Here is a 69,876-nt window from a genome sequence, read left to right as displayed (position 1 = left end):
TAATTCAGCTCTTGCAGGGTCAGTGTGGGGAGTACACCCCATCACACACCCAAATTAGCTAGGCAGAAAGAGAAGAGCATGCCTGGCATACATGAGTGACCATGTGCAACATTGTCCACAACTATAAATATCTCTTGTGATGGTGTTCAGCCTACATCCCTGCATGAGGGCCAGATTCAGGTACCCTTACTCACACAGAGTAGCAGCTTACTCCACAAGTAGCTCATCATGGATGTCAAAGGGCCTACGTATGGAGAAAGGTGCTACTCAATATGAGTAAAGGCACCAAAATCTGGCCCTGAATTTGTTGCACTTCAAGATTTCACTTCCTCTACACTTAATGTGTCAGTACATAGGAGCGTGGCTTGAGAGCTCTGGTGAGCCAGCTCAGCTCTGATCAGCCTGGGATTAGTTATGTGTGGATACAGTTGGATCATCTCAGTGTCAGTCGGTCCCATGGGACCAGCCATTACTAAGCAAATCCTCTAGAGTACTCTGCAGTAATTTCCCCAAATATTCCAGCGCAGCAACTGTAAGCTGTGGTGCACTGGACCACTCCTGTGCAATTGGGCAGTGCATTTCCTATGGGCTATTTTGCTGACAAGGGTCATTTTGAGTTAGGCTGTTGTGCCAGGTGGTTGGATTTAGCTGCTATTCCAAATCAGGGTCCGTTCTGAAGGCTACATCTGCAACAAGTCTAAGGAGAAGAACAAGATTAGTTCAAAGGGCTGTGTCTGGGCGGCAGTGGAAAAAATTGTCACTGACCAGATTAATAGATGGGGTTTGGGTTGGCATCTAAAGTTACAGAGGAATCCTGCCATTTAGATCTGTGTAGCTGTTAAATCAGCAATTGCCTCCTTACCTGTTGCTGTAACTTTGTTCTGATCTGTTTTCTGTCTCATCCAGCTCTTGCAGGAGAATCTATACAGAGGGACAAGAACATCAACCTACCAAGTTGGTAAGGCAGATCCTAGTATGTCCTGTTACTGTCCCAACTTAAATTCTGTCCTAGGAAAGTGTGTCACATGTAGACCTGGGCAAATAATGTAATCAATGTTTTGCAGATACTCATTCAAACTTTTAAATTATTTTGCTTCAGATAGGTGAAGCAATGGAATGGGTTACATAAGAAGGTGGTGGAACCTCTATCCTTAGAGGTTTTTAAGGCCCAGCTTGAGATTGACAAAGCCCTGGCTGGGATGATTTAGTGGGGTTGGCCCTGCTTTGAGCAGGGGGTTGGACTAGATGACCTCCTGAGATCTCTTCCAACCCTAATCTTCTATGATTCTATGTTCATGTCCCTTTAGCATTTGCTTTCTGCAGATATTCCAGGGATCAAGTTTACTACCAGGAATCTTTGATTAAAGATTGACTTTTAGCAAATGTTGCAGAATATTCACAGAAAGCACATTTTGAATGAGCGCTCCCAGACTTGCACCATCCACCCACCAGGATACACAACGCTGGATCCTTGGCAACACAGAACGTGATCACCAAACCATGGCGATGCGTAGGACAGCTCTCCAGTCACTAGGAAGTGTGCCAGATGTCTGTGCTTGTAAACAAACCATGTCCCAGGGCTCTGAACCCAGCAGCCCACAGGACCTCACATCATGTCAGAGATGCTGGAGCATTCAACAGGGAACATTTCCCCATAACTTTACTGAATTGCATCAGAGCACCCGGCTCATTTCCAGCAAGAGAAATTGCAGAATGGAGAAGCCTAGATTCACACAGGAAATAATTTGGTTACTTAGATTCTGTGGGAACAGTAAGTGTAAAAGAGAACAGCAAGCCACAACACGATGGATGTGTGGAGGCTACTGCTTCACACATGTTGGGCGTGTAAGTGGTTTCATGCTATCAGCTGCCAGTAACTCACAGCTATAGCCCCCACTGTGGCTTATTGCTATTACAAGCCCACTGGGCTCACAGAATGTACCTTTCTATTGTAAGAAGCATGTACTAGGGACTAAACACCTTAGGCTCAATGCTCCATTCACCCCAATGTAAATTCTGGGTGACTCTATTAAGGTCAATGGGCAAGAGTCTCCCCAACAGTATGGTATCTTTGTACTCCTCCGTCAGAGCAAAGCTGCCCCAAAGTCAGCTGATCTCACTGTTGGAAGGTCATCCCAGCACAGGGGAATTGTTAGGTGATGTCAAGCTTATATTGAAGTGTTCTTATATAGTGGCCCTGTAACAGCTCTCACCTCGGGTCTGGTTGGGGAGCATGGCCTAGTAGTCATGACTGCAACCCCTGACTACCAAGGGGACTGTGGGGAGGGGAGCCCAGGCCTGCCCACTCCACTGGGCTCGAACGCAGGGCCCAGGTTACCAGTAGTCTAGCAACCAAAAATTAAGGCTGTCCCCGAGCATCTTCCCCTCCTGGGGTCAGTTTAGTTCCAGGCTTTCCCCTGGTGCAGCAATCCAAACCAAAATAAGTAAGGGAGGTTACTAATGTCCAAGATCCACAGAATACTTCCCTCTCGGGTTGTCTCTGGGGTGGGTCCTCCCTTCCCTCAGGAAGGGCCCCTCTGGGCAGCTATTCCAGAGCCTTTGGGCTTTGCTCTACTGGAGCTGTGAGCTGCAGGTCTGCTTACCTCCAACTCTGCCACCCAAATAAACTAATTCGCTGTCTTTTAATTCCCCCAGAAGAAGGAGCATTTGCTATGGGTGTGGTGGGGCGGGGCTGGCTGAGCCCAAAATAATCCCTTAACTCCCTGTTGTCCAATGTGGGGGCTTTTACACCCCATCACAGGCTCCTATATCAGTTTCCCCCCATCTCATTGGCATTTTTATCCACCTATGAATCACAATGGACTGGACTGTCCAAATCTTCCTGCGGAGTTTGCCTGAACAATACAGCAACTGTGCACACAACTTAGGTACGTGCATGAGTAACAGTTGGACGTGTTGTGTAAGCAAGTGTAGTATGGAAAGCACAATTTAAGTGCAAAATTGTGCCTGCCTTTTCAGGTGTGCGCCTGGAGGATTTCACCATCAATCAGACCCACAGGGGGAAGGGATTTAGGGGTTCTTTCAGGATGGTGAGATGCTAGGGCTGCCCTGCTGAGAATTGCTACATGGCTGTATCTTCAGTCAGAAGGCCCATCCACCCATAATGTGGCAATGCGAGGGGATGGATAGAAATACCTGAGTCCTAGGGGCAGATCCGTATTTATTTAAGCTAGGTGTGTAAGAACCTATGCACATGCCCTGCGCTGCGAATCAACCCCTTGTGACCCAGGACCAGCTGCCCCCCAAACAAGCGTCTTTATTACACTATGATACGAGGAAATTCCTTGCCTTTAAAATCTCTTGCAACTTTTAACTGCCCTCATCAGGTGGATGGGTCCCATGAGGAGTCACTCTTCTCCAGCCGAGCATCCCTCCCGGCATCAGCACTTATAGTCTGAGTAAGGTGGGCTCTGTAGTGCATCTATCTCGTTGTACTGAACTAAGCTCATCTTTGTCTCAGGCAGTTGGGAACAATGCAGCAGATGGCAGCCCGGAGTATATGGATCTAGATCCTCCTGCAGTCACTGACCAAACCCACATGCTTTCTAATTCCGTGAACCCTGGCAGCCGCTACAAGGAAATTCAGCCCCACCGTTCGGTAAGAAGAAAATGCAACAGCTGGAGTGAAGAGCTCAGGGCTGCAGCTAATTTAATATCACCCACTCAGGGCTGGAGGAGTCCAACACTTAATGAGGGTATAGATGGAGGTTTCCTCCTGGTGGAACACTCCATTGCAGTGGGGGATTGGATCGCCTTTAACCCTGCAGTGAATACTTTGCAAAGCACTTGGACTGGTTCTTTGGATGTTAATACGCAGCCCTGGGAGGTCTCTCTCATGCTGCGGATGCCCCACGTTCAGTGCTCCCCGCACTCACCCCTCACGCTGTAGACTCAGGCAATACGATCCTCACCTGGATGTCATCTCTGAATTGTGTCCTGATTTTCTGAAGACGGCCCCATTTTTCAACAGTCTGCCCCAGAAACATGTAGCCCTCCAAAAGGTGCACATAAGCTTTACGCCCCTCAGCTGCCCTCAGGCCTCCTGCCTAGCAAGGGGAGCTGCTGCAGACTCTGGGAAGCCACTCTCCTCAGCCCCAGGAGAGCAGGGACAGCAGAGCTGCTAGGCAGAGGCACCGGCTTGGCACCACCACTGCCCTGTCCCTGTAGGCAGCGCCCCCAGGCTGTAGGAGCAGGGCCTGCCCAGCAGCAGCACTGGGGCCAGGCCAATGGTGCACCAGCCCAGGAGGTGGTACATTTGTACACATGCTTCCAGGCTGGCGGATGGATGGGTCCATACAGGTTCTCAGACAGAGCCCTTCACCGCAGGATCCGAGGGTCCCATTCAAGTACAGATTGATAAATGAAAGGGCTGATTCTATCCGCCCACCCCCTTCACTCCCTTTGAGTAGCACCTCACTCAGTGCATAGTCCCACTGAAATCAATCGGAGTCGCAAGGTACTATCTAGCATGGGTGTGGGTAGCAGACTCTAGCCCTAACTACATCCTGCCAAGCGAGAGACTCTGGCTGCTGACCATGGTACCGAGAGGACGGCCCCCTGCCTCTAGGAACGGAGAAACACGCTCTACAAATGAACGCACACACACCTGAATATTCCAATCTCCCAGCGCTCTTAGGAGACAAGATGCAAAACACCCAGTCCAGAAGAAACCCCGGCTACAGAGCCTGTGTTTTAAATCCCATGTTCTCTCCATGTTAGCTACTCCCTCTGAGCTCACAGACAGCGGCAGACCACCCCCAGACAGTAGGGCCTCAGGAGAGCTGAGAGATCTGATGCTCCAAGCCTCTTCTAGCACTGGGGAGCTTCTGGAGGATCTTCAAGGCTTTCACACATTCTCTAAAACCAGAGAGAAAACAGAACGGTGAGAGATTGGGATGGAAAGGAGGGGGGCTGGGGAGAATTTCCCCTCCTTGATTAGCCCTCTATCCACACTGCGGAGATGTGCACCCTGCCTTTGGAGGCCACTCTTTTCATGTCCTTCATGTGTTCCCTGAAGCAACATGCACTTCTTCTGGGCTGGCATATGCCTTTCCCATTTCTTACCTAGCTCAATCCAGCTGAGTTTATTCACATCAATCCTGGTGCTTCATAGACCTGCCTAGCCACCCCAAAACAGGCAGAGGTGACCTGGAGAAGCGTCGCTGCAGAACTCCAGCAAATCAACTCCTGAGGCACCTCACCCCACAAAATCTCAACCCACTTTGGTCATTACCTCTGTTCCCTCAATCTGCACTGTACCTGGCTAGAGCCCCATCTGTCTGTTCCTTGAGCATCAGGGTTTTCAGCACATGATTGTTGTTCATTCCCAGGGTGCAAAACGCTCTAATGACCTGCAGTGAGAAGTGACACACACAGAGGTGAGGCCTTTGCTCCTGGACACCAAGAACCACACACATCGCTGGAGAACATCACTAACCTGTATGCGAACGGCCGGACTGCTGTCCACCTCCAGCATTTCCAGCAGGGTAAAGAACACATGCTTATTGCGAAGACCAAGGACCCCCTAGTGAAAAGAGACGTGGAAGCAGAGCATCACGGAGCATTTTGAAAGACCAAAATCCAGAGCGGTTTGATAAAGAATCTAACAACATGATGAGGTTTCCAAAGCTGATTAGGCTCCACACTGTGCTTATAACTGGCACAAGTCTATAGTGCTCAGTAAAATTACACCAGGGCTATTTTAATGAGTGACTGTACTGCTGGTGTGAGGCGTGAGATGGCCAGCTCTGGAGACCAAAGTCTTCTGTTTGTTCCCAAGACAGCTACAGCAAGGGCTGCATCCGTGCAAGATCCCCAACATTGCTCCACCAGTGCACCTCAGTCCTGACCAGGGCCCACCTCCAGGGCTGAGGGGGTCAGCCCGTCTCCACAGCCAGGCAATATCTGGACTCTGCCAATGTAGGGGACAGTTCTGGAGGCAGTCTGAGATGTGGACAGTGTCCAGAAGAAAATGAACAGCCAGCCAACCGGCCATTGGATGGTAACAGCTTTCACTAGCCAGTCGCTTAGGCTGTATTTTGTACCCTCAGGAGGCTCCACAACACAACTGGCCATTTCCGGAGCCATTCAGCCCCGCTGTGGTCTGGCCGAGCTGCTCTGAAAGCAGACAGGCTGCAGGCCAAGAGAAGGAGGCAGTGATGTACCAAGAGATTAAAACATGGTTCCCAAGTTAAAGGAAGTCACGTAGGGAGGGTGGAGCCCTAGTATGAGGAACCTAAGAGAAAGGAAGAGAGAGAACAGACTGGACAGCAAGTAGAGAAGGGATTGGAGCTGGAAACACAGGGAAGTGATGGCCAAATGAAAAGGCAGGTGGGGATCCAGCTCAGAGAGAGATTGCACAGCCCACTCATCACCCACACGCTGTGTCTAGGGTAATGTATGTCAGACATGTCTAGTGGTTCAGGACAGAACATGACTTACCAAGGAAACCACAGCCTGTCTTCGGCTCACCTCGCTCTTCTCCTTCAACTGCCTGCCACGATGCACACGGCATTACTGGAGAGAAATGAGGCTATTTTGCCCCTCCCGCAGGGTTTAAAGGAAGGCACTCCCACTATGCTTTTGTCTTCTGCCTCCACTGTGAGGGGATGCAGTTCCCATCCTCTACATAAGGGGTCACTGTGGGCCTTTAAAACCCTGGTTTTCCAGCCTATGCTGGCTACCCTTTAGATTATACGGGAGAGTTAAAAGCCTGAGAAAGTCTGATCCTTTCCCCAGCCTTGTGTGTGGAGGGGAAGAAATCCGCTTAGCGGTCTCCAGCAATCTCAGCCCACTTTCTGTGGGGTTCCTGGATCTGGGCCTTAGATGGCTCCTTACTTTGGGGTAGCCCCCAGCCTCTCTGACAGCCACCCCCCTTCTGCCTGAGCTGCAGCCTTTCCTCCTGCTGTTGTTAGCCAGGTCAGTAGGAGCAGGTGAGGAGGTAGCTGCTCTGTACATTAAGCCCTCTGGGAGGAGATGCTTGGAAGGGGCATGTCTTTAATGTGGTCTCAGATCATCCAAAGTGAAATTTCCCCGTTTGGTGACGTCCACCAACGTGATAATCAGGGATTTCTCCAGCCCCAACCCTGAAGGCTTGTGCTGTAACTCTGGGTGTGGCTAAATTTCACCACACATCCCCTGGGGAAAGAGGAAGAACCTGGCTGGAGGGCCAAGGCTGTCCCACCCGGGCCACCCTGTCTGTGCCTTCCTTGGGCTTCTGCCTTGAAGTCCAGTCACCACTAGCCGCCGTCTGGCCTGGAGGAAAGGCTAAGCCTTGGAACCGTGGGAACCAGGAGAGAAGTGAATGAGCCAGTGAAAATTAGCCCACCAGGCAGGTTCCTAAAGATGTGGGCTCAGGGAAAATATCCTGGAATCAAACCCAGACCACGCCAGCGGCCTTTGGGCTTTGTTCAGCGCACGTGGTTGGACGGAAGCAGGAGAGGACTGGATCTCTGGCTCTTCTGCCAGCCACTTACTTCTCCACAATATCCCAGATTCGCCCCTTCATCTGCAGAGCTGCCGCAGTCATTGCCACAGTCTGTCTCACTACCTGTGAGCGGGAGAGAGATGTGGGTCAGGGAGAGAGATGCAGCGCAGGGCAAGGTGAGAACATTTCAGAGCAGGCGGCATGGTGAGGAAGGGGCTGTGTGTGCATGGCGGGGTCTTTATTGGTCAGCCTCAGCCCCAACATCTTTTCAGTGTTTTGTCAACCCCACATGAATCCAGAGTAAAGAACAATAAGATCAAGACTAAGATTAGCCTGAATCAAAACCTGGCTCTGGGTTCTGGTGATCTGGATCCAAACCCCTTGGCTGGTCTCTGACTAAACCCCAGATTCAAACACTGCTGGATTTTGGATCCTGACTGTGTCTTGGGCCCGTGTTTAAATGGAAGTGAATTCACTAGCACATCCTCCATACTGATGGCCCATTGGAGAGGAAGGTAGTTGGGGTGAAAGCTCCATTAATATCCCTTCTTTGGAGCAGAGAAAGCCAGGGGGTGGGTTCCTGGCCCTGACACGCTCTCTTGGAAAGAGACTCTGCTATTTAATTTCATTGTGATTAAATCCTCCATGCCCTGAGCCTCACCAGAAATGGCTCCTGGTGCAGCTTTTCCACCAGCAGCTGGAACACCTCCTCTTCCAAGCCTTCCTGTTGGATCGACTCCAGCCCGATGGTGCTCAGCAAATTGGCGGCATCAGCGCGATGCTGTGGGGAAGCAGCATGAAGAGAGCGTGCTGGGTCAGCCACTCACAGACCCTTGGTGGCACGCAAGCAGGAAGTGTTTGTGTGCGCTTGTTGGGGAGGAGCGGGAAGGGTCTGTGTTACAAGTCTCTCCAGGCTGCAGGAAGCAAGTGCCCAGGCTAGGAATCCTTGCTGGCAGTGCCACCAGTCAGAGAGGGCATTGCTGGGCCTTTCGCCCAGAAGGAGAGGCTGAGGTGGTGCCATCCTAGGAAGAATGGAGGCCCACTCTGGGTGTCCCACTAAGCAGGAATCCAAGAGTCTCTCTGATTACAAAAGACTAGGAGATGTGGATGCCCCACTGGGCAATTAGGCACCAGGACAACAGCAACCAGATGTTTAGGCATGACTCTTAGGGGACCCTTAGGCATGGGGACAGCCAAAGCAATACCTGCTGGCCACTGGACACATAGCCAGAGTAACCAGGCTCCTACATATGGACACCTGGAGGCTGGCAGTGGGGCTCCTGAATATAGGACCCTGGAAATGGGTGGATTGGGAGGGAAAGAAACACTGGCAGTGGGTTAGAGTTCGTGCCCCGACTCCCAGAGAATAAGAATGGTGGTAGCTTTGCCTCCTTACCTTGTACACTGGAGAATGGCGAAGCTGATCTATAACGGCCTGGATGATATCGGTGCTGACCACCATCACGTGCTTCACCAGCATGAGCAAAGCCTGCAGGGGATCAGGAGAGAAGGATCATAGACTCCGAGGAAGAATTTGGGCCTCACGTCTAAACCCGTGTATCAAGAACACCCCTCCAGTTTTGTACTTTGCGCTGTAACAGACTCTCCCATCCAAAGCCAAGGCAACCATTGGTAAAGGGAGACCCTTTGGGAGGGGAGTGGCTACACGTCTGCAGAGAATGCAGAGAGGGGCGCAGCTGAGCAGATGTGCCTGTCGAGACAGACTGAGAGACTCCGAGGCAGTGGTGTCTCTGGATCCCCATCCTGAACCAGGTCATGGGTGAGGGAACAGTCTGGGACAACCCCGCCTCTGTTTTCATCTTCCCCAGGTAATGGAAGCCAATGGGCAAAGCATCTGGGAAAGGTTCATGGGTGGTCCTGGAGTGGACTGAGGAGAGGATGGAGGACAGAGACACAAATTCTCCTTATGTGATCAGTCAGGATCCGCACCTGCATTTTCTTCTTCATGTTCTCCTGGGTCAGGCACCTCAGCAGCGCCTCCAGGGCAGCGGGATTGGATGCATCCAGATACACCAAGCAGGTGGCTGCAGACAGAACCGAGTCATCTGTGTGGTCCTGTGAGGCTGCCAGCTGCTCTAGGGTCCCGATCAGCCTGGACTGGGCACCCACCACACTCCCTTGGGACAGAAAGGAAGAGCAGTGGTGTTGATTGTGTTTCATTTCATACTGGGGCTGGCGGGCCTGGCTCTTGGAAAAGGCAGAGCATGAGCCCCTTGGTCCAGTTTCAGCAGGAGCCGTGACCTCGGATTCGGGCACTGCAGCCCACGCGTGCAAAGCCACCGCCAGAGCAGTGAGGAGATCCTTTCTCTGAGTCGGGCTTCCCTTCTTCAGGTGTCTGATCAGTTCCTTCACCATAGCGGCATCCAGGCAACCTGTCCCAAGCACAGCACAAAACCAGAAGGCAATGACCAACTCTGAACACCAGAGCCCAGACAGTTGGCAGCTCGCTGGGAATTGGGTGCCAGGGGCAAACTCAGCAGAACAGCAGGATGGCACACCACTGATTGCTGCCCATGAGCCATCTGACACAGTAGGCTCTGGACGGCTCCTTGTGCAGGAATATTAAAAGGACTCAGGAGCAGGAAAAAGACAAGGGCCTCTCCAGCATGGGCTGGGGGGTACTGTCTGTGGAGAGGGGCTTAGGCGTGAAGGCTAGAGGCAGACCAGGGAACCTGCCAGATTTTGGTGGATGCAGGCCTCTCTCATCCTCAGTCCAAGCCTGCCTGGCAGCATGGACCCCATTCCCTTATATGACTTTTCTACAGAGATGGGCCCAACGGCAGAGTGCATCGGGACCTGATCCGAACGTGGTGGCTCTGGCCTTTCTCTGTAATTAAACAGCAGCCACCAGACAGAGGGAACAGGCCTTCCTCAAGGCTGGCCCCTTTCACAATTCCCTCCTATCATGGGCCCAGTCTGCATAAGGGAGAACCCTAGTCAGATGAGTCCCCTGCATGACCCCCTCGGGGATCCCCTCAAGGAGAAAAGCCATCATCCTGCACATTTCTTCCACACATACAGACTCCCCCCGCCCCTTCTGTGTTCTCCCTGCATTCCTCCTTCCTTTCCCCTGCTCCATTCTATCCTTCCCTGTGTCCCTCCACCCATCTCCCATGCCCCATCACCAGCTGGCCAGTTTCTACACACACGTATTCCCCTCTGTGCTGCTGGCAAGCAAGGAGTGAAAAGCAGCACGTCTTGTCCTGGCTCTCTAAGGGCAGGAAGGGAGCAGCCCTGCTTCGAGCCCCGCACTGGCTCCCAGGTTATAGTCTCCCAGCCAGATCTGATCCCACACAGCCATCCTGTGGTAAGGATGCATCAGCTCACTTCCCAGACCCTGCTCTGATGTGCATCTCTGCAGGCAGGACAGCCTCTCTCCCTGTAACACAGTAATGGAGAAATCCTCCCGTTCAGTTCCACAGAGCTACAAATGCTCCAGCCATAGGAGGGTGTGAGGGCAGGGACCCTGCCTGTGCAACAGCACCAGGGGCTGTAACACAGGCAGACAGGACTCACATTCCAGAGCGAATAAGAGCATCTGCAGCCTCCCTTCCCAACCTCCTACAGAAGTTTTCCTAACCCACTCCAGGGGCTTTTCTCTCACCCGCTGACATCCTGCTCTCCGGCTTTCCCCGGTTACTCTGCTACGGATCCTGCCCCACGACCCTTTGTATCGCAGACCTCCTAAATCCTAGTCCACAGCTCTCCTCACTCTCTAACAGGTACCACAACATTCACACACCCCATCCTTAGACCTGCCTCTTCATGTCTCCTGGAACAGACCTCTGGGAGCCACAGACTGATACAATATCAAGGATTCTACATGCATATAATGTAATTTAGTTAGCCCAAGAAACGTTCCTGAAGTACCAAAACCTCTCTTCCCTGGTCTTAGAGAGAAGGGCTGACTGGATGGAGAATATGTAGAGAGAAAGTGTAAGACATGTCATGTTCTTTGGGGGTGGCTAGTCACAACCAGCTTCTCTTTGCCTCTTGAGAATTTTGTGGCAGATCCCTGATCAAAGACAAAACACATGCCATTGTTCCAAATTCACCTATATATACCCCTATGCTTAATAAATACCACTTAATACTTACATAGTTGTTGTCATCTTCAAAACACTGTATGGACAATAACTAGTTAACAGGCACAACACCTCTGGGAGGGAAATGTTATCCCCATTTTACAGATTGGAAAAATGAGTCCAGGAATGATTTGCACAAAATCATACAAGGAGTTGATGATGGAATTTAAAAGGGTTCCTGGCTCTTGCCCTTGTGTTTAGGCAACGGCACCATTCTGCCCCACGTATTACAAAGAGACTCGTCTCTCCAGAGTGAAGGGTGAAATCAGAGTTCACTTATAAGCCCAATGGTTACCCCCCACTTCTCTAAACTCGGGGAGGGAAAGCACTGTTGGCTGAAAAATGTGGATGATCGGAGATAGGGTGGAGTAAAACTTTGTCCATGAATGCCAAGTAATTTAATGAGATGATAGTCAAGTTACAACTAGATGAAATTTAGCCTCTGCACAATTGCACGAGTATCTCATGGTTCTTCAGCCCTTTAACTTCCTAACAGCAACGTTTACACACAGCAGTTGTAGATCTCATTTCAATAACAGTTCAGACTCGTTTTCCCTAGTGAAAAAGGCTGTTCAGAAATCTTGTCTAAACCAGTGGTATGACACAGGAAAGGCTGGGTAAGAAGGATCAATAATACAAGTGGTTTATGTTGTTCTATGGATACAGGGATGGAGCCGCAGTTGGTGTGAATCAGCTCCACTGGAGAGAGGCCGATTTCCTGTATTCTCAATGCAGTAACAGGAAGATATTACTTACACAACAGTATTAGGTACCAGACTGTTCTTTATGTGAGGTCTACTTAATCTGATAATTCAAATGTTACCATTCTGCGGTTAGAAGAGGTGTGTGTGCAACAGACCTTGAAGGGTATTGTTCTGGAGCTTGGTGCCAGGCAGCTGTAGTTGCTATAGAGATATTAGTGCCGTGTGTATGGAAACAAGCCTTTGTTAAAAAGTTTCTCCCTGGAACTCAGAGGCTGGAGTGCTGTACTGTGTTTTTAGTGGCTGTGTAGAATTAGAATGTTCACATGTCTAGATGTGTGTTGGCGCGTGTATGAACTATGTGGGCTTTAGGGACCATAATAACACTAACGTGTCTTTATAATAAAACATATGGTTATAGTATGGCATCACTCCAGGGCAGAGTTAAGGTTGGGTGCCTTAACTGTGCATGTCTTTTACGTGTAACCATGACTCTGAATTTCCTGCGTTTGTAAAGCTTGGTTGCACAATAAGTACCAGTAACATTCCTATAATATTTCGTATCTTTAATTTACTGACACATACTCTCAGCCTTAACTCCATCTTAACGTAGTTTGTTTTTACCTTGGAATTGCCGTAAGTTTTCATTTCCAGACCTTTGCACTAGGTAAGTGTTGCTGATTGGATTTAAGCAAACATTTCTTGGTGTTCATGATTTCTGACATGTATATTACTTACTGTAACAACCTTAATTTTAAGTTACCTACGTTTTTTGGCTGGGCGCATTGGCCCTGTACTGTCTAATGACGTTGCTGTGCTCTGCAAGACACTTCACCGACATCACGCACGCAGCTTCATTAGCATGCACAGCAAGTTAAGAGGGCTGCATTCCTTTGCATAGTTACATGTATGGATTACAGCCATTGAGTATTACACTGGACAGCCTGAGACTGTGAAGACTGATGCTGTCAGAAGGAATGAAAGAGCAGGCAGATCTTCCTCTCGCTGTAGAAGGATTTATGCCCAGTAGGTGCCAACAGGCCAATACCCCAGCATCTAATCACCTTCCCTGATCCCTGGGTCAAAGAGCTTGGAGCTGCTGCATTGACAAGAAAAGTGACTTGAAGAATCACTCACCAAATAAAACCAGGGTCCTAGTCACTTCATATCGCACAGGCTGACTCCTGCATACCTGGAGCTAGAAAAAACAGATCCCTTTAGCAGACCGGACAAAAGCCACTTAGCACCGCACTTCCTACCCCTGCAATTCTAACCTTTTACACAAGTTTTCAATATTAATTTGGGCATCAATATCCCAACGACTGAATCTCTCCCCACCCTAATAAACCTAGTCTGCGTGCCCTAGGGTCTGCTGTCTCCCTTTCCCTGATAAATCACTCTCCCATTTCCTGAACTCTGGACTAATCTAGTCACGAGAGTGCAGCCCAGGCACCAGCCTGGGGGATCCAGTGCCAGCTCAGGGATGCTGTGTAATAAGCGATGCTGGCTGAGCCATCTTCCTCCCCTCGGCCCTGAGTTTCAGATCATCTCCTGCGCAGCGCGCCTCCCCTTCCCACACCAGCTGTGTCAATCCCGTGACTTTGCAGTGCCACGAGTCTGTTCCTCTGACCGAGACCCACATTATGAACTGGGCAGCAGAGTGCAGGTGAATGGCACTTTAGCCATGAGTCGGCTCTCAGGAGGAGATAAAGGTCAGGCCCACTTCTTGGTAATGCAGCGACAGCGTGAGGCACTAAAGCTGAAGTCATTAGTAAGAACACATTATAAAGAGAATGAACGTCCCTATGGGTTATACCTACAGCGTTGTGAAGTGCAGACAGCACAAACTCATCAGTGATCCTAAGGCAGCCCAGGGCCTAAAGAGACAAATGGCAGAGAAATAAATCTTCAGGTCGGAGCAATCATTAGAGACGTCTGACCCAACTCCCAGTGACACTCAGCCCAGCCCAGTGTAAAATCAGAGACGACAGACAGTACGACAGCGGCCTTGAGTTGAGCACACAGCAGACTGCAGTGCAGGTCTCTCACGAGGCCCAGGGGATGGGAAGTCAAGGGTCTCCTGGCAGTCATCGTGGCCTAGAAAGAAGCCTTGGGAGTGGGGTAACATTCATCAGTTACCAGGACCTTGGAGAATGCTTCCAGGGGTACGTCTGCATGGCAATAAAAGACCCACAACATGGCTGCGGCTGGCCCAGGTCGGCTGACTGCGGCTCACGGGGCCCAGGTTGCGGGGCTAAAAATAGCAGTGTAGACATTTGGGCTCAGGCTGGATCCAGGGCTCTGAGACCTCACAAGGTTGGAGGGGGGGGGAAGTGTCTCAGAGCCTAGTCTCCAGCCGAGCCTGAACATCTACACCGCAATTTTTAGCCCCGCAGCCTGAGCCCTGCGAGCCCCAGACGATTGACCTGGGCTCTGAGACTCGGGCGGCGGGTGTTTTATTGCAGTGTAGACGCTCCCCAGGTAACTGCTGTGAGTTACTGCAGCTAAGCCACAATAAGAGGAGTGTAGGAGGGATTCTGAGCATGTCAATAATATTGTTAGTGGGGATAACGATACTTCCCAGCCTCGTGTGGGGTAAGAGAAGTTATTTAATGATTATGAAGGGCTGCCTTCTATGAATTAACGATTGACACATTGTTCAGTTTGAGTCCTCCAGCCTGTCTTTGTGCCTGGGATTTCTCCTGCTAGCTGGGGGAATTGCGGGGAACCTAGCAATTGCCAGCTCCTGCTGGGTGAATGATCTTACATGCTACTTGTAGGGCCATCAGAGGGATTCTCCCTGTCTCAGTACCACCTGTGCTGATTAACTTCATTACAATGCAACGTGATCTATATTAATGGCACAAAGAAAGACCCCTGGGAATTCCAGGGCTCTACTCCGCGCTGATAAGGCTGCAGCTGGAGTATTGCATCCAGCTCTGGGCACCACATTTCAGGAAAGACGTGGCCAAATCGGAGAAAGTCCAGAGAACAGCAACAACAATGATTAAAGGTCTAGAAAACATGACCTCGGATTGAAAAAATTGGTTTAGTCTGGAGAAGAGATGACTGAGCGGGGGGCCATGAAAACAGTTTTCAAGTACATAAAAGGTTGTTACAAGGAGGAAGGAGGTAAATTGTTCTCGTTAGCCTCTGAGGATAGGACAAGAAGCAATGGGCTTAAATTGCAGCAAGGGAGGTTTAGGTTGCACATTAGGAAATCTTCCTGTCAGGGTAGTTAAGCCCTGGAATAAATTGCCTAGGGAGGTTGTGGAATCTCCATCACTGGAGATTTTTAAGAGCAAGTCAGACAAACACCTGTCAGGGATGGTCTAGAGATAATACTTAGTCCTGCCATGAGTGCAGGGGACTGGCCTAGAAGAACTCTTCAGATATCTTCCAGTCCTACACTTCTCTGATTCCCCCTCCCCCTCTCACTGCCTGGAGGCTTGTGATTTGCTCCAACCATAGCTTCTATAGGACTCAGCTGGAGTGGTTTATGAAACACGACTGAGGTTAGTTACACCCTAGACAGTGAGGAACGAAGTCCCGTACGTCACCTGAGCAGCGTAGATTTGCTCTTGTTCCACAGAAGAAGCCAAGCTCTCTGTGAGCTCCTGTGGGCACACAAAGGCAAGAGAGCTCTGATGTGTTAATGGATTCACAGCCCTCCTGCGAATGTTAGCTACATACTGCAAAACCTCTCATCCCTTCTTTGTGGAGTATCTGTACCCCGGATGGAACATGGTCATTCGCACCGCCAAGTACTAGTGGTGACTGATAAGGAGAGGAAGGAAGGTCTAGTGGCTAAGCCACAGGACTGGGATAGGGAGACCTGGCTGGCACCCCTTTTGTAAGCCATGATTTTTAGCTCCTGACCTTTATCCTTTCCAACTGCAGCATCTTGATCCTAGGATCTGTGTCCTTCTGTTTAATCTTCGCTGGGTATAAACTGTGGATGGACTTTAGCAACTTTGGGAAGACAAAGTCAGACCTGGCCACAGAGAAGAGGAGAAATCACAGGTTATTTCTCTGCTGAATTTCAAGCATATGTAACACCTGTTGTGTTTCATACCTGGCTTATGGAGTCATGGTATCTGGAGGATCCATGCAGCAGAAATCCATACCTGTCCTGGGTGCAGAGCTCCTAATTACATCCCACATCCGTGATCTTGGGGTGGGATTAATTAATTGTATTAGAGCAGTGACTGGAGGCTAAGATCAAGCCTCCACTGTGCTAGGTGCTGTACATTCACATCATGATGAAAGAATCCCTGCCCAAAGGTAAATAACTGAGACAGAAAAATGAAGTCTTATTCCCCCCTCCTTTCTGTAGAATGGGAGAGCATCTCCCGCTGACATAGCTACTGTTGCTTGTTGAGGGTGGTACAATTATGTTGATGGGAGAGCTCTCTCCTGTCGGCATAGAGCGGCTACACAAGAGATCTTACAGAGGCACAGCTGCATCGGTACAGCTGTGCCCCTGTAAGTGCTCTAGTGTAGATATGGCCTAAAATAGGGGGCACATTTGACCGGATCAGTGTCCCGTTAACATCTGTTCCATTGCCAGAAGAGCCTTGGGATCTTTAACCCCCACAGAGATGTTGGCTTCACATCAGATCCAGCAGCCATAGCACTCTGAATCCCCTTAACGCCAGGCTGGAGCAGGGGTTGAGTACTGACTCCGAAGAAAGAATGCTACCCACCAAGTTCTCCCACAGCACACCACACACCAGTGCCCAGGACGGCTCCAGCTGACGAGGCACAAAGAACCCTGGGATACGTCCCCAGGAATGCTAGTGGCAAACTTGTGTGAGGCATGGGCATATGGGGTTTGGAGGGTGTGTGGCTCAGTCAGCAACGTGGATTTTGGAAGGCAGGCTTGGCTAACACACCCCTGCCAAGCAGGATGTAGGCACACACTGCAGTGTAGATACACCTTAAGTCACTAACATCATATCCTGTGGTTCACAGCAGTTCCCTAGAGCACTGGTTCTCAACCTTTTTGATACTAGGGGCAGGCTTGCTGCCTTCCTAAGCTGGGTGAGGGAGAGCTCAGGGACTGGCGCCCGGACATTGAGAGACCCTGCCCTAGAGGTCTCCTCTCTAAGTACAGCCCCAGCCTAACTCTTCTCAACTTGCGAGACCACATGGTAGTGAGCGAAGAACACTGGAACCACAAGCGGAAGTTAGACAGGCAGAATGTAACTGCTCAGGCTGGAATGGGTCCAGAGCACAGGTCAGATAAACTGAGCTCTGCTGGAAAGTTAAAACCTGCCATTGTGTCTCTTACTTTTTCTTCTCCATCATTGACTTCTTCCTTTGGGCCATAATCTGGTATGCAGATCGCTGCCTCAGGCTAGCCAACCCAGGCTGCTCCACTATGGAAGGCTGATTAAAGCCACGCTGGAGGGGACTTTTCCTCCACATGGATGGGGGAAGTGGGAGAATTTCACAAGGAGTCTGAGGAAGGAGAGAATGTTGTTTAATAAACCCCAATCGATTTCATCACCAGGATGACGAGTTACATGAAACTGCCCAGTTGAGCCATAGGAACAAAGCAAACAGCCCCAGTTGTCTGAAACGTATTTCACAGGCTGGTGCAACATTTCTGCATCTGTGACTGTGGACTGGGGCTTCTAATACTAAGCGCTTTTATAAACTCCTTCCGCCTGAGGCTCTAAGAGCAATTTACAGACAATAACTAACTCTAATTCTCCCAATACCCTCAGGAGGGAAAATATTGTGTTCATTTTCATGGTGCCCTCTGCCCGGAATGCCATCTGGGATCCTCTGGGCCTCTCAGCTTCATTCTCCTCCTTTAAATCCCTCATCAGGACTCGCTTTTTGAGTCAGCTTTTCCACACTGATCTCAAACGTGGTGTCGTGCACGCCTGCCTGCTGGCCAGAGTTTGCTCCCTTAAAATTATAAGTTTACATAGATATGCAGAGGGCTGAGTTCCATTGACTTCCAGTGGGACGACACCTCTTCGCACCCGCTGAGGATTTGCCTTACCATACCTACAAATCCTATACACCAACCACAGATATATATTTTAAAAGACATTACTAGGATGTAAATGTAACAGGTGCTCCATTCCCATGATGAAGAGCTGAATGTAAATCACTACACAGATACCAAATCCTGCCTCATGATCTTTTACCATCATAGTCTTTGTCCTTCTCACCCGCCTCGCCCCGCACACCCCTTCTGTTTGTCCTCCCTTGCTGTGTTAAGTCTACCCAGATTGTAAGATTCTCAGGGTAAAAATATCTCTTTTCTCCATCTGTGAAGCACTGGACACTTGTGATGCTTTAGAAATAATACCAGGTTTTAGGTACAGGTAAACTGAGGCACAGAGCGGCTAAATAACGTGTTCACAGGCACTCAGCAAGTCAATGGCAAGGGCAGGAATGGAACTCAGGAGTCCGGTCAGTCCCTCTGATCGAACAAGTATGCGCATGCCCATGGTGTTATCACTGCATGGGTGAAAACAAGACTCACTGGTACACTATTCTTTTCTCCGGTATTTTGCTCCAGCCCCCACCAGGAGGGAAGCCAGAGAACTCTTCCTGTGGGTAGGGAAGGAACTTTAGGAAGAGACCCATGACTGAGGCCAATTCTCTTCTCTGCAACCATGAGATCTGAGCAGGCATCAAGAGCAGCAACAAGGACCATACCTGGTGGCAGGAGGGCTTTAATACCCTGAACTCCAGCTCCTTCTTGCCAGCTGAGAAAAGGAAAAATATTAAATTACGAGGATAGCGGCTGGATGTTGGGCTCCAGTCAAGACCCAACCCCTCCGTCAAGACTTATCACATGACTTCCTGGTCCTCAAGTCCTCACCTGCTCCAGTCTAATGCAGCTAATCCCCATAGTAAGCGACAAAAGTATACATTACATGAAGTAGCAAATACACTTGTGCTAAGACCACACTGGTTCTCCCCATCCCTGGCAGAGCCCAGCCCTGAGAATTTACTCCTTATCTTTGTTTAGTATCTATACAGAGGAAATCCAGCACCACATCACAGAACAACCCTGGGTCTCATCCATGCTCTTTTCCCAACAATGTAATTCACCTGTTGTCTCTTCTCGCTCAGTCATGGGGCTGCAGGACACCATTCCTAAGCTACTGCGCCTTGAAGCCTCTTTAAGGGCATCTTTATACCCCCCATTTCTGATCCTCCCTGGGAGCCTCAAAGCAGCTCTAGAGAAGTCCCTGCCATTGATCTAGTGAGCCATAGGCTTATGCTGTGGGAGAGGCAACTGATGGACAGAAATGCAGTGACGGGACCCCATAACGCTGCTGGGGATTCACTTCTGGGCAAGATTCCCTGGAGATGGCTTTAGGATGATGTCATAAGAAGTGGTTACGATGACATCATCACATTCCTCCACCTCTTTAGTCTCATCCAGCAGGGTCTCTTCCAGGCACCATGCAGGCAAAAGATATTGGCAAGTAATAGCAGATATGAGAGAGAGAGAGAGAGAGAGCGCAAATCCTAAGTAACTAGGGGTCAAGGAGCAGTCAAAGCAAGAGGAGGGAGGCATGGTAGCCACCAGGATTTCGATACTCATTATATGGAATGTGTTCTCACAGCTCCCATTGTCATTTGCCAATATGGGGGTGGAGAGGGGGGTACAATGGTATCTGTAGAAATATAGACTATAGAATATAGAAATGTAGAGGCATCACTGTCTAGGAATGACACATGGGACCGTAAACGCCTGAATTCTAACCTCTTGGGCAAGACGCTGCACCTCTCTGCAACTCAGTTGCTCTGTGTGTAAAAGGGGAATAATGGGCCATGAAAAGCGAGTTCTCACACAGCTGGACAGCATTTCTCTGTTTGTAGTGCAACAACTTTGAAATACTGAATCTGATCGATTCCAAAATGTCAGGGAATGTGGTAGGCATCAGTGGGGACAAGCCTATTGATCTGAGTGCAAATCAGAGTCCTTGAAAAGCCTGATTCACAGGCAAATCAGGGCCCCCAGACAGCTTGGTTCTGCAGGCAGAGGAATCTCTATTGCCCCCTGCTGCTGCCTATATATTCAGAGGCAGCAGTTTAACTTGTGGCATGGGGAGATTATCTGTTGCCTGAACTCTGTAACAGAAATAAGGGAGCCTTACAAGGAGGATTTGTAGACTTTTTAGACCCATTTTGCACTTGCTTTGCACTAGTGCAAATTACTGCATAAGGAGCAGGGCTGCAGAGGATCAGCCTCCCTGTCTGTAACAAAGCCAGCTTCTCATGCATGCTTTCACCAGCCCCTTCACTGCACTCTCTCAAAATAGGAGACAGCAGCCTCCCTTGCTCTAATCAGAATACTCTTTGGCCCTCTCCTGACTTGGCTTCCCCCCAAGGTCAGAGCCCAGTGTGTGTCCTCCAAGGGGCTAATTGAGGGTGATGAGTTCCCAGCCCACAGCTCCGGCTCTGAAGAAAAGCAGGGTACGGACACAGTACAGAGGAAAAGACACGGTGAAGTTGGATAAACAAGAACAGACCTAACATGGGCTCCGATCCAGTTCCCACTGAAGTCAGGGGTGGGGGAAGCTACAAGTGACTTCAATAGGCCCAGGCATGGGCTGTAGAAACACCCTTAAGACTGCCCCCAACCTGTGTCACGGAATATTGCTTAAGAAACCTGAACACCTTAGATAAGAGCGACTCCTCTTTGGGGCTCCCAGCTGCAAGCTTTTGTATGGGGTCGTGAGCCTCACGTCCCAGGCTGCGTTGCAAACCCCCTGGACGGCTCTCTGCATTCATCCAAGCTCTCTCCCAGTCCCAAGGAAGAGAGTTCTTTGCCCAGCAACCCAGCTGGGCTCCTGAGGTACTGGTTACATGTTACATCACCTCTCCCAGAGCTGCTCACTCTGACCTGTGCTTTACCATCTTCTACCTCCCCTGGAAATAGCTCCTTCTAAAGGGGTTCTCTTAACTGCACTCTTCCTCCCACCAGGGGTGGGCAGTTTCCCTTTCTCCCCCTCCCTGCCTGGCTTCTAGGGTCTTAACAGCCCTACCATAACATCTTTGAGACTGGCTTTTGTTTGACATAATTATTCTCAAACCAAGCTTGTCTGGGCTTGTCTCCATACATTACCCTTGGAGACAGCCTGCTGCTGCAGGATACCAGAGAAGCATAACCATAAATCAGCAAGTATTTGTAAGCAGGAGGACAGGTCTGTCAGCATAATGAAAGCAGTACCCTAGAGCAATGATCCACCCCAGTAATTCTCACAGGGAAAAGAGCCCCACCAGCTGATGGTGGAAAGATATGGGGGTTAAATCTAAGCTGTCCATGTGCACCTGAATAAATCAGCTGCAGCCGAGCCTGCTTAGAATCAAATCCTTTAAGGCGCTGGGGGCTCCCGTCAGAAACAAAGCAACAGGTGTCTGCTAATCAGAGTGGAGGTGAGGGCGTGCTGGGAACATGAGCCGTGCACTGGTGCAGAATATCCTTGTTTGCTGTTTATAGACTGTTAAATTGTATGAAGGGCTTGCAATGAGAGATTTTGCTGCTTTATGTAACACTGGGTATAATAGAAAAGGAAAATCTGGTAAGTAAACCTGAAACCCCAGGGAGGGTTTGGTTCTTGTTTAACATGGGCCAGACTTGTCAGCACTCAGCTCCCGCAACTGGGACTAGCTTTGCAACAGCTCTTGGCTTCTGGTGGTGGGCCTCATCCCTTCTGAGTGCACCCTGCCAGGTCTTGGGCCCTGAGTTTTCACTTTTCTGGGGTAGAATCTTGTGATTCTCACTCTCCAACTGGGCCCAGCCCCCTGTGTAACAACCGTGACTGCTCAGCAGGTCCGAATGGGTTTGGCTACCTGTAGTTCTTCCCTTTGGGAGCTGTGACCCAAAACAGCCTTCTTAACACAACATAGGGTTTACTCTTAACAGTGGCAGCACAGCATAACATGAGAAAGGGGCTTTTTAAAACAATAGACGTCTGTATGCATCTCTTACCTAAAGGTTTAGGTAGGTTTATTTTACCCCTGGCCTTTAAAGGCTTGGGGGCAGACTGCTCCCCAATGGTCTGACTCAGTTTCCCCATTAATTGCCTGACCTCCTCAAGAGAGTGTCTGTATCTTTAAACCCTTGAGAGGTTTTTCATCCTCTTTCCCCTGCCTCACAGGGGTTGAACTCTCCTGGGCAAAGTTTGTCTGGCAGGCCCTGCAAGGGACCAAGCTATGGTACCAGCATGAATCTCTTCATTGATTGCCAAGAGCTGTGAATATCAGGCACCATCCCATCTCCTGGGAAACCTGACAGGGAATTAATACAATGCATACAGTAAACAACAAGCACCCAGATCAGATGCAGGATTCATCCCATATCACCTGCTCCAAATCTATCACTTTCTCAATAGCCAGTAAAAAGGGGTACTTGTGCCACTAAGTACTCCTTTTCTGTTTACGGATACAGACTAACATGGCTGCTACTTTGAAACCCGTCAATAGCCAGTGTGCATGTATATTTTTCCCCAGTGATCTTGTACCTGCCTAGTAAGTAGTTTATGGGCCAAGTGCTCTTGTATTTTGAGCAGACAGCAGAGGAAAGTGAATGCCAATGTCCAAAACCATGGTGGAAATGCTTGAATGTCTTGCTATCTTAAGTATTTCTAATATGCTTATCATCATAGCATCTAGGCTGCAATGTGCAAATAAGGCCAGACCAAGCAAAACTAAATATGCAGCAAGCAGAGGGTGCTGGTATGCAAAGGGGATTGTTGCAAAAATCCAGTCGCAAGTCGATGGTCCATTCACTTCTGATCCCTATGCTATGTGCTTCTCTGATCCCGTTTGCACTGTGCATTAACGGCTGCAGGAGGGCTGTTACACAAGTTAACAAGTGATGTGCTGGGTTCCTTAGAGACATAAAGACTGCATTATTTTACGCTCTGGGCTTCTTCTGTTGAGGGTGTAGTGCTCTGCCTCTTCCCTGACATCATGTCTGCCCCTTTAGCCTTGAAGCCATCCTGCTGTGGACTCGGACACTGTGAGCCAAATCCTGCTTGCGTCGACATCAACGTAAACTGGGAGTTAATGCCACTGGAGTAACGCTGGTGTAAAGGTGATGGAACTGAGAGGAGAATCCAGCCCAGGGGATCTAAACTCTGATTTGTTCTATGTTGTACAAGCTGCTTCTCAGGAATACTTCTGGGGGGTTTTAGCCAATTGCGCATTTTTCTGCAAAAGGTTATGTTAGGGCTTCGTGACTTTTCAAAATTAATTGCCACTCGTTCAGCACGATGCCCAGCTAAAGTTCAGTAGGTTCATTAGCGAGTTTCCCTAAAGGGCTTGGTATGCTTCCGAGACAGATGTGCTGATGGGTAGATAGTCAATTTTCCCAATTATTCCCTTACCTGCTGTTCATCAACACCTCCTCTGACACCGTCTTCATTACTCCTGTGCTTTATTTTTTCTTGTTCAGGAACAACTTTGTCAAAGCCTCTTGCAGCATTTGGCCTCAGAATGGCGGAGGACCAATCCATGCCCTGCTAAGTAAAAGAGCACGGGAGATTGACTGTGAAGCAGAAATGTCTGGAAATGTTCACTTCAGGAGTCCCTGACGGATTGCTCCAGCAAGGAGCAGAATCCCGCCTGGAAGCAGGGATGATCCCAGACCCATGATCTAACCTGCAGTCAACACTGTTGCTCATGGGTCATTATTACTTTGGAGGGACAGAGTGGCCCTCCAACCCCACAAGTATCCCAAGATCTGCAGGAAAATCCCATTGCTCTCGGGCAACAAGTGTGGGGCTGGAGAGGGTGACCGGACAGCAAGTGTGAAAAATCGGGACGGGGGGGGTAATAGGAGCCTATATAAGAAAAAGACCCCAAAATCGGGACTGTCCCTATAAAATCGGGACATCTGGTCACCCTAGGGTTGGATAATCTATGCAGAGGACCCATCCCTCTGTGTTGCTGCTTATCTGCCTCCTCCCTGAGGAGCTACACGGCGTCCTTTTCTCCCACCCCCCCGGCAGAGCCTGATCCCGGGCACGACTCGCCAGCCCCTTTAAGGCCTTGGGTGGAGGGGGGAGGAATCTCATGCATCCCTCTCCCTCTCCCCAATTCCCCCAGCGTGCTCGCGCCCGCCGCCGCTGTGCGTGCTCGCGCCCGCCGTCTGCAGGGCAGGCTGGCTGCTGGCTGGCCGGCCGGCGCGCTCCCGTCCGTGCCCCGCCGCTTGGAAGGAAGATGGTGGCGAGCGCCCGGCTGCAGAAGCTGGCCCGCCGCTACAAGCTGGCGATCGCCACCGCGCTGGCCATCCTGCTCATCCAGGGCCTGGTGGTGTGGAGCTTCAGCAGCCTGGAGGAGGACGACCACGGCGAGGTGAGGGAAGGGGCGGGAGGGCAGGGGAAGGGGGCGAAGCCTGGGGGAGCGGGGGCAGGGCAGATATGGGGTGGGAGGGGTGCGTTCGGGGCGGGGTGGGGGGGAGTGTTGCTGTGGGTCTGGGCGAGGGGTGGGGTGCGACATTAGGCACTGGGGTGGCTGATGTGGGGGAGATGGTGCTTTGGGATCTGGGGCATCTGCTAGGGGGAAGAGAGCGCTCCAGGGTCTGGGTGGGGGGGCTGCAGTACATTAGGATCTAGGGCTAGCTGGCATGGGGTGATTGCATCAGGCTGCGGGAGGTTGGGTGTTACAGCGCCGGGGTCTTGGTGGGTTGGACGTTACAGTGCATTAGAGCCTGGGGGTGTCTGAGCTGGAAATGTCTAGTTCCCCCCTGTATCCTGCTACTTTGCAGCACAGTGCCTCAGGGTCTGGGAGCGCTGATGTGGGGGGTTGACCCTGCATTAGGATCTGGGGTGACTAATATGGAAACTTGCTGTCGTGCATTAGGTCTTGGGGGCTAGATGGGGTGCTGCTGTGTATTAGGATCTGAGGGAGTGATATGGGGCAGGGGTGCTCTAGTGATTTAGGATAAGTGGGTGGGACCTGGCTTTGGGTAGGTAGAACTGAGAGTCTGGCGTAAGGGGTGTGTTAGGGTGCAATTACTGGAGGACATTACAGTAAGTTAAGACTCAGAAGGTCTGATCCAGAGAAATATTACTATATATTATGATATAGAGGATCAGATGTTGTGAGACTGTCAGAAATCAGGGCTTTGATGTAAGAGCAGGGCTGTTAATATACCATTAGTTGGAATCTTACATTTTCCAAGCAAGTGGGGAGTTCACCATGAATCTTGTTCTGCGAGGCTGATATGGGGAGGAATATTAGTATGTATCATGATGGTATCCTAATACCTTGCAGTTATACGTTGCCTTTCATCTGAGATGTTCAAAGTGCTTTATGAATCCAAGTGAACTTCCCTCATCCCCTTTTTACATCTGGGGACACTGAGGCAAGGACAGGTGAAGTGGTTTGCCCAAGGTCACGTACTAAGCTGGTGGAGAATAGAAGCCAGTTCTCTGGACCAGACTGTCTCATCCTTCACATGAAGGTTTTGACCTCTGGGTCACTCATTCAGATGGGTCTATTTATTACAAGAGTATGGATAGTGTGTTGTATCTGGTCAAACCCAGATCAGGTCAGTTGTGACTAAATCCCATTTGTGTCAGACACCTGTGATTGAGTTTATGGTCTCAGAGTAGTTTCTCACAGCCAAGTGTCTGCCTGATAACTGAGCCCCTTGCTGGCCGTCTCATTTGGGAGGCCTAGAACTGTATGGGCCACAGAGACTTAACCAGCCTCTTCACCGTTTAGATCTAAGGCTGAAGCATATCTGGGTCAACCTGAGAAAGTGCTTGCACTTGCTGTCTGTTGTTGTGTTCCTGTTCTACAGCTGATTAGAGGTTGTCTGTCCAGGCCTGTCAATCCGACACCTTTTACAAGTACTAAATTCACTGTGGGGAGGACCAATATACTATGATTTAGTGGTAAAATCTGGGATGGGGGAGATTTGAGGGAGGGCAGGCTGAAGAACTGTATAGTGCCCCAAGGACGAAGGGCATGAGCTGGGGATCATGGGTGTATGCTGCGGTTGTATTACAGCATAGCGGCATTCTGGGGATAGCAGAAATTAGAAAGTTGTGATATCTGGGGGCACTAGGATTCCACCTTTTCTTTAGGGAATGGATTTTGTGCCTTTTCTGGTGCTTGGTGGGGTGGAAGTGGAGGGGAAGTTTTCCAGGAGTCCACAGTTTTTCATGGGACTAGCAAAGACGTGGTCAGCTGTCCTTGGGCACTGGGCAGAGATGCAGAAATGGTTGTAGGGTCTGCAATGGTACGTGAGAGATGCATGGATCCAAGTATTTTTGGAAGGTAAGCATGGTCTACAGTTATCACACTTCCAGCAGTGTAACTTGCAGCTGTATGTGCCCTGTTGTGAGTGATGCTGGTTGATTTGATGGGTGGGTGGACAGGAAGTGAGACCCCTTCATGAGCTGCACCTACCAGGCATTATTATCTCCATGTGCCAGAAAACCAAGTGGCTTCTGGAGCCTTATGGCCCAGAAAGACTTAATTGAAGCTATGGAATAAAAGTTAGTGAAAGAAAAATCTCCCATGCTACTAAGACATTGGGAGCCTTGCGAGGTGGGGAGCGGGAGAGATTGGGACAGAATTGGGGATTCTTGAGCTGCAGATTTGGCTCTGCCTTTTGGTCTTTTCTTAACTAGCTAATGCTTGTAAAGCACTCTGAGAACTCCCTAGTGTTAATAATATCCTGTGTCGGTCTGTCTTGTGCCTTTCTCTGGAAAGAAATGTTTAGTCTCCATTCCTTCCAGAAGCCTCTTCTCTTGGCTTTTATACTGGGTCAGAATTTACCTGATTCCTGAACATCCCTTCCCAAAATCAGACTGGGAAATTGGCAGGTTTTGCTGATGCCCAGGGTCGTCTTGTCTGGAGATGTGAGGTGTGGTTGGCTCATTGGTCTGGTGTGATGGACATTAGGGGACAGGTGATCTAGTTCAGGGGAAGCAAAAGCCGTCCTAAGCCTTTGCTCAAAACCTGAACCTGTTAGCAGGTTCCAGGGTAGTTCAGTTAACTTTTCTTAAAAAAAGCTTTTCATTTCCACACGCCTCTGCACTTCCTGACCGTGGCTGGGACTGGAGGAGCCAGAATACCAGGTTTCAGAGTAACATCCGATGAAGTGAGCTGTAGCTCACAAAAGCTTATGCTCAAATAAATTGGCTAGCCTCTAAGGTGCCACAAGTACTCCTTTTCTTTTTGAGAATACCAGGGTATTTCTGGCAAAGCTGAAAGCAACAGAAATCTTCCAGGAGATCCTGTACTCCTAAGATTACCAGCCAGTTTTTCAGACCTGAAGGGCTTGGAGAGTATGGGTTCTTCTAGTTGCTTAATCAATTAAAACCTTTTCATTCTCCCAGTCCCTAAAGAATGTTCTGTCCCAGTATTGCTGGCCCTGTCGACATCTGCCAGTGGTCGTTTGCTTTGGTCCTTAAAATGCCCTGGAGCATCGGAAGCTGTTTATTGCAGCAGCAAGAATCAGACTGTTTGCAGCCGAAGCCCGAATGTGAAGCAGTGTTCCCCCCACCCCCCATGAGTCTGAGTTTACCCACTGTGCCATCTAGCTGCTCTCAAAGCAGCTGCTTATAGCTGTGGTTTTTCTGGCAGGAAGCTTCCCTTGATGTCTGTTTCCTCTCTCCTTCCTTCCCAGCTCTTTTTGCTCTGTTTTTCAGAGAAGGTGTCACACAGATAACTCTAAATACAGGACATGGGGGAGGTCTCAGCCGGAGACTCAATATGCAAACAAGGTCATAGAATCATAGAATATCAGGGTTGGAAGGGACCCCAGAAGGTCATCTAGTCCAACCCCCTGCTCAAAGCAGGACCAATTCCCAGTTAAATCATCCCAGCCAGGGCTTTGTCAAGCCTGACCTTAAAAACCTCTAAGGAAGGAGATTCTACCACCTCCCTAGGTAACGCATTCCAGTGTTTCACCACCCTCTTAGTGAAAAAGTTTTTCCTAATATCCAATCTAAACCTCCCCCACTGCAACTTGAGACCATTACTCCTCGTTCTGTCATCTGCTACCATTGAGAACAGTCTAGAGCCATCCTCTTTGGAACCCCCTTTCAGGTAGTTGAAAGCAGCTATCAAATCCCCCCTCATTCTTCTCTTCTGCAGGCTAAACAATCCCAGCTCCCTCAGCCTCTCCTCATAACTCATGTGTTCCAGTCCCCTAATCATTTTTGTTGCCCTTCGCTGGACTCTCTCCAATTTATCCACATCCTTCTTGAAGTGTGGGGCCCAAAACTGGACACAGTACTCCAGATGAGGCCTCACCAATGTCGAATAGAGGGGAACGATCACGTCCCTCGATCTGCTCGCTATGCCCCTACTTATACATCCCAAAATGCCATTGGCCTTCTTGGCAACAAGGGCACACTGCTGACTCATATCCAGCTTCTCGTCCACTGTCACCCCTAGGTCCTTTTCCGCAGAACTGCTGCCTAGCCATTCGGTCCCTAGTCTGTAGCTGTGCATTGGGTTCTTCCGTCCTAAGTGCAGGACCCTGCACTTATCCTTATTGAACCTCATCAGATTCCTTTTGGCCCAATCTTCCAATTGGTCTAGGTCCTTCTGTATCCTATCCCTCCCCTCCAGCGTATCTACCACTCCTCCCAGTTTAGTATCATCCGCAAAGGTCGCTGGCTTTTACTGAATCTGTCTGTTCAGGGGTCCAGTACGGCCCTCTTTACAGCTCGCTGACAGGGGTGCAGGTGTGAGTGGCTGTGTAGGGAAAAGGGAAGGAGAGCAGCCCAGCCAAGACATTCCCATAAAGAGTTTGCCCAGGGAGGGAAATAGCCCTAATCTCAAAGTGACTTACCCAAATGAGCCAACGCTGTGGCTGTTTGCTGTTTTCTGCTGGGGAGAACAAGAAGGCTGCGGCTCTTGTTGCTGATCCCAGGGATGCACTGTCAGCCAAGAGCTATAGCATAAGCACTCAGTGTTCAGTTCCTATCTATGTCCAAAAGCAACAAATAAGGCACAGCCCCTTAGTATGAAGGCCCCACATCACCCAGGGAGCCAGCAGACCCCTTCCCAGAGCTTTGTTACCCCTCTGGCTAGATGGCAGCTGCAGTTACTGTCTTCCTCACTTTTCCAATCAGACCCAGAGTAAGGTTTTGTCATTGTTGCGCACCCTGAAATTGCAGTGCTCACGGAAGGTGCTGGGTTGACAGCTGTGGGCACTGAGGGGCTCTGTGCACACAGCAGGTACTGTACAGTGCTGAGAACAGCAGTGACAGCTTCCTCCAGGCCACCTGGCCTGCATTCCTCAACCCTGGGTAGGAACAACTGTAAACTGAAAAATGACCGGTTTCAGAGTAGCAGCTGTTTCAGTCTGTATCCCCAAAAAGAAAAGGAGGACTTGTGGCACCTTAGAGACTAACCAATTTATTGGAGCGTAAGCTTTTGTGAGCTACAGCTCACTTCATCCGATGCATTGGGTCATTCCAGATATTGAATCTATTTCCCCATGTTAAGTATCCTCACACCTTCTTGTGAACTGTCTAAATGGACCATCTTGATTATCGCTCCAAAAGTTTTTTTTTTTTCTCCTGCTGGTAATAGCTCATCTTAATTAATTAGCCTCTTACAGTTTGTATGGCAACTTCCACCTTGTGTGTGTGTGTGTGTGATATATATACATCTTCTTACTATATGTTCCATTCTATGCATCCGATGAAGTGGGTTGTAGCCCACGAAAGCTTATGCTCTAATAAATTTGTTAGTCTCTAAGGTGCCACAAGTACTCCTTTTTTTTTCTTTTTTTTTTTTTGTAAACTGAAAAGTTAGCTCAGCCTCCATAGCATGTGCAGTCCTTGGCTTCGAAGCAGGGCCTAGCCACAAGGGATTGCAGAGATGACTGTCACGATGTGGGTATCTGTCTGCTAGGAACTGGGCCAAGACCACCTCCTTTCACATGGGCCACTGAACAGCCTGGGCTCCACGCAAATGAGAGGTTTAGAGATGAAAAGCCTTGTACTCTGTTCCCAGTCCCTGGGCAGCTCCTTGTCACATTCCCAACCCACTGAGTATCTAACCCACTCAAGTATGTATCCTTCTATGGGCATCACGCAGCTCTCTGGATTATTATATTTACTTGGGATTCCTCCAAATTGCAATGCAGATGCAGCTGAAGTATTGCTCTTAAAGTCACAGTCTGCCCTTGGATGCACATACACGTTTCCCCTAAAGTTAACTGGGGACTATGTGCATACAGGTCGACGGCAGGGTGGCCCCTTTAGGAGAGTTCAGGCCTGAATGTGTGGAAGGCTTGGGTAAGCCACAGAATATCCTTGTAAATGCGGAGGAGGAAATGTGATTTGGGAAAGGTCCATTATGTCTGATTCATTTATTTAATCTTCCCTCTTGGCTTGATAATCCTCAATCCAAATGGATCTAGGCTTTGACTAAACAAGGTGTTTGTCTCACACCCAGCACAGTGAGATCAGGAAAAAGCTCCATCTAAAATGTCCTTCTCTGTCAGTGCACTTATAACAATCGCACAGATCTTCTCCGAAGAGCTTGCTTTTAAAGAGATACAGTGGAGCCCATTTTAGGCATAAGATTGAGAGGTTCAGAGTCACATACATTAATGGGAATTGGGTTCTCAAATGTCCTTGGTAGCTTTGAAAAATGTCAGCATAGGATTTTAGTTCTGTAGTGGAAAAAAAAAACCCTCCCCTCCCGCCTTTGTATTTAATTCTTTCCCTGTAGTGGCTGCAACCCAAATGCAACGTCACAGGAGGCTTAAAAATGGACCAGTCCTGTTTTCATTGCCCAAACTGAAGGGAATGCACCAAATAAAATAAAAATGAACAGTTGGCATCAATGGTAAAAAGTAAATTTAAATTTGAAATCGAACATTTCTTTAAACCATAATGATGTTCGTAATCCAGGGGAGGAAATGTGTTTACAAATGGTTTTCTAAGCTGACTGTTTTCCTCTAAATCTCAGAATGCAAAAGACCCTTTCTAGGAATATTTCTGCGTCAGCAGTTCTCATGACATATTTGTGAATGACCTGAAGAAACGCGGAGCAGAATTGAATTGCTCCCCTGCTCTGACCATATGCAAATTGTTCAGCCTCCAGAACCCCCAAGCTGTGGAACAGATGAGGAACATGGGTCTTGTGCAGGTTCTGGAATCTGGGGAGTTATCAGAGCAGGTGTGCCTAGGCTAGTAAATGTCTTTTGTGATGGATCTCCAATCCTCATCCAGTATTAGCTTGCCTCGTGGGGGTACGTATTTCAAAGCAGGCAGGCCCAGAAGCAGGAGGGGCAGAAGTCAGTTGTGCTACTGATATCAGGACTTGTGCAGACTGAAGAGCTGTAATTGTCTTATTATATTCCAGTAGTGTCTAGAGGCTTCAACTGAAATCAGGGCCCTGTTTTGCCAGGTGCTGAACGTACACACAGTAAGAGAGAATCCCAGCCCCAAAGATCTCACAATGCAAATAGGCTAGACAGACAAAGGGGAGCAGAGTGATTATCCCTTTTCCTGTTCCCCCAGGAACAGAGGATGATCAGAAGGGAATGAGACAAGGAAAAATCAATCCTTTGAAATACCAAGTTGAAACAAGATCTTGATTTCCTTAGTCATTTCGCCACTGCAGTATCTTTCTGTCGCTCTGGAGGAGGGGAGTTCCTTGTGGGCAGTTTCCAGGCCACTCTGGATTTTGTAGGTGTTGTGTAGATAGCTTGGCAAGGGATGTGCTAGAAACGAGCCTGAGAGACTGTCCCTTTGTCAGCCTTTCGTCGTACCAGTCTCGCTGGTCGTGATCTACTACAGCACCAAGCGCTCTGCTCCTTCACACTCCAGCCTCACAGCATGTATGTTTGATGAGAAAGAAGTCTAGACCCAGAAGGTGGGGGGGTGGGATCCTAGGGAAATGACCTCCTGGCAGGGTACAGGAATTTTGGAGGGGGGGGGGGCATAGACAAGGAGCTCATTCTGGGAACTGTGCCAAAAGTTCTGCAGAAGTTTTAAATACAGTTGAGTGACATGACTGGAGTAATCTCCTTTTCACTTCCTGGCTGGGGTGGAAGGATCACTTCAGTATGGTGCAGTAATTAGGGACTGTTGGGCTCATTAACTGGCCCCTCGAGGAAGGACAGGGGCATTTCTTCTTATTTCTGCTATTGAGAAGGAGAGCTGGGCACGCTCTGTCAGCTGTGGGCCAGACCACAGGCTCCTTCTGGCAGGGATGAATCCGACTGTAACTATTTGGTGGCATTTCATGAGGTCTGTGCTGAAAGCACAGGAGGAGGAGAGGAAGAAATGGGGGGAGCAGTGGACAGATGTCTCAGCAACATCTCCCCTCCCAGCTGTGTCACTGGAGCTCCAGTGTGCATGGTATGAAAAACAGCTCCATCCTGAAGGGCATAATCAGTCGGAAGGTGATATTCAGGGCCCGGGTGTGGGAGACTGAAGGGAGCATGGCTGGGAACAGAGATGGTTCCATGGATGCTGCTGGGAGCTCAAATCTCAGAGTAAACAGAATGATTTTGCTCCTGATGCCTTGAAGGGGAAAAGGAAAATTCAAGCCAGTCTGGGCAAGAAGTTCTGAAATCTGCCCTGCACGCATTCCTCTGCCTTACCCTCATCCCAGCCAGTTCCAGGTGCATCTCCTTCTCTGCTTGCTGGGTGTCAATGCTTTCTCTGGCCTCCTGGAAGCAGAGCGCCAGCTCTAGAATGTGGAACACCTTTGCTCTTTGCTTGTCAGTCTCCTCCCGGACTCTCCGCTCCTGTGACACTTGTACAGAGAAAACAGGCTTTTAACTCTCTGAACAGATGATCCTGCTTGGTGACTAATGAACTGTTATCTCTGCCTGTTCTGGGCTCTCAGTGATGCATGCTTGGAGTGGGAGATGAGGAAGTTTTAAACCTTCCTCGCGCTCGTCTTGCTGAAAGAGCATTGCCGACAGATGCATGTTAGAACTGACCAGTTGGTCAGCACCTCTGATCTTTTACTAGCCGTGTGATCCCTGCGTGGCTGGGGAACAGTCTCGTTTCACTAACCAGCTCTCTGAATAAAGTGGTTTGTTGATACGAGTGAGACCTCAGGGCTTTACTTCAGCTGATTTAGGAACTGACGTTTGCATAGCCAGGTCTTGGAAGCTGCTTGGGTTTCCAAGCCCCCATCTTTGTGCCCCCCATCTCCCTTGGGTTGGCCCTTCTCAGCAGACTATGCCAAGTAAGGAAGCTGTTGAAGGACGCTGCTTGCATGAAGTAATTTGTTTGATCTCTCAACCTGGTGATGAACCAATGCATCAGCTCGGCAATGCTCTTCCCACACATCAGCACACAACATGCCCTGTGTCTGTAGCTGCCCCACTGCATTCTGGGTCTCCTGAAGCATCTGTCCTGTTGCACCTAGCTCTGGATGGGAGATGCAGCGTTGGGGTAACTTTCAGATACAAAGCAAAGTCTTGTGGGGTCACACCGGGACTGGCGGAACTGGGACAGCTGCAGCGCTTCAGGCTGCCTGTCCGTGCCCTTATCAGCCAGACCTGAGCTCGTGACCTTACTCTGAGGTGTAATCAATACTTGCCAAATGCCAAGGCAGCTGCTGTTGTGGGTGGAGTTGAGGCATTGTCCAGGCACCGCAGACTTCGCGTGTTCCAGCCAAAAGGCTTCAGCAAAGCTCACTGGCCTATGGTAACCAAGGAAAGTGTGTCCAGTCGCTCCAGTTGTGACTCCCCTAGCACAGCAGAGCTCGATGGTGGACCCACTGATTCACCCGCTCTCTCTCTTGCTGTTACACCGGCAATCCATCATTTCCGTGGCACAGGAAGTATTACTAACAGACGTGTTTCCCCTGTCTGCATCCTGCACTGACATCCCTTTACCTTGCCCCACACCTGGCCCCCGGCCTTCAAATGTGGTACAGCCTATCGAGACCTAACAGCTCTTGCAGTAGGCAGCTGCTTTAGCATTCACCTGGGAATGGCCCTGCTGGATCAGCCCAGTGGACTGTCTTCTCTGGTGGCCGGTCTCTGACAGTGGCTAATATTGCAAAGCAGAGAGGCTGCCCAGCCCTCATGTCTTATCACCTGTTCTTACCATCAAACTTCACTGCCTCCAGGAGCGATTGCCTTCTCTCCCCAAGGCTAAATCATGTCTGCTAATCAGCCAGCATGGCAGAAATAACTCTGTGTAATTAACATCGCCCTTTACTCATCAGCTTGGCTCCTTGGGAAAGTTTGCTCTGGGGATTTTCAAAGCAGCTGGAGATCCCAGCTTACAAGCTAGCTTCGGTGAGCCAGCGCTCCTAAAGACAGGAAGTGCGGTTAAAGCACGTGGGTTCTAATCCAGCATGGACAAACTGTGTGACCTTAGACACAGAGATCAAGTAATTGGCCCACTAGCCCATTGGTAAAATAATAACCCTTTGCCAGGGCTTTGTACCTGGAGATCTCCAAGGACACACTGCACGTTAGTATTATCTGCATGTAGACTCAGACTTTAAGGTCAGAAGGGACCATCATGATCATCTAGTGTGACCTGCACATCACAAGCCAAAGAACCTCACCCATCCACTCCTGTAACAGACTCCTAACCTCTGGAAGAGTTACTAAAGTCCCCAAATCATGATTTAAAGACTTCAAGTTACAGAGAATCCACCATTTACTCCAGTTCAAACCAGCAAGTGACCATGCCCCATGCTGCAGAGAATGGCAGAGGCCCTGAGGGGTTTTCGCCAGTCTGACCTGGGGGAAGATTTCTATGGTGATCAGCTAGACCCTGAGCATGTAGGTCAAAGCTACCATTCGGACACCTGGGAAAGAATTTTCTCTATAGTAGCTCAGAGCCCTCCCCATCTAGTGTCCAATCTCCGGCTGCTGGAGCTAGCAGTCACGGATGAGCCATATGCCATTGTAGGCAGGCTTGTGACACCATCCCCTCCATAAAGGTATCAATCTCAGTCTTGAAACAAGGTAGGCTTTTTGCCCCTGCTACTCCTTTGGGCAGGCTGTTCCAGAACTTCTCTTCTGATGGTTAGAAACCTTCATCTAATTTCATGTAAGAGATGAGGAAACTGAGGCACCGTAAGAGTTGACTTGCCTGAGCCCCCCCCTCCCCCGGAAGTCGTGGCAGTGTTTGTTAGGAACAAAATCCACGCCTGCTGGCTCAGAGTTCTGCACGCCTGCTCTGAGACCACAGTGTATTTTATAGTGTGTCCACCACAGCAGTTCCTGGATGCCTGCCTTCCCTGGTCCCGTCTCCCTTCTGACGGGATTGTGAGGGATGTTTAATGTCTGTTCAGCACATGGAAAATGCAATTGCTATTTATGTGCAAAGCTGTGGTAGTGAGTGCTCAGAGGGGAAGGGTAGGCCTGTGGTTTTGCACTCGACTGGGACCTGAGAGATCTGGGTTGTGTTCCCGCTTCTGCCACAGACTCCCTGTGTGATCTGGCTGAGCCTCCATTCCCCGTCTGTACAATGGGGATGATGATGATACTTCCTTTGGCTAGCTGGATTGTAAGCTCTTGAGGGCAGGGACTGCCTCTCACTGGGGGCAGGTCTACACTACACACTTACTTCGGTATAACTGCATTGCTCAGGGGTGTGAAAAATCCACACCCCTGAGAGACATAGTCGTACCGACCTTAACCGCCCGTCTAGGCAGCGCTGTGTTGGCAGGAGAGCGTCTCCCGGGCGACACCGCTGCCGCCTCTCACAGAGTTGGAGTTACTAAGCCGACAGGGGAGCACTCTCCCATCAGCTCGGAGCGTCTTCGCCAGAAGTGCTGCAGTGGCAATGCATGTTTGTCGTGAGGGCCTGCCCTGAGAGTGTGTACAGCACCTTGCACAATGGGGCCCTCTAGGGGTATGTCTACACAGCACTGTAAAGCCACTTCTATGGGACCTGCCCTTGTTAAGTTGGTGCTTCCAAGCCCACGCTTGAGCATCCACACAGCGTTGTACACCTGGGCTTCCAGTTGCGGGACCCCGGGCTTCACAGCCTTGCTAGCCTTGCATCCACGCTGCACTACGCAGACCTTCCGACTCGGGCGTGCAGTTGGAGCTGCGTCCACGCTGCAAAATGACAGGGCTTGGACCCAGGTCTCAGCGCCACTCCCTGGATGGGTCCTAGGACCAGGTCCTGAGGACTTGCTGAGCTGAGTCAAACTGATTTGTATGTGGACGGTAGGGGGGTTCAGGCTCAAACCTGAGTCTGAGTAGACTCAGCATAAACATACCTTCGTGTTCCCATGGCACCTCATAATTATAATAACGAGAACAGGAGAGTGGGTGTTGGGGCTCCGGAGTTCTGTTCCCCGTTCTGCCACTGACTTGCTTTGTGACCTCAGGCCAGTCACTTATCCTCTTTGGACTTGGCTGTACTAGAGCTTTATCTCAAGGTCAAGATTGTCTTCCCCCACCCCCACTCCCAACACAAACATCCCTCAGCTGTGTGGGGCTCATGGCAGAAGTCAGAAGCGGTGCCTCAGTTTCCCTGTGTATCAGTGGGGCTGCTCAGTATTCACCCCCCTTGCAGGGGGGTGAGATAAGCGCATGTCTGCAGCATATGCTGGGGTGGAAGGCTCTGTAACAGGGTGAGCTGCTGCTAACAGTAAGGAGGCTGTTGCAAGAGATATGGTGATGCCCAAGTTAACGTTTTTCAATCTGTTTTGTGTCCGATCAAACTTGGAGAAGGGACGGCAGAAAAAGGCCAGGCTGCCCGAAAACAGTGAAGGCTCCAAAGATTCAGACAGCTCAGCCGGTCGCCGGGGGAGCGCGAGCCGGAAGCATGGGCGGTGGAAGGGCCGCCCGGAAGGCCCTGGAGTGCTGGTGGCCAAGGTGGTGAGAGCCGTCACCACAAAACACAAACCTGGGCGAAGGCTTCCCGCCGCTCAGGACGACTCCGGCAGGAGGAACCGGACAGAGCTGCATGGGGATGCCCAGCTGGCCGTCTTCCAGCACGGCGACATAGGCAGCGTGGAGGGGGCTCCCCAGCCCACCGGGAACAGCTTCGCCCCCAAGTGTGAGATCACTGGCAAAGATGCCCTCTCGGCGCTAGCAAGAGCCAGCACCAAGCAGTGCCAGCAGGAGATAGCCAATGTGGTGTGCCTGCACCAGGCAGGGAATCTGATGCCCCACTCTGTGCCCCGGCACTGCCAGCTGTCAGGTGAGTCTCTCCGAGATTGCCAGTGAGCATCAGCAGAGCCCCCAAAGGTGGTAGGTAATCCAATGCCAGCCTATTCGCCTAAGGAATCTCCGTCCTAAGCGAGGCTACTTTGTCTGGGTGGGTTCACTCACTACAAAGGAAAATCACAAATGCAGCCCACCGTGTTTCTGCCTTGTGCCCATCCACCCCCATTGTTAATGGAGAAGATTGTCCCATGGAGATTACACATCCCAGCAGGCCGTGTTGTACTTACTCAGCATCCTGGTCACATTGGATGATGGCCCTCAGAGTCCTCACAGCCCACCTCCGGTAGTGGAGATAGGGGGTGATTGCAGCCTGCTCTTCTGGCAGATCAGGCCCTGGGGACTGTGGCAATCTGAATTTGCAGCCCTAGGTTGGGAAGATGCTAACACCGGGGCTGGGCAGTAAGGGAACTCTGTAGTCTGCAATAAGAGAACAGCTGGCAGAGGGGTCTTGAGCGATGGCCACTTCCCTTCCTCTCTCCCGCAGCGAGAGGGTGAGCTGAGCCCAGCTGCTGGCTCAGTGAGCAGCTGCTCTCTGTCCCTGCAGGGAAAGTCAGCCCCGTGATCCAGTGGGACGAGAGCAAGACACAGCAGGCCTCCGCGAGCAAGCCGGTGCGGGTCGCGTACATGCTGGTCGTTCACGGGAGGGCCGTCCGCCAGCTGAAGCGGCTCATCAAGGCTGTGTACCACAAACAGCACTTCTTCTACATCCACGTCGACCAGGTAGGAGACAGGGAGGGGAGTTCGCTGCTGGAGGGGGTGGGTGGAGGCGCTCGGGTGCAGCAGCTGTGCTGGCGATGGAGGACGTGCCTGAAGTTGGCAGGACGCAATTGTAACGACGCCCTTGCTTGGATGGGCTGCAGAGACTGAACCCTGGACCTTGGGCTCTGAAAGCATCAGCCTCTACTGCTGGAGTTAAGGGTCAGGTCTGCTAGCTAGGGGGCAGAACAGACTTGGCTAAGCCTCTGTACATAGTGTAGCCAGTAAAGGGGGACAAAGAGCCCCGCTGTATAAGCAGGGGTCACACAAGGCGCCCCCAGGAGCACGCATGCTGCAGAGACATCCGCAGGTGAGCCCACGGCAGGGGTGAGTGTGGGTAGCACATGGGTGGCGGGGCAAAGGGAAACATTGGTGCAGGCAGGGTTGGGGAGGACAGGGCACTGGGGTGGGCACAGAAGGAACTCAGGACTCTGTGCTGAGTCGGGAAGGGAGGAAGGAAGGGGTGAGGGGCCTGTGTTGGTAACGTGCTGGCCGCGTCTGCGGGGCACTGTGCCCTGGACCTTAAAGGAGAGGGAGGCCTGGCCATGTTCTCTTGCTCCTGGTCACTGTAAAGCAGACTCTTGTGGGCCGAGCCATTGCAGGCCCCTCGCTGGCTGGAGGAACGAGCTCAGCAAAGCAGCAGGGTAGGAACAACTTTGTGTGATGCAAATGAAGATTGGAACGAAGCGTGTGACCTGGGATGGGGGCTGTCTAAACAGAGAGAGTGCCGCGCAGGCCCCTTCTCCGCTCCTAACTCCCCATGGGCCTACGATAGCTCCCCTGGGAAATGAATTCGTGGGAAATGTTCTTTCATCTGCCCTATCACGTCTGCCCCGGACCCTGGGATCCATTCCCCTCCCCCAGCCCATGCCAGGGGGCTGGATCCATTCCTCCCGCCACGTTCCCCACCCCCATCTGTGGCATGGGGGCTGGATCCATTCCTCCCCCTGTGTTCCCCCCCATCGGTGCCAGAGGGACTGGATCCATTTCCCCGTCCCTCCTACCTGCCTTGGGAAGGCAGTGATCTGTTCCCTGCCTCTCTCACAGCTGACCCTCCATGCTCTGCTCTCCTCCCAGAGATCTGGCTGCCTGTCCTCACCAAACTCCCCTCGGGTGTCCTGTCAGCTTGGAGGTTTCCACTCTGACAGGAGACATTCCACCCCACTCTCCCGAGCTAGCCTGGGGCAGGCTTCCCTCCCCAAATCCCCCGGCCCTTTGCTCTCCAATGAGCCCTCCCTCCGTGGAGAAGAAGCCCACCGAGGGACTCTCCCCCTCCCCCATCCTGGAGAGGAAATGAGCATTTTCTCATTCTGGTTCTTCTCCCCAGCCCTGGCAAAGTCCAATCAACATGCAACATACTGGGCCGGAGGTGAAACACCGACCCCGCCCTGTCATCCCTCCTAAACCACAAATGAGCTGAGCGGCTCAGCTCTTAGCACTGAGATGGGAGGTGAGAACTCCTGGTGCTGCAGGGGGGTTATTGCAGCATCCCCACCTTCTTTTCTGGGCGACCCCAGCGGGCTGTCAGACCTGTCCTAGCTTCCCAGTCGGTTGTCTGTGCCCTGAGTCCAAGCTCCACCGTGAGACTTCTCCAAGCCCTGGTCCTGCTTCTGATCATGGGGCTGAGGTTTGGAGCCGACCCAAACAGCGCAGCTGATTAGAGCGTGCCCAGGGGAGTAGGAGGCAGGGCTCAGTGGCCCAGCACAGAGACTTGACATGAAGGCAGATTGGGAGGCCCATGATACCAGCCATAAGAGACTGAAGTACCAAGCAGGCAAAATTGGTCTAATGGTTAGAGCAGGAGACCAGGAGTCAGGACTCCTGAGTTCTATACCTGCCTCTGCTGCTGGTTCGCTGTGAGACCTCGGGCAAGTCGCTTAGTCTCTGTGTGCCTCAGTTTCCCCATCCGTACAATGGGGCAGTAATACCGGCTTTGGTGACGTGCTCAGATTCTCAGAAGCACCGAGCAGCTCTGGTGGAAGTCAGCGGGAGCTTTAGACCACCCCCCCCCAGCACCTGAGCGAATCAGACCCCACGTAACTAGGCAGTACAGTGCAGAGTCCCAGTGTTGCTGGTTTCCAGTGCTCTGGAAAGCCCAGTTCCTGAGCTGCAGCCTCCGCCCTTGCAGCGCTCCAACTACCTGCACCGCGAGGCCCTGGAGCTGGCCCAGCAGTACCCCAACATCCGGGTCACACCCTGGCGCATGGTCACCATCTGGGGCGGCGCCAGCTTGCTGAAGATGTACCTGCGCAGCATGAAGGACCTGCTGGAGATCACGGACTGGCCCTGGGACTACTTCATCAACCTGAGCGCCACTGACTACCCAACCAGGTCAGCGGGGGAAGGGAGGGTTCCTGGGGTCGGGGGAAGGGAGCCATGGAGCAGGAGGAATCTCTGCACCCGGCCTGGTCCTCTCCCCCCCCCCCCCCCCCCCGGGTAGACACTGGAGATCCCCACTGCCGCATGGGAGGGGGAAAAGAGGAGAGAGCTAAGGGGCGATGAGGGGTGGAAATGGAACCCACGCGCCCAAGAAGGGTTTTGGGGAGCCCTGTCTGCACTGACCCCGTCAGCTGGTGAATGAGAAGCCGTGTGGGGTGTGGGAGGCCCATTGGCAACAGTGGGCAGCGTGCGGCTGGGGGATGGGGCAGTGCAGCTTTGCTCCAGCCCCAGGCCTGATCCCATCTCTGCAGGAGAGCAGAGTGTCTGGCTGGGAATCATAGAATCATAGAATATCCAGGTTGGAAGGGACCTCAGGAGGTCATCTAGTCCAACCCCCTGCTCAAAGCAGGACCGATCCCTGAGGGCAATACCTTTGCTGGGAGTCTCTAGGGTGAATCAGTTTATCCTCCTCTGGTTTATCCTCCTCTGTCCCTTGCCCTGTGAGTGTTGCACGGGGGAGAAGCATCTGGTGGCTTTGCAAATCGCAGCCTCTCCGTGTAAGCATTTAGCCCTGGCAGCTGCGGCTCCCACTCCAGCGCCACTAACGTGCTCTCGTTTGTATCACTGCTCCCTGCAGGACCAACGAGGAGCTGGTGACGTTCCTGTCCAAATACCGAGATAAGAACTTCCTGAAGTCTCACGGCCGAGACAACGCCAGGTAACCCGTGTGTGGGGGCAGAGTGGCGCTTGGCACTGGGGTCAGGATAGAGATCGGCAGGGGGGTGAACTCTGAGAAGACGTGGGCACTGGGCCAATTATACCAAGCAGCTGAAAGAACAAGGCCTACCTCCATCCGTCCCTGTAACAGCAGTACAAACAATGAGCCAGGTCAGCCACCATGTAAATCGGCGTTGGCTGTAATGGAGCTCCCCTGAGTCACGCCAGCCGAGGATCTGCCCTTGGCCTTGTCGCCGCACACTGGGAAATGCCCCCGCTCCTGATAGCGAGGTGACCTCTCGGCAGTCGGGAATGTGTGTTCCTCTAGAGACCACGCACTGTTGACCCCGCCCTGTCCCTACGCAGGTTCATTAAGAAGCAGGGCCTGGACCGCCTCTTCCACGAGTGCGACTCCCACATGTGGCGGCTGGGCGAGCGGCAGATCCCGGAGGGCATCGTGGTGGACGGTGGCTCGGACTGGTTCGCGCTGACACGGAGTTTTGTGGAGTACGTGGTCTACACGGAGGACCAGCTGGTGTCCCAGCTGCGGCAGTTCTACACCTACACACTTCTGCCCGCCGAGGTGGGTGGGCGGGGAGGTTCCCCGCGGCGGGGGGCTCGGAGCTGGCTTCACAGGAGTCTCTCCCGTTTTGAATCGTGTTCCTCCTTTTGGGGACGTTATCCTGCCTTGGGGCCCGATTCTGTTCTCATTGATGTCGAAGCTCCCAGCGGCTTTGATGGCAGCAGGATAAAGCCCTTGAACTGTTTCCCATTCACGTCCTGTCATTGGAAGATCCTTTTGAGTGTGGACGAGGCTGTGTGTGTGTGAGAGACTGACTGGAAGAGGGGCGTGGAACAGGGTGTGTGGTGGGCATGGAAGTTGCGGAGACCTTGCCAAGCACAGCTGGAAATCCCCTGCATTCCCCCATTGCTAAGCTCACCCCTGGCGTGCTGGGCCCTGGCGGAAGTGAAATAGGCCCCAAGCCCTCTGGCTCTTACTGGTGGCAGGCTCCACAGCCGACCCATCTCGGTTACCTGTGTTAGGTGCTTCCAGCCCCCGCTCAGCGGCTCTCACGGTGCTGAGGATCTTGATGCCTTTTCGCACAGAAGCTTGAATGCGGAGCCACCCCGGCCAGACCAATGACCACGTAGCTGCCGTCAGAAGGTTCCATGTTTCTCCCTCCTAACGATGTCTCAGAAGCAACGAGCTGCCCCCAGAGCCGCAGCTGCTTTGTGTTTTGGTTTCCCTGCCTGCTCACACCACACACACAGCCTGGGCCCCTGTTCCACCAGCCCCAGGAATAAAGGCCCTGCAAGGGGAGCTCCTGCACAGAGGTTGCTGGGGATAATCCTTGAGGTTTACTGGACTGGAGCTTTGCTGGCTCCGCAGGGCGGACGGGAGCCAAGGCTCGTGTGCATCCGTGACGCGCCGTACAGGGTCTGATGCCCCAGGTCCCGCACCTGTGGAGCCATCGAGACCTTTACAAATGAGGTGTGAAGTGCTGCCCTTCTGCCTTGGTAGCACTTCCCTCCTGCTTTGCACGGGTACCCATGGCTGCACAGCGTGTGGGGCAGGGGAGTCGGGCCCACAGCAAGCAGACGTGCTGAATAAGAAAGTGCCTTTTGTTTTTTCCACTCCCTTTTTTAAACTCTATCCACGTTCCATCAGTTGCAAAGACCCCTGGATACGAGCCACTTGAGGGCATGATGGTCTGTTTCGGGGGAGTGTGTTGGGAATCTGTATGGAGTGAGTGTGGAACAGCCTGCCCCCTGGATCCGTTATGGGAGGGGGACAGCTGGGAATCCCAGGGGTTTGCAGACAGGAAACATTAGGGGCTTTTGTCCCATTTAAACCCACAGAGTTCTGTCTGTTTAAACAGCTGATGCCTGAAGTCTCCTCCGGCTGGGATGAGGCACAAAGGGGTGGGCTGGAGGTGTGTGTTTGGGAAGGGGGGGATGGGACTATCCGTGATCTCCATCATCTGGGCTTGCTGCATCTCTGGTGGGTTTTGCCCTTTTCTCTGTCTGTGCAGTCCTTTTTCCACACCATCCTGGAGAACAGCCATGCCTGTGAGACTCTTGTCGACAACAACCTCCGGGTGACAAACTGGAACCGCAAGCTGGGCTGTAAGTGCCAATATAAACACATAGTCGACTGGTGTGGGTGCTCCCCAAATGACTTCAAACCCCAGGACTTCCTGCGGCTACAGGTGAAAATGACACCCTCCCCTTTCTTTAGTCCTACAAGCGGTTCCCTTCCCAGTCCTAGATTTCCTGCTTCCCCCCCACCCCGTACTCTCCTCCAAACAGCAGCTCATCTTTCCTTCCCCCACAGGCTTTGGTTAAGCAAAAATATCTTTTAAAACCTTAATTGTTCTTAGGAGAAATGTTATTCAATGTGGTGCTGATCTGTCTCTTTTGCAAACGTGAGGCTGACCAGGGCAAGTCAGAGATCTTCTGAAGAAATGCATGCAGTCCTCCCAAATGCAGTTAATCTCTGCTAACCATGCACTAAGATCCTGGCTCTGTGCTATCGAAGGTCCTGATCCAGCCATCTGAGCCATGCAGGCAGAATTTTGTACCCAGGCAGAGCCCTATTAGGGCTCTGTGAGGAGTTGATCTGTGGACTCCTAAGTTGCAGGGCTAAGTGATTGGAAATAAGGCCTGTCAGTAGCAGGCTTCTCCAGGAGATACTGTCAAATTGCAAATATTTCTGGAAAACAAACTGATCTGCCTTAAGAGCAGCGTTTTCATTGATAACGGTGGGAAGAATTTTTTAATCAATCTAATTCATGATTTACGCCGTTGGCTCTTTGCTTTCTCTTGGCTTGCGCAGTAGAAATAGACTGGCTGCGTTTCCTGCTGTTTGTCAGCCTCGAGTCCATTTCTCTGTCGCTCTAGCCATTGCCAATGCTGTCGGGAACACCTGTCTTTTTTCAGCAACTCTCCAGACCCACATTCTTTGCCAGGAAGTTTGAGTCGACGGTGAATCAGGAAGTTCTGGAGATCTTGGACTCTCACCTCTACGGTAACTACCCACCCAACACGCCAGCCCTCAAGGCCTATTGGGAGAACATCTATGATCGTGTGGACAGGCTGAGCGGGCTCAGTGATCTCATCCTGACTGTGTACACATCCTTCTCCAGGCTAGGGCTGCAGAAAATGACCTCATCCCAGACGCAGAAGGCAGAGAGAAACTGCAGGTAGGAGACCCTGAGATCCCGGATCTGGGCTCTGAGCAGTAGGGCCGCCTTTCAGCACTGTGGAATTGTGAGCGTGTCAATGGTCCCTTCTCTCTAGATTTGAGCTCCATGGCTTCCCATCCAGCGTGCACCTGTATTTCTACGACGACCGTTTCCAGGGTTACTTGGTGATGCAGGAGGTGCAGAACTCTGGGATGGGGCAGGTGGAGTCTCTGGAGATGTGGATGATGCCACGAGGGGCTCTGAAGCTGGCAGGTCATGGAGGACAAACTAACCGGCTACAGAACCTGGAGGTAGGACACCTACGCGCTCCCATCTCCAGCCTTGGTCATCCCTCTCCCTTCCATTGCCACCAAACCCTCCAGCTCCCCCATTCTCCCGTGCACAAACTTCGCCTACCTTGGATTTATCTTAATGTTTAAACCAAGATTGGGTGTTTTTTTTCTAAAAGTTCTGCCCTAGGGATTGTTCAGGGGCGTTCCCTGGCCTGTGTTATACTGGAGGTCAGACTAGATGATGACAGTGGACCCTTCTGACCTTGGAATGTGTAACTGTTAACAACAAGTGGGGCAGGGGATCAGCTGGAGATGGCCTCTTTATAAAGTCGTAAGCTCTGGCCCAGCCGTTCGGTCTCTGATCTGGGAGCGTCTCGCTGGACGGGAACGAAGGCGAAAGACTCCAGTGTGGAAATACTGAGCCAGGGAGTGGGAAACGGCTGCTTGGGCAGGAGTGGGGTCTGAAGCCCCCTTGGGAAGGGGCTAGGGCTATTGCTGCCCAGCTTTGTGAGTTTGCTGCTGATTGGCAGCTTTGTTGCAGTGTCTAATGAAATTGTGTGTCTCTGGCTCCTCTAAGGCAGGCAGGGAGTGTGGATGGGACAGCACGGTGCAGGGATAGGTGTGGGTTTCCTGTTGGGGTCTCTACCCGAGCAGAAGGGAGGGCACAGGAGACTGGGATGTGGCACCCGAAACCCATTGGCAGTGCCGTCCCACAGTCATGCTCTCCACCAAGGGAAATGCCCTGAGGTGGGGTGTCTGAGGCAACACACCCTATTTACTGAGGGGCTGGGCTGGCAGCCACAACTGCTGTGAGCTTGGCTGCTTTCTCTGAGTGTTTGAGCTCCTTCCGGCATCTGAGGCCCAGCCCAGGCTGGCGGGGGAGAGACTGTGTTGCCTTCTCCTGCCAGTCTGGTGGAACACGTTCTCTGGAGTGTGATGTAAGAACAGAGGTGGCTGATGCTTCCTCATGCGCTGGCTGACTGTGGCCTGGTGCCACCCCATCCTGACTTCACTCTTCTTTTCTCCCCTTGCAGGTGGGCACAGAGTGGGATCCCAAGGAGAGGATCTTCCGGAATTTCGGGGGCCTGATTGGGCCTTTCGATGAGCCAGTGGCCATGCAGAGATGGTCCCGGGGGCCCAACCTCACCGCCACCGTGGTTTGGATCGACCCCACCTACGTCATCGCCACGTCCTACGACATCACTGTGGATGCGGAAGCGGAGTTCACACAGTACAAGCCCCCTCTCAACCGGCCCCTGCGCCCCGGTGTCTGGACCATCCGCCTCCTCCAGTTTTGGGAGCCCCTCGGAGAGAACCAGTTCCTGGTGGTGCCACAGACCTTCAACCGCAAACAGCCTATCGGGAAAGGTAAGGGGAGGGGCTGCCTCCTGCTGGACACATCCTACGCCTAGTCAGTCCAGCCCAGCCCAGGCTTCCTCAGGCTCCGTCTACAGCAGGGAGGGAGGCTCAGTCTCCGTGGCCTGTGGGACCCTTGTCCTCTGCTGAGACCAGCAACAAAGAGGGGTCAGTTGTACCTGGTGGCTTTTCCTTCACCACTGAAAACCACCATACCTGTTCCATACCGGGCCACCGAGCAGCCAATGGTGGGCTGATCTGCGTCAGGATCTTAGGGGTTGGTCTACACAGCAAGCCATGGTGTGACTCTACAGTGTGCCATCTTGCCGTGCACAAATGTCCCATGTGGATGCTGCTCCAGTGCAGTGAAAGCCCCGGAGGGCGGGTTGGGGTGCTGCGGGGTTCTTCAGACCTGTCACGGCACTGCCCACCTGGGACGTTACTGCGTAGCAAGCTGGCGCGCGGTAGATTCACACCCTGGCTTGCCGCGCGGTACCTCGCCTTGTAGATGTGATCTGAGCCCACGACCTTGTGACAGAGCCTTCGCCACCTGTCACTGGGGAAATCTCGAGCCCTACTCTCAGCTGCTGCAAATGGGAGAGACTCCCCTGACATCAGTAGAGCTGCATCCATTGAGGCCAGGTTTGGCCCTGAGAATCCACATTGGCGTGAGCTAGCTTTAGACCTGCAGCTAAGGCTGCCTGGGAAATTGTCCATCCCAACCGAAAATGTCGTTTCTGTGAAAAGTTCTTACCTGGGAAATTTTGGGTTTTGGGGTGGGGGGGCAAACCTCCCCCGGTCCTGACCAGCTCTCCACGCAGCCACGGCCCAGCCAGTTGTTGAGGAAATGACCAACAAGCATCATGCAACGGCCAACTGCAAATGCGAGCCAGAGAATTCTGCCATGTGAGCTGTGGCTTCCTCTCACTGTTAATGTGGAGCATTGGCCCATGGAGACCACAGGTCCCAGCATGCCATGCTCCATCTTGTTCTGAGCATCCTGGCCTAACCTGTTTCCCTATTTCTCGCATCCCCCTGTGATCGATCTGTGTGTGTCCAGCAGGGGTGGTCTCTGTTCCAATTGGGTGTGGCATGTTAAGGAACGGGCTGGTGAGCACCTCTCCACTGTGTTCAAGGGGCATGGTGGGAGGTTTGGGGACTGGGTCTGCCTGTCTCTCAATCACCTCTCCCTCTGTGTTTTTGCCCAGATGACAGCAACTGGTTACATGGAGGTCCCCCCCGCAATGAGTATATGGAACAAAGCTTCCAGGGGCTGGGTGGGATTTTGAACCTGCCGCGCTCGGATGAGGTGGAGAAGGAGGCTCTGCAGAACGCGCAGCTGACGGGCAAGGCCCTGGAGGACTGGACAGACAGCAGCATCGGCAGCTTCTGGTCGGTGGCGGATCTCTGCGTGAGCAGCCCCTCCAGCTGCTCATCCTTGGACTTGTGCAGCAAAACGTCCTGGAGTTCGCTTTCCCCAGACCCCAAATCAGAACTGGGGGCCATCAAACCTGACGGGCGACTGAGGTAGCAGGGGCAACCTGGGGCAGATAAAACGGAACAAGGGAGCGTCCCCCACGGCAAACGTGGGGGAGGGAAGCGCACACGCCCCCAGGGGGATTCTCTTGACTGTCATCCCGTCAGATGGCACGGGGAAGAAAGAGAGGAACCTTCAGGCTGCAGAAAAACTTTCCTGTTTCATTTTGGGGGGAGGTGCTGGAACAGGAGTCCCACCCACCTCTCCCAGGAATGGGCACTGAGTGGCCGGAGAGAGCATGCGGAAGCGCCCATCGTCCGGGCACATGGAGGGCGCTGGCCTATGGGAGGAGCGGCGTATTTATTGAATCCGTGCAGGTGTGACTCGGGTGTTTGGGGGGAACCCAGCTGACCTGCTAGCTCTGGGTTACCCTCGGCATGCCCCCTGCCCTGCCCCTCCCCGTCCATGGCTGAATTTCTGCAGGATCAGGACTCCTGCTGCTGATCTTCCACATTCCTGAGCAATTGCTGGCAGAGGACTCTGGGGACAAGGGTATGTGGGGAGCACCAGAGGCAGGGGCTGTCCTGCCCGTGTTCTTAGACGAGCTGCTGCTGGCTTGATGCCTGCATCTCATCCCCCTCCACCCTATCCCCTTAGTTTGTATTTTTATAAATATATAGATAAATATATATGAAGCAAAGTGCAATAGAGACAAAGGCCCTCGTTGGCTAGGGAATCTGTGACTCATCTCCCCTTCGCTGTAATGTACTTTGTTCTTTTGGGGGCTTGCGGGGGGGGGGGGGGATTATTTCCTTGTGGTGGCTGCTGGGAATCAAACCTTGCCGTTCCTGGATGAAGTCGGTTCCCCTCTCGCTCGCCACAGGGCACTTCATCAGTCGGGTTCTCTGTAGCAGCCGAGTACCAAGGCTCCCTGGAGCGGGGCTGCTAACTGTGCCAAACGTTCGCACCTGCAGGTGATACTCGTGCGATGGCTGGAGCTTGGGAAGGGGGAAGCGAAGCCCCCGGGCTCAAAGTCACTCCTCTAGTGGCTGGAGTCTGAGAGGTCCCCAGTGACTCCACTGGCTTAGAGAGAGGCCTAGCAGGGGCTGCTTGGGTGGATGAATTAAGCCTCCCACCCCCATAAAGTGTCTGCCCTGCCCCAGACGGGTGTTCAGTGCTGTATCCATTTAGCCCACTCGCTGGGTTCGGTGTAAATTTCCTTCCCCTGAGTTGGCAGAAACCCACAGCCTCTCCCCATACCTGCCGTGGTTTCCACCACGAAAAGCCCTGGGTTAGGCCAGCTTTGCCTAACCCCCTCCCTCCCTCCCTCCCGTTCGAGCCTGACTAAAGCAGAGTACTATTTCCCCTTCTTCCATAGGGACTAGAGACTTCAGAAGCTGTCCAGACACTATGGGGATGGGGGCCTTATAAGCTACCTATGTGACAACATCCTCCAAGGCCTGGGGCTCATAGGATCCTCCTCTCATCTCCTCACAACATTCACACCACTTTCAAGGCCCCCTTGCATATGCAATGTCACAACCTGAACCCGTTTTTTTTGGTTCCTAACTCTGGGCTGATCTCAGCAGGTGGGTCCCAAAAGCTCAGACCCCCACTTGAATTCGCCCAGTTGAATGGTGGTGACGGGAGCTAGAGTAAGATGAATTCTCTGCCCTAGGGGTGAGCCTCTGTGTGCCATATTGTACTGCAGAGGGAATGCACGGACCGACTGAGTCAGGGTATTTCCCCTGCAAAGGAGCTGGACGCTGTTCAGTGGGAATGAGCCTGTGTTTCAAAATTCTGACCCAGATACGAACTTACCCAGCGTTCAGGAACGTTCTGCTGGGGGGTGTCAATGTGACCCATTCTAGAGCAAGGGCTCACTGGTATTTCTCCAAAACCTGGGGCATTTCTGGATCAGAGAGGCTAATCTAAGTTCATCTCTGGTTTTAACTTGATCATCTCCCCATCTCCAGTTTAAGTAGGGTGAAGGTGCTGACGGGAACATATTGTAAGATAAGTTCCTTCTCTGGCCAAATGGGCCTCTCAAGACCCACAGTGGTCAGAGACCTCCATACCCCTCTGGCAGATGATCCCAGGGAGGACTGAGACGATGCTTGTGCCTATCTCTGCCCCCCCCCCCCGCCTCCATCCCTTCTCTTTTAGCTGGGTACGTGGGGCAGTAGCACTGGGGCTGGAAAGGGACTCGGCCTGGAAAGTGTTATACAAGTAAACCTGGTATTCGGAAATAAATGGGAGAAATTATGCAGGGCTTGGACCATGTTCCAAAGAGGTAACACCGAAAGCTTTGTGTCAGAAGCATTATGTAAAGTTGTCTTAAATATGCAACACCACCACAAATATAGCTGTATCTCTTGTACTGTGCGTCAGTTCTTCCCGCGCTTCCTGGAAATACCGCCGGGGTTCCTATGGAGATGCGATCCAGAGCCAGATCAGCTGGCCCCATCCATCTTGCCTGTCCTGGGGAATCCCTTGAGGAACTGACACTCGCTCCCTCTGTATCCGTTACCCGTTTTTGAACATCTGCTCACTCTCTTGACTGGGGCTGTAGGGGGCCACGGAAGAAAATGAAAGTCTGGAACAGCTTTGGACAGCAACCTCTGTTAACACCTTCCTCAAAGACTGGAAACTCACTGAGTGTTATTTAGGGAGTTTCAGCATCTGTCAGTCCCCCTTTTCAGGAAGCCTCGTTCTGTAGCTCTCCCTGCTACCCACCCAGTGCTGTTTGCCTCCCCGTGTTTTGTTGGGTTTTTTAATTGTTTTTTTTTTTCCCTGGGCAACTGTTGCTTCTGCATTGGCCATTGCTTGAGGCCTAATTTGAACCCAAGAGGCAAACTGTATGTGGGGTTGGGCCCTTTGGAAGCCATGGGATGAGAATTGCTGGCTCAGAATGCCTCTGGGGGCAGAGGTGGAGATTTTATACCATGCAGTGTTTCCCCATTGCCATTTGATCCCTAATAAGATTCAGTGGTGACAGGCACTATATAAAAACTTATATTCATAGAGTTGAGGGAGCACTGGCAGGATGTTGGGAGTGTTGGATTCTATTCTGTGCCCTACATGGACTCCTTGGGACCTTGTACAGGTCATTTCGCACGTTAGTGACTCGGTTTCCCTGAGCGTAGAAGGGCAATAATGCCCCTGACAATATTTCACTTGCAAGGGTGGAGTGAGGCTTGATTCCTGAATGTTTGTCAGCAGGTAGAACTTGTCCAAGGGAAGCGCTGGCTCCTATTAATACATCCATATCCCCTTTCTTAGCCACCCTGGGGGTTGCTACACCCGAGGGTGCATAGAACTAGCTGCCAGCCTGAACCGTGTCAGAACCATCTTTTAATGAGTCTAAGGAGAGCTGATGGAGGAAATGTTCCATGGTTTCAAAGCAGTCAGGAAACAGACTGTGTAACAGCACTACAGAGACCATTCCCATGCAATGGGTAAATAACATCAGCTGCATTAAACAAAAGCTGCTTCTATGTTGTTCTCACGTATTTGTTCGATCTTCTGTGCATAGCTACAGCCATGCCTACTCTGCCCCAGCGTATCCTTATGTTCCTTCCTGGTTTTGAATGGGAACTAGTTCAAGAGTGCTATCCTTTAAACATGCTGCCCACGTTCACTCTGGCTAAGATGTGGGGGAAGTTTCTTCGGTGGATTTTAAAATCCTCTGGGGTGGATTTTCTCTGCTAGTGTTGTGACTTCATTTTTATTATTTGTGTTACAGCAGCACCAAGTGGCCTTAACTGAGATCAGAGCCCCAGTGTGCCAAGTGCTTTAGTGTGGGTTTGTACAAGCAGACCCTGTCCTGAAGATCTTGCAGTCTAACTAGGCAGACACAGGGTGGGAGGAGAAGCAGAAGCACAGGGAGGTGAAGTGACTTGCCCAAGGTCACACAGCAGGTCGGGGCAAGCCAGGAGCCAGGAATAGATCCCAGGTCTCCTGAGGCCTACTCCTGTTCCGTGTGTGCTGGACTGGAAGACTTCTTCCATGTTTTTGGGTTTTTTTTTGGTTTTTTTTTTCCACTGAATGCATCCGATGAAGTGAGCTGTAGCTCACGAAAGCTTATGCTCAAATAAATTGGTTAGTCTCTAAGGTGCCCCAAATACTCCTTTTCTTTTTGCGAATACAGACTAGCACGGCTGCTACTCTGAAACCATTCTTCCATGCTGCCACTTATGTGTGGAAGGCTCTCCCTGAACTGATCTCTCAAGTCCTACACGCAGCACTGTCATGACACCTTAAAGAAACAGGCCAGCTAGTGATAAGGGCAGATGGCAACATTGGCACTTAATTTATTTTTGTACTGCAAATGCATCTCTTTGATTGTCTTTTTTTCTCCCACTCTGGGTTTTGCTTATTGGCTTTAGGCTGGAAGAGCTTCAGTGTGGGGATCTGGGTTTTCTACGTGTTTCTGAAGGACCTGGTGCAATGGAGCCCCTTTCCATGCTGGGGCCTCTCTGTGCTACTGCAAAAGAAATATGAAATAATACTTACTGAGAATATGGAATAGAACATTGTTACTTCCCCTTCTTTCGTCTTTCCCAGGAGCATCTTACAAACATCAAGACTGCTATGAGCTCAAGGAAAATAATAAGGGTATTTAGTTGTTGTGAAAGGTGCTGGTCAATCGCTCTGATGTTTCCCCAGCATCTCCTCCCAAGGTGTCTGAATCCTAACAGAGAGGGACTCCTTTCTAGGAGCAAGAGGGAAGCTCAAACTCTTTTGCAGACATTTGGAAAGAATCTGGTTCTTAGGTACAATGAATGGGGTAAGTTTACAGTGGTGACAACTTGTAGTAGCTGATGGCTTTTTTTTTTTAGTCCTGCAATTTCCTGAACCTCTTTCTTCTAAAAAAGAGAGCTTAAGTTTTCTAGCCCGTGGGTTTGTGGAGAAAAGCTGGAGAACATGAACCCTAAAGGCTCGAAGCAGAAGCCACACTATTTAAAAAACAAACACACAAAAAACAACCCTCATGATTTCACAAAAAGAAAAGGAGGACTTGTGGCACCTTAGAGACTAACAAATTTATTTGAGCATAAGCTTTCGTGAGCTACAGCTCACTTCACCTCATGATTTGTGGGGCTTGACTCACGATTTTTAAATGTTTGAGGTTGATGATAATATGCAGCCTTATCCTGCGTGTAAGACCATTTGCAGAAACAATGACCTGTGCACCGTGGTCTGATCGGTTACTTAACATTTGCTCAGTGGTTTGAGCATTGGCCTGCTAAACCCAGGGTTGTGAGTTCAATCCTTGAGGGGGCCATTTAGGGATCTGGGGCAAAAACTGGGGATTGGTCCTGCTTTGAGCAGGGGGTTGGACTAGATGACGACCTGAGGTCCCTTTCAACCCTGATATTCTATGATTTGTACAGCACTTGTGTTTCAACATTAACCAGTGACTATTTCTGTGTCTGTTCTGTTACCCATAGGGTGTAGCTCCAGCAGAGGGAGCTCTGTGCATCCATTGCAAGCCCTAAAATCTCTTTAAAGGAGCAGGTTTCAGAGTAACAGCCGTGTTAGTCTGTATTCGCAAAAAGAAAAGGAGTACTTGTGGCACCTTAGAGACTAACCAATTTATTAGAGCATAAGCTTTCGTGAGCTACAGCTCACTTCATCAGATGCATATCGTGGAAACTGCAGCAGACTTTATATATACACAGAGAATATGAACCAATACCTCCTCCCACCCCACTGTCCTGCTGGTAATAGCTTATCTAAAGTGATCATCAGGTGGGCCATTTCCAGCACAAATCCAGGTTTTCTCACCCTCCACCCCCCTACACAAATTCACTCTCCTGCTGGTGATAGCCCATCCAAAGTGACAACTCTTTACACAAAGGAGCAGCCTCCGTTCCAAGGGCAATGAGGATTTCTGGGGACTTGGGGAGTGGATTAACATATCGAAAAGCAGCTCTTAAGAGTCCTGGGGACACGTCCTCCTTTCCTTTCCAATACGGATGTAAGTTAAGGGCTCACCTGACGGGTCTCATTCAGCTGGAGACAGAGACGGGTATTTTTAAAGCATCTCTCGATGTAGGGGGATTTTGTCATGGGTTTCAGTGAGACACTTAGTATGTCATGCTTTTGTATTTTCCCCTCCTTTATTTAAACAGAGCTTGCACTGGGGAAGGCCATTATAGAAAGGGGATCCAAAGTTTTTGAGGTCAGGAGGATAATATGTTTAGATGTTTCCAGTATAGCTGCAGCAGAATCTTCCTCTTGAACTCTGCATGGACTGAAGAGGTACTGCTAGCTCAGGCTGCATTACACCTAAGGGGAGATCAGTGCAGCTGTAAACCTACAGGCTGATCGCTGCACCAAGATGCACAATAAAATCCATTGATAAGGGGGAGCTGGAGGCGTGGAACAGCGTCTCTTCCTCCCCACGTGCTGCGTCTCCATGGCAGCCGCCGACACAAGGTTCCATTGGGAGAATGTAGCAATTTTCACTTTGAACCAATCAAAGCCCAGCGGGATGATTCAGCAGCCAATGAGGAGAGAGCCGGAGTGGGGCAAGAGGTGGAAGGTGCAAAGATCTACGCGTGAGCCTGGCCCGGAGCCCAGGAGGCTGGTTCGGTTCGGTCTGGTACAGTCCGTGAAGTATCAGCTGTCGGTGAGTCTGACTATCTCGAGACTGATCCAGCGCCTGAAGTTCGGTCATGTGGGAGAGAGATGCGCTGCTCGGTACAAGATGAGGTGCCAGAACAAATCGGCCCGGCCCAGAAGTTATTGAACCTTTGAAGGGCTTCCCCAAGGACGGACTACCGGTTCCGAGCCGAACCGGGCCATATAACATTATTTGGAGAAAGAAGGTGAGGCCCAATTCAAACACTGCTGACAGCAAATAACTTTCTCCAGGAAAAGGGGAGACCAGAACCCAGCAGAGCCAGGCCAGTGCATCAAGCGAAGGAGAGATCAGAAGCAGAGGGCCAAGAGGAGGAGACTCCAGAAGCCATTAGAAACAGGTCAAAATACAGAAAGGAAAAAGCAACTGGAATCCGCCAGGAACTGGTCACGCTACCAAGGGAAGAAGGCACCAGAACTCAGCCAAACCAAGTTTCAGGGGTCAAGGAAAGGAGAGAGCAGAACCCAGCCACCTTATCAAGGAGCTGTGTAATTAGGATCCACCACAGACCCGGGTCTGCTTATTAGAGGAAGGGGAAAACATGGCTCGAGAACCGGGTCACATTAGCAGATGAGAACAAAATGGACTGAATGGCAGAAGACAACAACAGTTGACAGGGTTGATTTGTTGTGGAGAAAATAAGGCCAGGTCAACTTGCTTTGAGAGACTGGATTCAGCCGAGGAGTGAGTGAGGCTAATTGGGAGGTGGCTGAGCCAAGGCCAGAGGGGGCTCAGCCAAGGCCAGAGGGGGCTCGTTCCAAAGCCTGGTTGGGGTTTCTACGTGTAACCACGTCTGGTTTGTGTGAGGAGCCAGGAAACAGAAGGAGAGATCACGTCGGACAATGCCAGAGATGACCCAGCCCAGCGATGTGCTAACACCACCTCCCACTGCCAGCACTTCCATGGAGGCCAATGTAGTGGCCATCATCATAGCTGCAAGTGAGTACCCGTCTGTCTCTTTGTGTTCCCTTCGTCTGTCTCTTTGTGTTCCCTTCGCTGGGGTGGGAAGTGAGGAGCAGTTCTTACTGCAGCCCCTTGCGGAGAACAACAAAACTCTCAAACGTGCCCCCCTCCCCCAAGGAAAAATCCCTTTTGTTCCCTTCTTCCTGGGCTTTCCAGGCTCCATTATCATCTTTTCAGCACTGGGATCTGCGGGAGCAGGGAGACTCATTTCTCCCCAAGTGCTGCATTTACCTTGTTGTGCCATGTCTGTGCAATCAGGGTTGGAAAATGCTACTTTCTTGAGTTGCTGTGAAAGGTACTTTGGGGGAGGGGGGGAGGAGAGAGGGAGAGCACCTTCCCCTCCCCCTACATAGCTGGATTTTCAGAGGGACCAAGCACCCCTCACTCCTGTTGATTTAATCAGAACTACAAGTGCACAGCACCTCTGAAAAACCAGTGATGTGCACGGAGAGTGTGTGTGAGGGGCGAGCTCCACCAGGTGCTCTTCTTTTGGGAACATTCCGGGTTTTTCCCCCTTTCTCTGATACACTTTTTGAGAGGCCCCAGTTAGGGGGAGAGAACTTTGCCTTTCCCTATGCCAGCTTGGGGCAGCTGTGCTTGCATTAATTGGTCTGCCTTGAAATGACCATCTGCTTACCTGGGTTTTATCATGTGGCCATCACATATTGTTCAGAACAAGTAGCATTGAAGTGCCTGGTTTCCAGGTGACCCATTAAAAAGCAGACACACTATTCCAGCCCATAAAGAAAAGGCAGGCAGCCCGTTCTGTCAACCTGTATTGACTCCATATGGTGGAGTGGGAAATAATTCCCTCTTGCCAGCTGGCATGTTCCATAAAGACTCCATCCGGGAGGAAGATTGGATCCTTTTGTCCACGTGGGAGTGTGATCTCTGAGTCAGGGGGTCTCACCTGAAATGTTTCACAAATAAAACCTGTTGCAGATCCCAGAGATAGACTGGATGAGACGCTACACTTTCTAAACATCGTATGTGGAAATAAATCCCTTTTTAACGTGCCTGCCAAAACCCGAGTCCTGAATCCCATATTTTTTGCTACTATATTGGCAAACACCTAAAGCTGCTTAATAGCAATACTAAGCCCTTCTAGGGCACCTTTCGCCAGATGATCTCACAAGGGCTTTACAAACGCAACTGTATTACGGTAAAAGGAAAAGGAGTACTTGTGGCACCTTAGAGACTAACCAATTTATTTGAGCATGAGCTTTCGTGAGCTACAGCTCCATCCTTGTGGGGTAGGGAAATATTACCCTCTGCATCCACAGAAGAAATTTGAGGCGGCGATGGAGGAAGGGACTAAGTGACTCACTTGAGGCCATGCAGCCTGTCAGTGTCAGAGCTGGGAATAGAACTCAGGAGTCCTGGTCTAGCGGTTTATCTCTCTTGAGGACTGTGGGAAATGCTCCTTCTTGTCCTGTGCTTTATGTGTCAGTGATCTAGCCAGGGAGATGCAGAACTCTGAGCTCTCTACTAATGTGCTGTGCTCATCAGCCTCTCCTGCTGTCTTGTGACCTCAAGCCCTCTGCTCCTGTGTAACTAACACAAGATCTCACCTTCCAGCCCTCTCCAGGTTGCAGGCATGGAAGTAAGGGAGAGAGAGAGAGCCCTTGTGTGAAAGCTAGAGCAGGAATGTGGTCTGATAGAGCAGGGGACTGTGGGGCCATGCTCCAGGCTTCTACTCCTGGCAATCTTCTGCTGATGCACTTCTTGACTTTGAGTAACTTGCTCATCCTGTTCCCTCGCATGCAAACAGCCTGTTATGAGCTGGGAGAATGAATGAGAATTAATAATAATTAATTAATTAATAATACCTAGCTGTTATACCGTGCTTTACATCAGGAGCTGAAGGGGTGTGAGATCCTCAGCTGAAAGGCAATGGTTTACTTGCTTGTTCTGATCCGTATTAGGGCTGGTTCCATTCTGCCCAAATGAAGGGTAAGTGGGCACGGAGTCAGTTTCAGTACAGGACCCCCCACAGCGGCACAGAAGGGATGCTTGCAGACAGAGATACCACTCCCCCGTGGGGCTTTAAATGTCCTTGGAAAGGAGAGAGGCAGCTGCTCTTGGGAAACGGGCTGGCAGATAGTTATGTGTCGGCCACCTGGCTCCTTTCCTGGAGTGCCAGATAGAGAAAGAAAGGGGGAGGTTTAAGGAGCATCCAGGTTGGTTGTGAGCTGCTGGGCGTTCCAGGCCGGGTGGTGAGCTTGCTTGTTCTCTCTTCTCTTGGCAGCTGTTTCTTCATCTGTGTTCATAGTGGCGATATTGGTGCTGCTCCTGCTCTTGTACCACCGGGACCCCCTGTGCTGCCAGTTCCTCTGCTCCTGCCGTTTCTTTCAGAGTCCCAGCCACTATGTAAGTATCCTGCCCACCTGTCTGGCTGTCCAGCTAACACACTGCCCTGACCCTTGCTTGAATCTGAGCAAATCCCTGGCATCTCCGTGATGTGCTGGTTTGGAGATGAGCTGCGATTTGGAAACCATGCAGTAGCCTGGTTAGAGTACCCTGGTACGGCTTGGTCTACCAGCCAGTGTGGAAGGGCCTCGTTTTTTGCAGTGCGATGCCGGACGGTGGCTTGGCCCAGTTCATAGTCTTCTCTTGCTGAATGATCACGGAGGACTCCCATCCTCTCTGCTAATCACTCATTCTCTCTCCAAACAAAGTCCAGCTAGAGGCCCTTGCGCCCAAACCTGCCTGACTGTAGAGTTAGTGATCAAAAGCAGCCAATCGGGGGCACACCATGGAGGTAGGAGATGAGTATCCGAGAACACTCTGAGTGATTGACCTCTGCAGTGGTTGATTTTCACAGAGTAACAGAGAGTTCCCTCTCCTCTGTCTTTCATGCATTCATGTTCAGAGCCAGGCTTTGCTGCTCTCCTCTTCACAGGGAAAGGGCCACAGCAGGACACCCTACTGTGAAGCACAGTGGAAATAGAAGACAGGGCCACTCTCTGCCACTGGTATGTCAACAACTTGCTTTATGCACTGCACAGCTTGTGCTGAGGGAGCCAGCCAGAGCCGGAACCCCATTGCTCATGTCTAATGTATACCCAGCTTCAGGGGACAGCTTTAGGTCTTGACCTCCAATGCCAGCAGGGCTTGGAGCTCCAGAGGAGGGGCAGTTTGGAAGGGTATGAGGCCAATACATGCAAGGTAGGATGCAGATATGCACATGGGTACCACGTGCCAAGAAGTAATTTGAATTTTCCCCAGTCCTAGCTCCAAAGGGATATCCGCTCAGGGGAGGAGGGGCACTAGACTGAGAGAGAGAGAGAGAGAGAGAGAGAGAGAGAAACTTCTTCAGACAATGAAAGGCAAATGCCAGAGTCCGACTGAAGTAAGTGCCATCACAGGCTGAACTCCCACTAGCAGATCGTGCTGGAAACAATGGCTGCTTTGCTGACTTTCCCTGCACAGCAAGAGGGGGCCAGGAGACCCCAGCTGGATCACTTCACCCCTTTCCTCTCTGTTGTTCCGAGGAGGTGCGCTCCTGCTCGTGGAGGTTGGCCTCCTGTTGCCAGTGAGATGTGAATATTCAGCAGGCTTCAGCACACGCACCTGCTCTTTGTGGAGTCTCCATGTTCCCCTGCAGGGGAGAGCCCCCAGGAGACCCCAGCAGAATGGGTTCCTCCCCACAAGTAGTGAGCAGCTGCCCTCATGCATGTCAAGCAGATGCCAGTACAGTTGTGGTGAGAAAAGTGATCATGGCACCATCTCACGACACAGATCTGCTCTTTCTGGCGATTCAGAGCCCTGCTTGGGTTTCTGACCATTGAGGTGGATTAGGCTGGGTAATAGTTTCCCAAGGGAAGTGGTGGGAAACCCTCTGTTTGGGAATTGTCAAACCAGTGTATTGCAGGAGCAGCCCTGTGTTTTTGGGGATAGGGATCAGGTGACCTGTTAGTTTGGCTTTGGGAGAGTGAGCTGCATACTATTCTGGCTTGTGCATAATCTAGAGAACTAAATTCTACTTCCCTCTTCTGTTGTCACTGCAGAGTGGTGATATGCAATCCAGAAAGAGCCCGATGTGAACCGCAAAAGGCACTCTTGCGTAGGGAGGGGCTGTTTGTGGTTTACATTTGAAATGTCACATCTTTTAGTACAGGACTTCAGAGGATCTTTGGAGGACCCCCAAATATCAGGCTGCACCTCTCCTTACCCACCTACTAAGAGGGGATGTGGATTCCTTTAGTCTGTATATGGCCTTGTCTTCGCTACAAGAAAGGTGTGTCCTTATCTCAGGGTAAAAGCTTTTTGAAGAGAAGGCTGCACTTCAGTTATCAGGTCAAGTTGGTGACTAGGGTTTATCTTGATCTCCAAACTCATGTGAAAACTGCAGGCTGCCTTCTGTGCACTAGAATTCTACATCCGGTTAATGACACCCCCTCCGTTTGTTTGTTTGAAGTGAAGACCAGGCTTGTATCTCTTCAGCTCTCCATGTGTTTTGTCAGGGTCCTCTGCAGAGACAGCAGAAGTGAGGAGCTGATATTTGCATGTAAACAAACAAGCAGGGAAATGTCTGTGGCCTTGTCCACACACACAAGTGGTACCATTTTAAGTCTACCACTCTGGTTAAAGCAATACCGTCCATCCCCCTTCCCCTACTGTGGACACAGTTATGTTGGTGAAAGGTACTTTCATATCAGTATAGCTTGCTGCCGTATGGGAAAGGGGAATAAGCTATATGGGTGTAATGCACCTTTATAAGTTCAATCAACTAGGGGTTGTACCAGTTCAACTATTTCAGTTTTTAAAAAATTGTACCCTGTACCAACATAGTTAAAGTGTACAAAAAGTATGTCGACCAGGTGAGAGAGTCTTTATGAGCAATAAAGAGCAAAAGTAAACCTTTGGTTTGCTTTGCAGTTCACCTTTACAGAGCCAGGGCTGATCTTGCAGGGCTGGCAATTAAGAGGAAAAAAACATGTTGACTAGTAAACGATCAGATTTTCTCTGAAGTCATTAAGAGACAATGGGATCCCCACAATGCCCTTTCTGCAGAGCCACTTTGTTGGAGAGAGAGCTGTAAATACGCTGATTCCAACAGGAAGAGAAACAAAGAGTGGATGAAACATAAAACCCTGACCACTTGTAATTGGTAAAGATCACATGACACTTTTCACAAGCGTGTGAGTGATTGGCCTTGGCCAAATTCCAGTGAGGGCAATTACAGTCTCTGCCTCCTCGCTTCACCTGGAGATTGCGTGGAGAAGTTATTCTTTGCTGGAAGAGATGGGTATAGTTGGAGCACATATCTGGGAACAGTTAACTGCCCGGAGCTCTAATTCTGGCCTTGCCACCAACGTCTTATTGGGGGAAATTGACCAGAGTAGCTATTGCAGAATGGCGTCCTATGCCAGTGTTCTTAGTCCAGAGTAAGAGTTTGTCTACACTTGAAAGTTATATCAGAGTAAGGTAGGGTGTGAATTTAAAGTGCAGTTGCTATTGTGGAATAGCACCACATGTGGACACTTATGCCAGGATAAGAGTGCCTCATTCATGTGTGTTTAATCCATTTCCAAAGTGGATTAAGGAAAAGGAACTCTTGTTCTGGAGTGTGTCTACACCTGGAACTATCCAGAGTAACAACTGCACTTTAAATTCACACTGTATCTTATCTTGAAATAACTTTTCCTGTGTGGACAAGCAAATGACTTACCTCTCGTACTGGTTTTATTTATGCTAGGGGAAAGGTGCTTCCCCTCCTCTCCCCACCCCAGCTAGCTCAGTCAAACTAGCTTAACTTGATTGAAAACTCCATTAAACACTACCGTACTAAACACAGGGCTTGTACCGGTTCAAGTTGAGTTAATCCGCTTCTAAAACACTAGCATATGCATACTGCAATGCCCCACAGCGCATTAACTCCACGCTTACACAAACTCTGGAGTCCTCTTGCAAATGGACGACATTTGCTGCAAATGGACGACATTTGCTGCAAATGGACGACATTTGCTGCAAATGGACGACATTTGCTGCAAATGGACGACATTTGCTGCAAATGGACGACATTTGCTGCAAATGGACGACATTTGCTGCAAATGGACGACATTTGCTGCAAATGGACGACATTTGCTGCAAATGGACGACATTTGCTGCAAATGGACGACATTTGCTGCAAATGGACGACATTTGCTGCAAATGGACGACATTTGCTGCAAATGGACGACATTTGCTGCAAATGGAATTAGTTCAGTCTGTGGGTCGTATGCACACAACAGCTGCGCCTCGCTGTTGGCGTTCTTCAAGCTATCCCTGTGCGGTTGACCATTCCTGACCTGTTTACCTGTGTGCCCTCCCCTGCCCTGGTGTCAAGTTCCCAGGATGACCCTTCCCTTGTTTAAAAGTTGCCCTCCCCTGCCCCCGAGGCCAAGCAGCCGGGCTCATTGGAGAACGAGCCGGATGACACCTGAGAGCCAGGATCTGGTTGGGACTCGGACTGTGACTGAAAGCCACTCCCATTGCTGCAGGGCAGGACTCCGGCTCAGTCCTAGCCAGCAACTCAGGCCAGGACCAAAGAGGGAAGAGCCTCTGGAGTGGAGGGAACTTTGGGGTGTGAATAGCGGCCTGTCCGATGTGGTGGTGGTACTGTGTTAACTGAGCTCGCTTCTGTTCCTGGGGCCCCGTGGCTGCAGCAGATGTAAGCTAGGAAGCATTCCGAGTCTCCAGCCCCTGCCCCACTTCTCCTTTCTGCTCTTGCTCTCCGCTCCCCCCACCCCAGCCCCCCTCTATAGTCCCAAGATGGCGGCTGCTCCATGCAAGCACTTGGCCTCTGTTACATGCTAAAGCCCTGACCATCTGCCATTCCCAGGTCCACACTGTGGAGGGCACATACCCATCCGCCTGTTTTCCTTTCCCCTTCCCTCCGCTGTCCTGCCTGGGAAATTCTTGCTCCCCTCCCCTCGAAACACCTGTTCCTCATCTCAAAATGGTGGCTGGCAGCATTCCTCAGCCATAGCCTCTTCACCACCCCCGCCTACAGCAAAGTCAAATAATGAAAATCCGGGGTATGGGGCTCTGCATGTTGGTACGCTGTAGCTCCATGTATTTCAGCACCTATCTCAAAAAAAGGGAGCCCTTCCCCTCCTGAAATTCTCTCGCTGGTCATCCCAGGTCTGCAGAGTGACCGCCTTCCTCTGATCCAAGCCCAGAAACGGCACTGCCCAGTGTAGGGCGGATCCAGGAACTGCTCCTCTGGTACCAATTGCTCAGTGTCCTCCTCTTCTTCCTCACCTTTGGCCCGCCGCCGCTGAATCTCCTCCTGCTGCTGCCGCCACATCGGGCGCTCGGCGGTGAGCAGTCTCCACAGCCAAATGTGTCCGGCTGTGAGTTCTGAAATACAGCCCAAGCAGCTTCTATGTACTTGGGGCTGTCATCACAACGGGAGCATTGCTGCGTCCATGCTGGCCAACAGGAATCTGAAAATGGTGCTAGCCCACCCGCAAAGGAAACGGGGCGGTGAAGACATGGGAATTTTCAAAAGTTTGAAGCCACCTGACTTCCCACAGTTCACAGCGAAAACAATCCCAGGATGCACCCTGCTGTGCAGTGATGCAGAAGACCACATTATACCCTGCAAGAATCATAGAAGTGTTAGACTGGAAGGGACCTCGAGAAGTCATCTAATCTAGTTCCCTGCATTCAAGGCAGGACTGAGTAATAACTAGACCATTCCTGACAGGTGTTTGAATAACCTGTTCTTAAGTTCCTCCAATGAAAGAGATCCCACAACCTCCCTACGCAATTTGTTCCAGTGCTTCACCACCCTGATGGTTTAGGAAGCTTTTCCTAATGTCCAACCTAAACCTCCCTTGCTGCAATTTAAGCCCATTGCTTCTTGAATGCAACACCCTCAGTGCACAAGCTGCTGCTGTGGGTACATGCGATGCAAACTGAAAAACCCAACAGGCATTCCGTATGCACGCTACTGGTACAGCTTACATACAGCACTTTATCAGACACACTGCAAAAAGCTTTTCATTTCCCACCCCATTATCCCCTATCCCCTCCTTCCCCATGTAGACAAGACCACAGATTAACACCTTTCACTTCATTTTAGTAGGTTACGTTATAGCCTAGGGTAGCAGCACACATTATATTGTGCAGCCATGACGGGCAGGGAAATTTTGGCCAAGGGTTCTAGGGCAAACTGCTATTTTTTGTTAAGTGCCTTGAGGTCTTTAACATTCATAGAGAACAGACCCCAGGCTTTTCAAGTCATATCTTAAAGGCCCACACAGGAAACTCAACCTTTCCCTTTGTAAGGACAATGGGTGGAGTCCACCTTGCTGAAGTGTGAACCAGAGTCTTCCATGGAGGCCAGATATTTCCACCCAGGAGATGATGACTTAATGGTGTAGACATCAGGCTTAAAAGAAATAGGAATCAGGCTTGTCCTTTCTTATGGACAACTGGTTAGCAGCCCTAATTCTGCTGGCCTGACCAGATGTGTGAATGCTGCCAAAGGGAACACACTTGTGAATGGTGGACACAGGGAGCAATAGCAAGCACTGAGCTAGGGATAGGGTAGAGAGTAACTGGGCAGGAAAGCCAAACAGAATGGGAGACCCAGGGGGGGAAATCTCAGGACTGTTTACAGAGCTGCACTGTTTCTTGCTGGGAGCGTGGAATGCCCTCTTAAGCCACAGGCCATAAGGTCTCAGTACTATAGTAGAGGTGGAAGTGTTATTGCCTGTTGTCAGCACACTGCGCACCTCCCTAACCCCCGGCACACTCACCGAATGCCAGAGATGGGCTTTCACCTTGTATTCATTTCTCTTCCTTTCCCGTCCCCTCATGCCATATAGGATTGTCCTCCTCCATACTTCAGCAGTAACCAGCGGCTGGTGGGACCCCAATCAGGAGCACAGCAATTGGAGAGCTCTGCCGAGAATCCTGGGGTGCAGGTGAGGGTACGGTGTTTTCCCTGATGGGGTGGGTAAGAGTGCTTTGGGGAGAGGGCTGTTGTATTAATTTTGATGGAATAAATGGGCCCAGAGAATCAACAGTCTTAACGTGACCCTGTTGCTGCCCCAACATTAAAGTTTTAAACAGCGTTCTGGGTGTGATATACAAAGAGCTCCGTCTGCTTAGTACCACGGCAAACACACCATTACAAATCTTTTTAACCCTTTATTAAAGATACAGAAAAGGAAAAACGGTGACATTTGCAATGTAAAGAACTAAGCGAGGCTTCCATTTTAACACCACCCCTTGTTCCCTTTCCCGTTAGCCACAGACAGATTTTGGAAGGACCCCCTCCTATTTATGATAGCCTTTGAGGTGGTATGAATGATGATCATAACTGGAGCTGTTAAAGTCTGATCCGATTTTCCTGAAAGACACAACAAGATAAACACACACCAGAGGGGGGAGGAAAAACCTAACAAAGCTAGAAAAGGCAGTCATCTGGGTCCCTCTCACATCAGGACAGTTTTCAGGGTGAGGACAAGGCAGGCCCAATGGTGTAATGGTGGATCTTGGAGTCCCAGGAGAAGGTGGAGGTTGCAGCGTGATGGTAAAGCTCACTTCCTGTCCACCCATCTTCAGCCAACAGTCGTCGGCAGACAGCTTCTGATTTCCCTCCCAAAGTCTTTGTCTTTTAAGGACCCCAAAAGGGAGTGATGGGCAGAATAGTCTATCCTCTCATTATTCAGCAATTAGGCCTAATTTCCAACACACCAATTTTGGCTCATTGATTTCCAGTCCCACACCCTTCTTGTGTGCCAGGCATGATCTTAACATGGTCCTTGTAGGCCTTTTTGTTTGTACCAGTTCAGCCTGTTTCCCTTTTGCACCTTTTCCCAGCAACTCTCATGGGTTATTGTGGTATTTTATGTACTTTACTAACTTCTTACACTTGAATTTACAATTAGGGTAAATTCCTAGGCCCAGTTATTACAACCGGGCAGCAAAGAGATCATGTCATATAGTGGAAGATGCTTTGGGTATGGAGGCCGGGGGAATCTTGGGGTGCAGGGGAGGGTATTTGGGTGTGGGGCAATTCCTGGGTGTAGGATCTGGATAAAATCCCCTTAGACATGGGTGCAGGATGCCAGAGAGAATGGTCCTATTACAAAAATGATTTGGGCATGAAGCTCCGGACAGAATCTCCTTGGTGTGGGTGCTGCAGGCCTCGGGTTGCAGTGAGAACTCTGGGGCACCATCATCATGGGGTGCTGGTGTAGGTGTGTTTAGACACAGGGCTCCACAGACAGTCTCTGGGGGGGTACTTTAAGCGTTGGCATCCTGAACAGAATTCCTGGGCTGAGGCATGCTGGGCCATGGAGTTCCCAGAAGACTAGGGGCGCTGATGGACTCGGACAGTCATATGACCTGTTTCCATGCTGGGTGGCATTGGGTATTTCTAGGGAGATGAACTATTCTGCGTTGGGCCCCCCAGCAGCTATCAGCTCCCTCCATGGGAGCAGCTGCGCTTGCCAAGCTACGAGAGCGTGCGGAAGAAGGATCGGCAGCGGGAGATCCATCAGCTGATTGCCGAGAGGTTTGGACTGTGGGTGGACCCCTCCCAGGAGGTGAGTGGAAGGCTGTTTCAGCTGCCAAAATCCTGCCTCCAACTGTCTAGAAGCACAGCAGTGGTGCCATCCTGTAGGCCTTCCCCCAGCATTCTGCCGTGCAGTAGCAGAGGCCTCTGCTCTCTGTCTCTGAGGTTGCCTTTCTCTGATAGCATTTCTCTCTGGGAAAGGCACACCTGGGTTCCAGGAAATTCCCTGTGGTTACATTTCTACAGGTTAATGATTGATCCCTCCCCAGTGCATCTGCAGAGCACTAGGAAAGGGGACAGGGCTGCTGGTCTGAACCATCTGTTTGAAGATGGGAATGTGACTTCAGGATCTAACAGGATTCCAAGTCCTCCTTTCCCCCTCTCCTTATGCTGGCAGCCCTCCTCGCTGCTGCTACTGTTGAATGTCTTTTTCCCCTGCCTGGGCTTGTTCATAAGTTATTGGATTGTGAGGCTTTGCCTGGTGCTCACCTTCCAACCCTTAAGCCTCCCGCTCAGTAGACTAGTGAAAAGCAGGTGTTCTGTCTGAAGTGTCCACATCCAGGTGAGGTGAGCCCTGGGGCAGCACCCCAGGCAGGATAAGTCTGCTGTACCAAATGGCATCGGTTCAGTCTTGCCGCACCCAGGGTTGACTGGGGCAGACTGGAAATCTGAGACTCTTATAATACAGTGGGATTCCTCTGCTGACTTCCTTCCTTTAAAGGTTGAGCCATTAAGCCTGTCTCCAAAAAAGAATCAGTGCAGTTGACCCTAGAACAACATTTAGCCCTGCCTCCCAAGGGCAGGTTACACTTGCAGAGTGCGTTACATGCACTTACTAAACCTCCTAGCACCTTCTGAGGCAGAGAACCTGAGGCACAGAGAAGGTAAGGGCCTTGTCTCAGAGGGAGATGGGGGTAGAGCGGGAGTTCCGGCTCCTAGCTCTGTACCACGCACCTTGCCTCAGACTGATTCTCTGTGCAAAAGTGACAGGTTTCAGAGTAACAGCCGTGTTAGCCTGTATTCGCAAAAAGAAAAGGAGTACTTGTGGCACCTTAGAGACTAACCAATTTATTTGAGCATGAGCTTTCGTGAGCTACAGCTCACTTCATCGGATGCATGCCGTGGAAACTGCAGCAGACTTTATATATACACAGAGAATATGAAAAAATACCTCCTCCCACCCCACTGTCCAGCTGGTAATGTGGAGATGTTTTAAACACTTAAGCCCAGATCCCCACAAGTATTTAGGCTCCTAACTCCTCCTGATTTCAGCAGGAGCTAGGGGCCTAAATACCTTTCAGGATATGGGCCACAGATACCACAGTGAGGTGTGTATGAAAACCTGAGTAGTCAGCTCTGGCTTATACTTATAAATATAAGCAACAGTTGGCATTAAATGTCCAGAAATTTATAGGTGGGGGAGGGGCATATGTAGTGGCTAATCTTATTTTAACAGGAAATTAATAGTTTCACAGGGAAGGTTTCCTGAGGAAAGGTTTTTAAGGGGAACGCTGACAGATCCCTGAACTTACCAGCAAACGCCATAGCTGGGGGTGAGGAGACAGGCCCTAAGAGTGGGTGGGATGGGCTGTAATAGCTGCATTGGATTTCCACCATAACTCTTTAGAAACTGCCGTTGGCCTATAATCTCCTCCTGCACACATATCTAGTTGGCAACGTGAAAAGTGCTGCTGTTCTAAGAAGAGTTTAATGGATGGCCCAGAGTATTTAATTTCAGAGCTGTGGCAATGGTGTGAAAGAACTCACATAAACCTGTTCTATAACATGGGGTAATCTTCGCCACTGTGTTTCTGAGCAGTGTAATAATGGATTCCTCTTTCCTCTCAAATAGCTGCCACCTCCCTATGAGCAAGCCCTAAGGCATCCTCCAGCCCTCCCAGGAACTGGAGCAGTGTCAGAGTTACCAGATGGACACAGATTGCTGGACACATTCCAGGCTTCCATCAGCTACCAAACTCAAAGGAACACAGCTGTGTAGAACGGGAATCAACCCTGGAACACCTCTCCTTCCTTCTGTGGCAAGGACAGCAGGGCCTGTGATGTCTCTCCCTTCCGGCGGGGCAGAGTGGAACTTCATGCCTTCATTCAGTCACACAAGCAGCTGAGAACCACTTGTGCAAATCACAGGCAAAGCAGTGGACATTTCCATCAACTCACTCCCCTACAAGAACGAAGGTGGAGTGAATACCAGGATCAATTTAGCAGCCATCTCTCTCCCAGAAACAGTGAACTAAACCTGAGGGGATTTCTGCTCCACCATTTTCACTCTAGTAACCTTATCTTAACCAAAGACCAAAATAATCCTCAGCCATTTCTGTTGTATTTGAGGGGGCAGAGCAAAGGTGATGGTCCACTCAGCCAAGGACTGTCTCTGGAGGAAAGGCAGGGAGCTGTTTCACTGTAACATACACCTCTGTGAGGCTGCAGCAGCTACTGTCTCACACTCAATTAAATCTCAGAAGCTAGGCCTCTCGTCCTCAAATGCTTTATCTTATCTACTTCTTATGTTAAAACATTTACCTTATCAGGTACCAGCGGGAATCCTGACCTGCAAGTGACAGAATTAATATATTTGTACTAGAGCTGCTATCAGCAAATCATAGCTCCATGCTCCACATTCCTCAGGGATTTAAAAACGCTACGTGGCGGAAGGCTTGTCAGTTCCGACAAGATAAAGGTTCACCAAGGGCTAGGACTCGTGGAGCAACTTGCTGTACAATCCCAAAATGCTGTAAACAAAGGCAGAGAACAGCCGCATTTCAGAACAGCATGAGCTGTGTGCCACAACGGGCAGCTGGGAAAGAGTTAATGTAACCACAGGGGACTTCACCCTGAAAGGTGCCAGGGTAGAACCATGCTGATGACAACCTAAATTACTCAGTTCCCCTTCATGAACAAATGGCTATTTGAATTCTGGAAATCAGATCATCTAATTTCCCTAGTGCTGATGTAATTGCAACTCAGATGTTCAATTACTTTTTTGTATTTCAGGACAAACTTTTAAAATGTTGTTTACAATGTTGTAGATAAAACACGGCCAGTCAGATCACAAGATGTCTGCTGTGTGACCAAGTGCTGCAGCCTGACAAGACTGAAGTTTTGTTGTTTGGATTATGCCTCTTTCACCCTTCAGCTGATGAGTATGATGCTCTCACAGACTTCTTCGCCCAGTTGGGAGTTACACACTTTTTTTGTGGGGGGTCGTTCCAAGAAGGGAAAGGAAAATTCTCTTCTGCAGTATGTGGAACCTAAACACAACAGTATAGTGCCAGTGCCTGAGAACCAGGAAGTGAAAATAACTAGGGACAAAAATAAAACCAACCAGTTTAGGTTTACGTCCAAGGTAAGTGAAAGTGCAAAATATAATTAGCATGAAGGACTCCCTAAAAAAATGATTTGACGTTTACTAAAGAGGCAGAAGGCAAGGATAAGGATTTTTTTTTTTTAAAGGCCCACTATGCTAGAAATTATAGGAACAGAAGTTTAACACCTTCTACTATTAAAATCAAACATTTTCAAAGTCAGCTGGCCTTATTTTGTCACTGGTTCCCCTGCCCTTGCACAATGCTGTAACATGAGCATTACAAACATGAGAGGGACTCAAAATCCAGACAAATTGCTTTAGAATGAAACTTTAGAAAGTCATGAAAATATTTCTGTTGACTGTAGGGTTTTATTTTTGGCCACAATGTGGCAGTTTCCCTTTTGAATATGCTCATCATGGCAGGATTGGACATGGCCATAATTCTAAAACTATTTTATGATTAATTCAGAAAAACATTTTATTCTCATTCTCTGAAGTTGTCTTTTGGACAGGGAGCTCCTAGAGTTTCCTCTGCTACCTAGAGGACGGGAGTTTTACAACAAAACTTCTTGCAAAGATGCAGGCTTCACGCAGTACAACCAGAGCTCACCGTGTGAGCAGAGCTGGTTGTTTATGTCTCCCTAGACTTTCCCCTCAGATGATAACTACAAACAGTGGAGACAGCTCCTTCTGGTACTTGTTTGTGCCAATAAACTGTAGTGTTGGGAACCCAGTAACTCCTTGCATGCAGGTTTATAAATGTTATCAATATGCTGCAAATTCTTTCATTAAGAGGAGGGGGAGAGACAACAAGGATTCAATACAGCCTCTGATCCCCACCACAATTCGCTCTCGCCTATTA

General features: G+C 50.6%; 2 protein-coding genes and 1 long non-coding RNA gene across 4 annotated transcripts; 2 read left to right on the top strand and 1 right to left on the bottom strand.

Moving 5' to 3' along the window:
• Positions 1 to 4,413: 4,413 nt before the first annotated feature.
• LOC140898270 (uncharacterized) lies at positions 4,414 to 5,531 on the bottom strand. Its single transcript, XR_012154934.1, has 3 exons — positions 5,459 to 5,531; positions 5,281 to 5,372; positions 4,414 to 4,878 (listed from the first exon to the last, which is right to left on the bottom strand). It is a non-coding gene; the product is annotated as an uncharacterized LOC140898270 (long non-coding RNA).
• An 18,901-nt stretch (positions 5,532 to 24,432) lies between these two features.
• On the top strand, positions 24,433 to 49,938 carry XYLT2 (xylosyltransferase 2). 2 transcript variants are annotated; one of them, XM_073310324.2, is made up of 11 exons: positions 24,433 to 24,596; positions 36,898 to 37,369; positions 37,940 to 38,115; positions 40,280 to 40,482; positions 41,168 to 41,248; positions 41,614 to 41,830; positions 43,281 to 43,457; positions 44,188 to 44,450; positions 44,548 to 44,743; positions 45,760 to 46,093; positions 47,290 to 49,938. In XM_073310324.2, exons 1-11 carry the CDS (start codon positions 24,462 to 24,464, stop codon positions 47,610 to 47,612), a joined length of 2,577 nt encoding a protein of 858 aa, XP_073166425.1. In that variant the 5' UTR covers positions 24,433 to 24,461; the 3' UTR covers positions 47,613 to 49,938. The 2 variants fall into 2 exon arrangements, with proteins under 2 accessions (XP_073166425.1, XP_073166423.1); XM_073310322.2 differs by having other exon boundaries at positions 36,895 to 37,369.
• Positions 49,939 to 54,004: 4,066 nt separating this feature from the next.
• On the top strand, positions 54,005 to 67,558 carry LOC144929364 (uncharacterized). The gene is made up of 5 exons (XM_078848691.1): positions 54,005 to 55,146; positions 57,419 to 57,540; positions 63,993 to 64,091; positions 65,556 to 65,793; positions 67,542 to 67,558. Exons 1-5 carry the CDS (start codon positions 55,050 to 55,052, stop codon positions 67,556 to 67,558), a joined length of 573 nt encoding a protein of 190 aa, XP_078704817.1. The 5' UTR covers positions 54,005 to 55,049.
• The last annotated feature ends 2,318 nt before the right edge of the window (positions 67,559 to 69,876 follow it).

The sequence above is a fragment of the Lepidochelys kempii genome, chromosome 14 (assembly GCF_965140285.1).
Source record: "Lepidochelys kempii isolate rLepKem1 chromosome 14, rLepKem1.hap1, whole genome shotgun sequence".
NCBI lineage: Eukaryota > Metazoa > Chordata > Testudines > Cheloniidae > Lepidochelys > Lepidochelys kempii.
The sequence above is the reverse complement of the archived record's forward strand: the minus strand, read 5'-3'. Positions and strand labels throughout refer to the sequence as shown.

Excerpts from the sequence above, each read along its gene's own strand:
- XYLT2 (XM_073310322.2), top strand. The coding sequence starts at position 24,462 with ATGGTGGCGAGCGCCCGGCTGCAGAAGCTGGCCCGCCGCTACAAGCTG. Across the intron at positions 37,370-37,939 it reads CCGGCACTGCCAGCTGTCAG|GGAAAGTCAGCCCCGTGATC; the intron begins GTGAGTCTCTCC and ends CTGTCCCTGCAG. Across the intron at positions 41,249-41,613 it reads CACGGCCGAGACAACGCCAG|GTTCATTAAGAAGCAGGGCC; the intron begins GTAACCCGTGTG and ends GTCCCTACGCAG.
- LOC144929364 (XM_078848691.1), top strand. The coding sequence starts at position 55,050 with ATGCCAGAGATGACCCAGCCCAGCGATGTGCTAACACCACCTCCCACT. Across the intron at positions 57,541-63,992 it reads TTCAGAGTCCCAGCCACTAT|GATTGTCCTCCTCCATACTT; the intron begins GTAAGTATCCTG and ends CATGCCATATAG. Across the intron at positions 64,092-65,555 it reads CCGAGAATCCTGGGGTGCAG|GGAGATGAACTATTCTGCGT; the intron begins GTGAGGGTACGG and ends GGGTATTTCTAG.